The sequence below is a fragment of the Triticum urartu genome, chromosome 5 (genome assembly GCF_003073215.2).
Source record: "Triticum urartu cultivar G1812 chromosome 5, Tu2.1, whole genome shotgun sequence".
Classification (NCBI taxonomy): domain Eukaryota; kingdom Viridiplantae; phylum Streptophyta; class Magnoliopsida; order Poales; family Poaceae; genus Triticum; species Triticum urartu.
Window position 1 is genome coordinate 449748516 of NC_053026.1, and position 72089 is coordinate 449820604.

The 72089-nt window shown below is 43.7% G+C and overlaps 2 protein-coding genes and 1 pseudogene across 4 annotated transcripts; all 3 read left to right on the forward strand.

Moving 5' to 3' along the window:
- Positions 1–5260: 5260 nt before the first annotated feature.
- LOC125509695 (serine carboxypeptidase-like 18) lies at positions 5261–9236 on the forward strand. 2 transcript variants are annotated; one of them, XM_048674719.1, is made up of 14 exons: positions 5261–5470; positions 5531–5670; positions 6580–6656; positions 6745–6870; positions 6954–7056; positions 7274–7311; positions 7424–7525; positions 7596–7676; positions 7773–7907; positions 8014–8085; positions 8444–8562; positions 8648–8761; positions 8851–8896; positions 9001–9236. In XM_048674719.1, exons 1-14 carry the CDS (start codon positions 5334–5336, stop codon positions 9082–9084), a joined length of 1374 nt encoding a protein of 457 aa, XP_048530676.1. In that variant the 5' UTR covers positions 5261–5333; the 3' UTR covers positions 9085–9236. The 2 variants fall into 2 exon arrangements, with proteins under 2 accessions (XP_048530676.1, XP_048530677.1); XM_048674720.1 differs by lacking the exons at positions 7596–7676; positions 7773–7907.
- Positions 9237–14198: 4962 nt separating this feature from the next.
- Positions 14199–20109, forward strand: LOC125509696 (serine carboxypeptidase-like 7). Of its 2 annotated transcripts, XM_048674721.1 has the most exons (14): positions 14201–14437; positions 14509–14648; positions 17067–17143; positions 17223–17348; positions 17428–17530; positions 17753–17790; positions 17939–18040; positions 18109–18189; positions 18275–18409; positions 18538–18609; positions 19148–19266; positions 19347–19460; positions 19702–19747; positions 19883–20109. In XM_048674721.1, exons 1-14 carry the CDS (start codon positions 14274–14276, stop codon positions 19964–19966), a joined length of 1401 nt encoding a protein of 466 aa, XP_048530678.1. In that variant the 5' UTR covers positions 14201–14273; the 3' UTR covers positions 19967–20109. The 2 variants fall into 2 exon arrangements, with proteins under 2 accessions (XP_048530679.1, XP_048530678.1); XM_048674722.1 differs by lacking the exon at positions 18538–18609 and having other exon boundaries at positions 14199–14437.
- Positions 20110–21728: 1619 nt separating this feature from the next.
- Positions 21729–29025, forward strand: LOC125509697 (annotated as a pseudogene).
- Positions 29026–72089: the final 43064 nt, after the last annotated feature.

A 72089-nucleotide genomic window follows, 5' to 3' on the forward strand; every position in this document is an offset into this window, starting at 1 on the left:
GCCCACAACGAGCAACAGCAAAATAACAGGATGTCCACAACCGACAGACAAAAAGATAAGATAGAAAACTAAACATCTATCCTATTACATGACCCTATCCAAACCGGTTGAAAATATGCTGTGCTACCGTCTCCCATCGGATAGATCCAGTAACCAAACGCTCACTGACCTTCGTCGGAGTGAGTAGCGACCACATACGGATCAGCGTAGTGGCCCGAAAGATAACCTGCAAGAAATGAATTTTTGTTGTTCTGTTAAAAACCATATCGTTTCTGCAGTTTCAGACTGCCCATAATAAAGCACATACTCCTACACGGATATGTCTCGCTATTTCGGAATCTATCCCATCTAACCACATCCCAAATAACGTGTTGATGGTATTCGGAGGAGTAATATTAAATGCTAAGTGGACTGACCGCCACATCAATGGGCAGTCAAGAAAAGAGGTGTTTGATGGATTCGTCCCTATCACAGAAACTACATCTTGTAGATCGTGTCACATAAACACTTTGATTTTTAAAGGCACTTTGATTTTTCAAACATGTTTCGAACGAGGAATAGACCTAGAGTTGATGACATCCAAATACATGGATTTAATCGAAAACTCTCTATTCTTTGTAAGCTTCCAGCGCAACTGATCGGACTGTTGAGAAAGGTGAACATTCATCAATCTTCTCACAAGATGGATCCAATCTTCCTAACGGTTTCCCGCTAGCGTCCTCCTAAATTAAATATTCAGAGGATTGGACTATAATATTGTGACAACGTAAGCGTCTCTTCGCTGCACAATATTATAGAGAGAAGGATATTGGAGTGCAAGGGGCGTCTCTCCTAGCCATGTATCCTCCCAGAATCTCGTGGTAGTACCATTTCCAACTACAAATTTTGTCCTGTTGAAAAAGACGGATTTCACTCTCATCAGTCCTTTTCAAAAAGGCGAATCAGTCGGCCCCACCGTCACCTGGTATAGTGTTTTGGAATGAAGGTACTTGTTCTGCAGAATTTGGGCCCACGTGGCGTTCGTCTCTATAGATAGCTTATACAGCCACTTGCTGAGTAGACATCTGTTCTTCACCTCTAAGTTTTCAATGCCGAGACCCCCTTGGTCTTTCGGTCTACAAATGATATCCCATTTAGCGAGTCTGTATTTTCGTTTTAATTCATCACTCTACCGGAAGAAGCGCGGTTGATAGAAATCTAGCCTTTTCCGGACTCCAACTGGTACCTCAAAAAAGGACAAGAGAAACATAGCATACTCGTGAGTACCGAATTAATGAGAATTAGTCGGCTACCATATGACATAAGCTTGCCCTTCCAGCAGCTTAGTTTTTTTTTCAAATCGATTCTCAATGCACTTTCATTCTTTGTTAGAAAGCTTGCGATGGTGGATTGGTATACCCAAATACGTGAAGGGTAAAGACCCCAATTCGCACCCGAAAAATTGTTTGTAAGCTTCTTGTTCATCTTTAGCTCTTCCAAAGCAGAACAATTCACTTTTATGGAAGTTAATCTTTAACCCTGATAGTTGTTCGAACAAACATAACACAAGCTTCATGTTCCTTGCTTTTGCCAAATCATGCCCCATGAAGATGATAGTATCATCAACATACTGTAGGATCGACACTCCGCCGTCCACTAAATGCGAAACGAGGCCACCTATCTGGCCGTCATCCTTAGCCCTTCCTATTAGGATTGTCAACATGTCATCCACTATGTTGAAAAGAATCGGTGACATCGGGTCCCCTTGCCTCAGGCCGTTGTGTGTCTTGAAGTAATGACCTATGTCATCATTCACTTTGATTTCAACACTCCCTTTTTGCGTGAAAGAATATACCGGGTTTCTCCAGGACTGATCGAATCCTTTCATACGCAATGCCTGCTGAAGGAATGACCATTTCACCTTATCGTACGCTTTTTCAAAATCCACTTTGAAAACCATCCCATCTAGTTTTTTCGTGTGGATTTCATGGAGCGTTTCATGCAGGACCACAACCCCTTCTAAGATGTTACTGTCCGGCATGAAAGCAGTTTGAGAAGGCTGCACACAGCATGCGCAATCTGCGTAAGCCTATTTGTCCCAACCTTGGTGAAAATTTTAAAGCTGACATTAAGAAGACATATCGGCCTGAACTGTTCAATCCGCACTGCCTCTGTTTTCTTAGGAAGCAAAGTAATTGTTTCGTAATTCAAGTGAAATAGCTGCAACTGTCCACAAAATAAATCATGGAACAACGGGAGCAAGTCATCCTTAATAATGTGCCAACACTTCTTATAAAACTCCGCCGAAAAACCATTCGGCCCTGAAGATTTATTATTCTTCATTTGTGAAATTTTCAAACACTTCTTTCTCCGAAAATAGGGCGGTCAAAATATCGTTCTCATCCGCTGCAAGTTGAGGCACATCCTCAACCCTGGACTCATCCAAGGATACGAAATTATCCTCGGGAGGTCCAGCCAGCTGCTTATAGTAGTTGGTGATGTATAGTTTTAAGTTTTCCTGTCCTAAAATCGTCCCCTCATCTTGCTCGAGTTGAAAAATTCTCTTCTTTCGATGTTTGCCATTCGCAATCATGTGGAAGAATTGAGTGTTATCATCCCCTTGGACGATTTTGCGAACTTTAGCTCGCAGTGCCCACTTCAATTCCTTCTCTTGAAGAAGTTCTTTCAGTCGCATCATCGCGTCCACTTTAGTTTCCAACTCCATGGTATCTAGAATGGAGGACTCGGCTTTTAAATCTAGGGATTGAATAAGTAAAAGGAGCCTTTCCTTTTCAACCTTATATATCCCACTTAAATGTTGGGCTCATCCACGTAAGAAACACCTTAGATGCCTTATCTTGTTTTGCCATCTCTCAACATTCGACCTCCCTCCCGAACCTTTAGCCCATTCTCTGACTATCAGATCCAAGAACCCTTCTCTTTCAAACTACGCTAATTCGAAAGAAAAAGTGTGCTTGTTTCCAAGAACCCTTCTCTTTCAAGTCCTCGATGCTTGATTTAATATCATCGATGATCATAGAGCTTGCCCCTTTGTAGTTTGACCGCAGGTGATTGACAGTGGAAATACAGTTGGTAACCACATGTAACTTACGTATTTGTAGATCACGTGCTAAGGCACATGCTTCTCTCACAGGTAAGCACTCCAGAACTTCCGGGTCTAACATCCCATGCATCACCATCGCCGACGCTCCCACATATCGACCTTCATGATCACAACAAATGGTCACCAACGCTCCCTTATAATCATCCCCATGGACCGCAGCATCCACATGGATTTTGTGAAAGTCCACCGCTGGTGGAGTCCAGTTCTTCCTTCTTCCTTGATTTACCACTACAGCCGATGGGGTCTTCTGCTTCTTGCTAGAGATCAAAGAGAGGTCCTTCAGATAATTTTGAATAGAAGTCAGTGTTGACATCGGGGACTAGAAAATCTTCTCATGAATTGCTTTCCTCCCGACCCACCACATCGACCAAAGTGTCACCACTAGCATGATAAACTCTTCATTTCTCATAGAATCTTTCATCTGCATGATCCAAATTCTAGCATCAGGAGACTTGCATGAAACCAAAGTTCCACTAAGTCTTCATCAAGTAGAGTCCGGATGCATTTTGACATGTTACAATCTATCAGGGTGTGTCGCCAACTGCCCTCGACACTTCTGCAGATTGGGCAAATATTTGTGTCCGACATATTTCTGTGATTGCACATATCTTCCATCGGGATAGAATTCCTTGCCAGCCTCCACACAAAGTTCTCGATCTTGCTTGGTACATTACGTTTCCAAATATCTCTTCATTCTCTGTTTATCGCAGCCAGTATGCGGAATAGGACAGATTATTGGACATGACATTATGAAAAGAGTGGCGAATGCACTGCACTGTACAAGATGGGAGGCGAGCAAATGCTCACCTTCCCCGGCCTGCACCTGAGTAAATGGGCCCACCTAGGTAAATGAAGACCCGTCCTCGAGAACATGTGAACCCCTGGTATCTTTTTTTCTTATTAATTTTCGATCAGATATTTTATTTACTTCAGTCGGTTTTCTATTAAAATAATCTCTAATGTTTTATAAATATTACATGAATTTTAAAAATTTAGAATATTTTCTGAAATACTATTAAATTTAAAAGAAGTTCTAAAAGATTATTCTTAGTCTTTTTGTTTTGTGGAACGACCATGTGTGGCGATGTGGGTGTGCTAACAGGAAATAATGTTTTTTTCTGCGGGGAAATGGGAAATAATGTTGTGAGATACTCTCTCTGTAAAGAAATATAAAAGCATTTAGATCAAATAGTGATCTAAACACTCTTATATTTCTTTACAGAGGGAGTAGTAGTGCAAGCGCTGGTTGAGAAATAGACGCAACAGCTTGTTGCCACCTTTTTTTGTGGGGTATCTTTTTTGCCACCTGAGATCTAGTACCTTTTTCCCAAGCTTCACAACAACAGCATTTGCCAACACGTCAGCCCACAACATACAAAACAACATTCCTCTCTGATCTGGGCTGAGCTAGCCGGCTAGCTAGGCGTGGGCGTTGAGAACTTGAGATAGAAACTACGGTAGACAGACAATCGACACAAACAAACAAACAAACAACGACACGGTGGTGGGCTTGTTCTTTATGGACGCCACACTGACGCCATACTTAGACGAGACATAATTATTAGCGGTGCAACGCCGGTTTTGGTGCACAGGGGTGTCGGCGTGCTTGGACGGGCGAGGCGACAAGCTGCAAATCGACAAGATGGCGAACTACGGCCGACGAGATGCCCTTCACACGACCAACGACGGCGAGCCATTAGCGGTGCAGCGAGCCGGGGAAGTCGAGCGGTACCATCGGAGTACGGCCGGCATCTTGCCTGACTGCCTGTGGCGAGGCTTGGGGCGGACGCGCTCTTGCGTGCTTTCTGCGTGCGGTGTGACTAGCAGCAAGAGAAAGGGAAGAAAATGATGAGGTGGGAAAAAGGATCCAACGGCTATACAGACGCGGATCCAACGGCCGTGCGGCGACTAGCCGAATTTTGGGTCGACCGGCGCATAGCGTCCGCCCAAACTTTCTCGTCCCGTGACAAGCACACGTAACTTCAGTTGGTCACAGTATAATCATGGTAGGTAACCTGTCCGCCTGTGTGAGAGTAATCAGCAAACAGTAATCACCTGCCCTGCCTGTCCTACCATGGTAGCTGGAATCACTTGTCGCTTTCTGATGACCCACCTCCATAAGTTAGATACCCAAAACCTTTCAATTCGGTGTTGGATTCTACTGCACAGACGAACCCGAGCTGTATAAGGTCCACGATAGACAAGGGAAAGAGAGAAGCCGTCGGACACCATGGGTAAAGCTTCCTTGCCGTTCCCGAGTCTCGTCGTCCCCTTGGTTCTGCTTCTTCTGCCGCTCTCGCGCTCGGCGTCGGTGGTGACCCATCTCCCCGGCTTCCATGGCCGCCTTCCGTTCCACCTGGAGACCGGGTAAGCAAAGCTTCTGCCTCTCCCTGCAAGCTTCCTTCTTCTTCAAGTGCGCTTCTGCAGGTACGTCGGCGTGGACGAGGAGACGGGGGCGGAGCTCTTCTACTACTTCGTGGAGTCCGAGAGGAGCCCCGAAACGGACCCCCTGATCCTGTGGATGACGGGTGGGCCCTTCTGCTCTGGCATGATTTTCTTCGAAGTTGGTGAGACCCTTTATCGTCCTCCCTTCCTCTTGTGTTTACTAGCTAGCTTTGCTAGAAGCTGGCTGCCGTTGCTGTCAATTACTACTGGAGTACATCAGAATCAGATTAAGTTGTTCACCTTTTATTAATCTCTAATTTGAAGCTAGCTGAGCAAATCATCGGAGTATGAAAATATGTATCAGGTTTTTCGCCTTTTAACGGGCCTGTCAATTTTACAGGATACTCCCTCCATAAATAAATATAAGAGCGTTTAGATCACTAAGTATATTTTTTTACATGCTAGTAGGAGCAGTTGAGCAGTTGACCTGATCAAACTCTCCACAAACTGAATATGCAAAATGATCTACTAGCTAAATTTGGAAAATATGCGAACATCTTGGAATGCTGAATTCCATGGACTTAGTGCACAACTAATTGCACATCAGGTAGTATCTACTCATGGGGTTGAGCTAAAACTAAAAAGAGACGGGAAGAAAATGGTGTATCAATTAGCGTAAGGGCCCGATATCATTTGCAAACCTGATAATGTGGTGTCAGATTACAGGATGAAAAGCGTAATTCATTATGCAGAGACCGAATTATCTCTCTTGTCCTTCTTACTCTTGGCTAGGGCCAAGCGAACAAAGCAACCCAGCAAGACGCACAAATGCATACAACTTTCATGTTTTAGACAGTGAAAGGCATTTTCCGAGTCTCTACTCTAGATGACTGAATGCACAGACAATTTTTTGCTGAAAACGAGCTTGTAATTTCTTTTCAAAAAGTGAAGAACACTATGTCATGTTTTCCCAGTTTTGCTCTACTAAAATAACTAGTTTATCCCACCGAACACCTCCATAGTGCTTTCGCCACCAGGTAGATCTTTATTCGTACTTTATTTTAATAACGTCAGTGATATTTTCTCCGCAGGTCCTATGAAATTTGTGTTGGCACCGTATAATGGTAGTTTGCCACAGTTGACCTATAATCCCTATTCATGGTCCAAGGTGAGATATTATTTAATCTTAACGTTGATGACGTCCCTCTCAACATCTCCATTCAAGCAAGCATGCAACTTATATTCAAAAATTTCAGACAGCAAGCATCATCTTGTTGGACTCACCAGTTGGTACTGGTTTCTCGTACGCTCGTGATGTAAAAGGTTATCACGATATTGGGGATTTTTCCTTTTCTATGCATGTCGTAATATTTCTCAACAAGGTGAAACCAATGTCTCTATGTACTTCAGTTGAAGTTGAGAAAAAAGTGTGTGATTCTCTTATCGTCTAATGCATGTGATGCAGTGGTTTACCGACCACCCACACTACCAATCCAATCCTTTCTTTGTTGGAGGAAGTTCATATGCTGGAAAGATGTCTCCAATTATTGCACAACACATTTCGCAAGGTAGGTCTGGAATCCGGATACAGATTCTAAAATAAATAAGGACATGATAATCTGGTAATTCCAATTGCAGCACAGAAAACTTAAGATAAAAATTTGTAGGACATCATCGGGATATGTAGTGCATAATCAAATGTTCCAATTCTAGTTTGGAGTTATTTGTGATTGATCATGGCCTCATCTCCTAGTAGTTCTAACATGATATTCCTTTTGGCTTCAGAAATCGAACTGGGGAAGCAACCCAGGATTAATCTCAAGGCAAGTAAATTCACTAGGCTTCAAGCAACTAATGGTTTCCCTAAGTGATGGTAATGAATAATAGTGTGAACCTTTTGTTCTTTGCTATGTTCATTAATTCAACTATTTATAGGGCTATGTAGTCGGCAACCCTGTTACAGGCTCAGATTATGATGACAATTTCAGAGTACCATATGCTCATGGTGTTGGGATTATATCCGATCAACTATATGAGGTAAATCCGCATTCAAGCGCATCCATAAGTTGCAGTGGTAACACTATTTTCCTTTTTTCCTTTTTCAAAGGCTGCAATTTTGAATTGTAAAGGAAGCTATATAAGACCGACAAACAAAATGTGTGTCAGGGTGCTAAACACATTTCAAAATGTAAGATTTCTATTACTACTACTAGGTTCCAAAATTACTTATACGAGCTGCCATTGACTTGAGTATATTATATTGGTCCCTCGTATTTAATTGCAGCTCGTGTCTGAAATTGATGTGCCACAAATCCTGGGTGTCAATTGTATAAGGGGTATGTTAACACATAAATTTCTATCAGAAGAATACACTCAACTAAGTGATCCGTCTCCCGAGCAACCTACCATAGATTGTTTTGTAAGTTATTCCCTAGGGTGATCATTTCAAAGAAGATTCACTTTTATTTCGATATGAATTTCTTTTCTGCATTCTGATGATGTGAATTTTGCCTTCTCATGTGTAGTCATACCGTTACTACCTATGTAATATTTGGGCGAACGATGATTCCACGAGAGAAGCTCTTGGGGTGAAGCGGGTAACCAATCATATATGACATGTTTTCCCCTTTATACTAAGTCTCCATACATATTCCAAAAAACTATATGCATACATGATCAGGTAGCTAGCATATGAGATATTTGATTTTCTTTGTCGCCAGATCACAATGCTACTTTAGCTGGCCTTTCGACACAATGCAGTTTGCAAGATTGACTAAATGATCCAAGAATTGAGTAACATAGTCGTTTCACATGGTTGCAATTCAGATCCATAGAAGTAAATGATGTTACGTGACATATTGGAGTTTCTAGTTGTATTAAGAGTAGACGATCGAGCACCACCCTAACCTTTGTGTAACATGGTCCAATCATTACTGAAACAATGCATCCATTTAGGGAACAACCAGAGAGTTCATAAGATGCAAGAAAAGTATCCCATACGCATCGGAGGTCCCCAGCAGCATAAAGTACCATTTCAACCTCACAAGCAGGGGCTATCGTGCGCTTGTGTTTAGGTGGAGTATTTATTATCCTTGGTATTTTACATGTACTGATTGAAACTTGGTCAACACGTCTTGAAATCACGACCTCTAAGTGCAGCGGAGACCATGATCTTGTGATACCATTTTTGAGCACGCATGCGTGGATTAGATCCTTCAACTTCTCCGTAGTCGATGATTGGAGAGCATGGCATCTTGATGGCCAAGCTGCAGGGTAAAGTAAACATGTTTTTTTCTGTTTACTTTGTTGACATTTCAGTCTTGGTTACTTGACAAGGAACACATGTGTTGTCTTTGGTGTAGATTTACAATCACATACGCCAACTATATGACATTTGCGACAATAAAGGTACGATATCTTGTATTTTTCATTCTGTGATATAATGTTGCAGACATGATTGGACAGAAGAAACTGTAACACTGCAATAATTGTTGGTTAAATTGCTTATGCAGGGTGGTGGCCACGTATCCATAGAACACCGACCTAAGCAATGTCTTGCCATGGTTCAACGCTGGTTGGATAATGAGCCTCTATGACCTACCCTATTTAACTTTATCATTTTCTCCCTGCTCGAATCATGTGGTTTTTTTTTAATGTACAATAGAAGTTCAGACCTCCACCAAGTATTTTTCAAATGATGGATGAGTTCTATAAAAGATGCACATGCACTCGTGGAAAAATTCCTTTTCATGAAAGTGTTCCTTTTATCCGTGAACATTGCTCGAAGTAATACGATGTTTGGTCACTAAACTTTAAAGGACGCTGCTATGCAGTGGCGTTGCCCCAGCGGAGGGTCTAATTATGTCATGTTAGCAACACTGCGCCAACATGCTCATAACAAACATGCTTTAAACATGCACATTTGAATCAGAGCATTTGCTTGTGACCCCCGTTCCCCGTGCCGCTCCCGCGAGCGGCCCGGGTGGAACCCTAAATCGCGCCGCCGCCAGTCCCCCCCTCCCCACCCCCTCGCCGCCACCAAAGGGACGACGCCGGGCAAAGCCCGGGGGGGGGGGGGTCGGCGGCGGTGAGGTTTCTCCCCTCCTCTCCAGGCTCCTGGCGGTGCGGGACACCCAGATCTGTCACGGAGGTCCTCTCGCTAGGGTGGTTGTCGCGCGCCGGCGGCGGGCGGGGGTGGCTCTGGCGAGGCGCCGCGCGCGAGTGGTTCTCGTCGGGGCGGAGTGGCGTGGCCTTGCTCCGGGTGGTGCGGGGCGAGCTGGCGGCATCTGGGGATGGCGGTGCCCTGCTCCGGGCGGCGCGGCGCGGCCCGGCTGGGCTCGGCGCAACCTCATCCGGCCTGTGGTGCCATGGTGGCGCTCTTGGTCGGCGTCGGGTCGGCAGGCCGGTCGGCCTCCCTTGCACGGATCCGTGGCTACTCGGGCCAGATTTGGCGCGTCGGGCGGCTTCCGGACGGGTGCTGCGGGAGGCGGGTTCACAGCGGGAAGCATGACGGCGGTCCCCTGGATCTGTACGAGGGTGCAGCGGGAGGGTGGATGTGGGTGGTGCGCTGATTTCGTCGGAGGCGGCAGCGCATGCGCAGCCATGGAGGCGGCGGTGCTGCGAGGCTCGGCTAGGCAGGGCCCTGGCGAGCAGCGGGCGCCCGACCACCTACGTGTGAGGTGCCGGCGGTGATGCCTCTGTGAAGTTGGCGTCGAAGTGTGGTTGATGGTGCGGGTCAGATCCACCGGTGTGGCAGTCCCTAGGTGCGGGTGAAGGCCACCGCGACGGATCTGGTCCCTGCATTGCTTGGGGGTTGCTGCGGTTCCAAGTGCATTGAAGGTGGTGGCTTGAGGCGTGCTTCCTCGGCAGTGTCCTGTGGCTTCGACTGCAGTGGCTGCGGTGTTGGCGGTGCGAGACAACTTTCGAGGCTGGCCGGATTCTTGGAGGCGTGGATATGTGCAATGCTACGGATGAAAATTCTGTTCGGCCTTGGTCGGACCGGCGTCGATGGCACCCGTGGGTGTCATTCCCCTTCCTGGAGGCGTCGCCGAGTGTAGCGCCATTTTCCACGTTGCCTTGTACCGGCAAGCATCTCCGGGGCGAAAGCCTTGATTCGTAGGATCGGCACGATGGCGGCGTCTTCTGAAGTTGTTCCTCTGTTGGGAGCATCGTGCTGGGAGATAAGAGGCCCTATGTTGCGCTCCTTTGGCGTGCACCGCTGCCCGGATCGTTCTTCTCTGGCGCTATGTTCGGTCGTCGCTGGCTCTACCAAGGAAGCTGGAGTTGCTGTTCTTCGGTGTTCACCGGTGTCGGTCGAGACGCGGTGAGGCTTTCGGTTTAGGTAGGGTCTTGTATGTTGTAGTTGTGTAGTCGTGTGTGGTTGTCTTTGTTTGTGTCGGGTGTGGAGTTGTGCTACGCTCGTTATTCGCAGCGAGAGATAAAGGTAGTTGTATGGCTGTATTTCTCTCCTTCTATAAAGCTAAGGTACACAATTTGCGTACTCTTAAAAAAAAATAACAACATGCTTTATTTCAAGCAACATTGTTTACAGGAATGGAAAGATGATCTGGCGGATCCGTGCGCCACATATGGCGCCCACCTCATGTAGCCATTCTAGCAAGTCTACGTGCCTCATCATTACTTGCTTCAGTGAATTATTCCCCTTCCATATAATGCAATAAGCGCCAAGGTGATCGGCCATCTTTAGGTCATTTATATGTCTCCCAAACAGTCAGAAGTGATCAGTAGCTTGCTGAAGACCAAATCTTCCCCTATCTTTCAAATACATGGTGAACATTTTTTTTACTGGGAATAGACATTTCTTCACACACAATGTACATTTTTTGTATACACCAGGTACAGTTTTATATACATGTTTAACATTTTTAAAAATATATTTTTTTAAAATATATATATTTCATGAAGTCTACTTTTATTCCATGTAAGTCATATAATTTTTGTATGCATTAGAAACATTTTTGTACTGTTAAATTTTTTAAAACACATGATCAACCTTATTTTCATACACATTGTATATTTTTATATACTTTTCTTGTACACATGAGAAACATCTTTTCCATACATATTAAAAATAATAATTCAAATGCTTGATTAAAAATTTTCAAATATTTGATTACCAGTTTTCTATTGCTTGCTTGATATTTTTTAAATATATGATCAACTTTTTTCAGACACATTCTTTATATTTTTGTACAAATGAGAATATACTTTTTCTATGCACATTTAACATTTTTCAAATGCTTTATATTAATCAAATATTCTACGTAAAGCGTACCTCAACCATCTTTTGATGATCAACTCTGGTGGGTCTCGTTTATTACCGAACTGGGCTGATGCACGACCAAGTTTAACTCTGAAGCCCTGAGTCTAGATTACAGCAATATCCGACATAAAAAGATCCATCGGAAGTTCTCCCTAATGATCCACACACAGGATCTTCAACGGTCAGAGATCTCCTCGGGACCATGCGCCTGGCAGGAAAGCATAGACACTAGAATCGATGTCGCGATTAAATGATACTCCAGATCAGCTGGTGGTGGTTATTGCGCGGCCCTGTGATCTGCGAGATTTTTCTTTAATACTCTTTTCATCCCAAAATAAGTGTCTCAACATTCGTTTCAAAATAAATGTCTCAACTTCATACTAAGGCTAGTCATTGTGAAGATTAACTTAAAAGTAGTATAACATGCATATATTATTAGTTTATACATTCGTAATAAATAGTGTCATAGGTGTGGTAACATATATGCCTTCATTTATAACTTTGTTGATTCATTTTACATTGAGAAACGCTATGTGATTGTAACATATTATATTACTCTATTTGTATCTCTCCTCATTAACTATTTGACACATCACCATTTTTGTTTATGTGACATCTATGTTACTTTTACTATGACCAGCCTAAGAGCATCTCCAACAGGCGGCGCGAGCGCCGCGCGGTAAAAACGAATTTGGCGCGCGCCCATCGGCTGGTTTGGCGCGGCGCGCAGCATTTGCTCTAGCAGCCGCGCTGAAAAGCCGCGCGCGTGCACAGTTCCAGCAGGCGCGGTAAAATGCAGCGCACGCTCATTCTACAATATTTTTTAAATTAAAATTACATAGATAAAAAAATGATACAAATATATTTTACATCGGTGCAACTACTACGGCATAGATAGATAGATAGTTCGACATACATAGATAGATAGATACTACTACGGCATAGATAGATAGAAACTACTACGGCATACATAGATAGAAAACTACTCCAAGTCGCTATCATCATCATCATCACTCTCGTCGGTGTCGTCCGAGGTTGAGAGCCATATGTCGTCCCAACGTTCATCGTCCGAGGTGAAGAACGACCTCCCACCTGCGAAGACGATGTCGCACTGCTCGTTCGCCACTGCCTTCCGCTGACGCCGGTCCGCCCGCTCCGAGCGGCGCCTTGCCGTCCTCCCCGTCGAGTAGGCACGCTCGGCGTCGACGTCCTCTAGGTGGCGACGACGCCACTCCGCCATGGCTCGCTCGTCCTCTTCGGCGACGAGGAGACGGCGCTGCCGCCGAGAGTGGTCGGCATGGTCCATGTCCGTGATGAGACGTGGCAGAGGGGCGAGGCGCTGCGCCTCCTCGCGCGTGAAGACGTCCCGGAAATTCATCTGCGACCGGGGCCTCTCCAAGCGCCACGCCGCCGCGTCGTATGCGCGGGCCGCCTCGCGTGCGCTCCGGAACGTCCCGAAGCCGAGCCGGACGTCACCGGAAAGTATCTCGGCGGAGTACCAGCCGTTGGGGCGCTCGCGGACGCCGCGAAAGCCCGAAGCATCCCGGCGGCGCGGCGGCATGGTGGCGCAGAAAGCGGCGAAGCGGAGAGGTTGCGAGGAGGAGGGCGCGTGGCTGTTCTGTGTGCATGGCGAAGCGCGGGACTTTATAGGCACGCGTGAAGCGGCGCGCCAAATCTACCGCGCCGCGTGTCGCTTTCTCTCTCGCGCGCGCAAACGCTTCCCGCGCGCGGTAACTTCCCGCCACCGCTAGAGCGCGCGGAACCAACCAGCGCGCGCGAAAAACTGCTTTTACCGCGCGGGCGCGCGTTTTGCCGCGCCTGTTGGAGATGCTCTAAGGTTGAGAAGTAATGAATAAAAAAAATCTGGGAGGGTTGTGTAGTCTTCGTGCTACGTGGTCGCTTGGGTCTGCTTCTTCTGCCGCTCTCGGGCTCGGTTGGCTCTAGTATTAGTAAAAAAGTCCGTGCGTTGTAAAAAAAAATCATAATCTTCAATAACCATAATCACCTTTTGATGCTTCATCGAGATACAATTTTATGACATCATGAACATTTTTTTAACTCATGAACATATTTGAAATCTGAGAATTTTTTAAATTCACGAACATTTTTTTACAAATTTTCAAACATTTTCTAAAATCAACAATATTTTTTGAATTCCCAAACATTTTATACTATTTGCAAACATATTTTTTCAAATTGTGAACTAAGCATACTCAAAAGCTAGCCACAAAAACTTAAACAAAGGCTCTAACCAGGCCAGCATCGCCACGGCTCTTGCATGCACACATGTAGAGGCGAGTTGGCATGGAAATCACCTTGCCATGGTTATCTAATGAAATGGCAGGCATACCGAGCAGAGTACGTGGCCTGAACTGGCAGGCATAGATCTAGAGGGAGCGAGCGTCAGTACGGTTCCTAATTTGCGGTCACGTCAGTCATTACTTCGCAAGATCCGCATCCAAACCTGAGCTGTATAAGGTCGACGACGGACAAGGAAAAGAGATGCCGTTGAACACCATCTGCGTACGTAAGGGTATGGCTGCTTCCTTCTTCCTGAGTCTCGTCGTCCCCTTGGTTCTGCTTCTTCTGCCGCTCTCGCGCTCGGCGTCGGTGGTGACCCATCTCCCCGGCTTCCATGGCCGCCTTCCGTTCCACCTGGAGACCGGGTAAGCAAAGCTTCTGCCTCTCCCTGCAAGCTTCCATGCTTCTTTCTCTGAGTGCTCTTCTGCTTCTGCAGGTACGTCAACGTGGACGAGGAGACGGGAACGGAGCTCTTCTACTACTTCGTGGAGTCGGAGAGGAGCCCCGACACGGACCCCGTCGTCCTGTGGCTGACGGGCGGGCCCGGCTGCTCTAGCTTGATTTTCTACGAAGTTGGTGAGGCCCTCATCCTCCGTTCCTCGTCTCCTGTGGGCGTATTAGCTGGCTAGAAGGAAGCCGCCATGCTGTCAATTACTACATCAGATTAAGATTAAAGAGTGAAGTTAACTTCTATTAGTCTCTAATTCAAAGCTAGATGAGCAAATCGTCCGAGTTTGCAAATGTGTATCAGGTTGTGTTACAAAGTTTGGCACCTTTTATCCAAAGTTTTAAATAGCCCCGTAGCTGGGTTATAGCGGTTTGAGCAGGTGCCGCTATATGGCATACCCCGCTAAGCTTACGAAATAGTCGGCTAGCTATAGCCTTGCTATAGCTAATTTGGAGGGCCGCCGCTATTTAAAACATTGCTTTTAACAGACCTGTGAAATTTACAAAAAAGAGAAGTCCTTGCACCCACTTCTCTTAATGGATCAATAGTTAATAATAAGAAATCACTATTATGAGTGACTACAGAGGGTTTGTGTATGTGTGTCACCTATGTGCTCGGTTGTTGCTTTATCTATAAAGTGAACTTCTCTTAATGGATCAATAGTTAATAATAAGAAAACACTCTTATGAGTTGTTGGGATTATGTGTCCTGCAACTATATTCAAATTACTTGAAATTGTTAATATTCGGAATATCTCATTATAGAATTATACATGTATTTATACATGGAATTGCTTTACATGTTTAGCATGAAATTGTTACTTGTTGGAATGCACTTAAATAATATATGCTTAAGGAAGCTGGTCGATTATTAATGGAATACAATATACTATTTATATTAAAAAGACTACCTGGTACACCGATGATTGGAAGGAGTTAGATCGTATAGTCAGATTACAACCCTAATGTTGATTTATGTAATTAGAGGAATTTACACTCTATTATGACGCGTTGCTCACAAGCGCGTGCTCCGAGGACATGACGGGCATAATACGTTAACAGACAAATATGATCGTGGTTGGTAATTTGATCTGGACTCTATCCCGGAAACTAGTTGTAACGATTAGGAATCTTATCTGTATAAGAGGTGGACTCTATGAAAAGATAGTATAAGAAGGTCCCTATACCCTAGCCTCGGATATGCGAATCGTGAGCGGCACCACGGATAAGCACAGAGGAATAGGGGTAGACCGAAAACACTAAATTTCTAACATGAGTGACTAAAGGCCAAGGGGGTGACTACAACGGGTTGGTGTATGTGTGTTACCTATGTACTCGGTTGTTGCTTTATCCGTAAAGTAAGGCGAAAGCCCTTTTTATCAAAGGGTGGCTACATTGATTACAGAGAATAACTAAAATTAGCACTGGAGTACATGAATTATTGCACGTAATGACAAACCTATGCCTTGTCCACATATTATGAGATTACCTATTTCCGTAGAAGGCATACATTTCTGGATTTATTTTCATGAAATTTCCGAGAACTGATATCATACAACTACTTAACAGTCTCCATTAGATCAGTGAATGTCTTTCACAAAGTTCACATAATTAGTATAATGGAGTTCTTGGTTTCCTGGGAAGGGAAATTTTTGATCCATACAAAATCCAAAACATTGGACTAAAATGTTGACAAATATGTTGAAGAACTGAAACCCATAATAAATATATTCATGATTGATCAGTGATCTTACTTAGTACAAACTTTCAATCACTATGTTGGTTGTTTCTGATTCAAACCTCCGATCGAGTGCAATAATCCACATGCGGGTGGGACCCTTGTTAGTTGTCAAATGGCCCGGGACTAGCTTAACACCGTTAAAAGTTGTCGAATACAACATGTGGGCGCAAATCCTTAGTAAGCTATTGAGTCAGATAAGGCTAGTCATAGTGGGGAGTAACTTAGACTAGTGTCATGCATATTATAGATGATTGCATAGTGCAAAGTAACATAGAAGTAGTATCATAGTGCAAAGTAACATAGAAGTAATATCATAGATGATTGCATTTATTAGATTATAGACTCATTTTGCTTTGGGTTTCGTTATGTTACATTAACATATTATGTTACTCCAAACACCTTTCTCCTGATTAACTACATGCCACATAAGCAAAATTGTCTTGAAAAGCGTTATGTTACCAGTTAAGTTACTCCCACTATGACCAGCCTAATAGAAGTATAGCACTCGACAGATCCTATGCATTTCCATATGCGGGAGTGCATGCAACACTTTATGGTTTAGATAGTGGAAAGCACTTTCTCCTGCCACTACTCTAAATGACTAAACACACAACCAAGTTTTGTTGAAAACGATTGAATGAGTCAGCTTCTACAAAAATTAAAGAACATGATGTCATGTTTTGCTAGATTTGCTCACCAAATAACTAGTTTCTCTCACTAAGCATCTCATGGAGCTTTCACCAATGGGTTGATCTTTTCTTTTATGTTTTTGCATGAAATATACATCAGTAATATTTGCGTAACAGGTCCTATGAAATTTGTGTTGGTGCCTTATAATGGTAGCTTGCCAGAGATGGCCTATAATCCCTATTCATGGTCCAAGGTAAGATATTATTTTATCTTAACATTGATGACGTCCCTCTCTGCATCTCTATTCTAGTAAGCCTGTATTTTATATTCAGATGGCAAGCATCATCCTGTTGGATTCTCCAGTGGGTACGGGTTTCTCCTACGCACGTGACCTGGAAGGTTATCGTGATGTGGGGGATTTCTCGTTTTCTATGCATGTTGTAACATTTCTCAACAAGGTGAAACTTATCTTTTCTTGTCAGGTATTTATTGAAAAAAATATGTGTATGAATTATCGTCTTATGCATCTTGATATAGTGGTTTATCAATCACCCACACTACCAATCAAATCCTTTCTTTGTTGGAGGAAGTTCATATGCTGGAATGATGACTCCAATTATCGCACAACACATTTCACAAGGTAAGTCTGGACATTGACTCTAAAATAAACAATGATATCATAATCTGGTAATGTAAGTTGTGGTAAAGAAATTTTTAAATACAAATTTGCATTAATTCTTCAGTCAATATATGTATATAGTAAATAAATAAGAGTGTCCATTCATTTTTGGAGTTCCTTGTGATTAACCGTGGCCTCTTATCCTAGTAGTTAGTTCTAACGTGATATTCATTTTTGCTTCAGAAATCGAACATGGGAAGCAACCCAGGATTAATCTCAAGGCAAGTAATTCATTAGGCTTAAAGCAACTAATAGTTATGCCCAAAAAAGCAACTAATTCTTTTATTTTATAAACTAAAATAAGTGATGGTAATGAATGAAAGGTGTGTTTTCATCAGTTGTTGTGTTCATTAATTCAATTAATTATAGGGCTATCTAGTCGGCAACCCTTTCACAGGCTCGGATTATGATAGAAATTTCAGAGCACAATATGCTCATGGTGTTGGAATTATATCTGATCAACTATATGAGGTAATTGCACATTCACACACATCTATAAATTGCAGTGATAATATTGTTTTCCTTCTCCTTTTCCAAAGGCTGCAGTGGGGAACTGTAAAGGAAATTATATAAGACCACAGAATAAACTGTGTGACATGGCGTTAAATACTATTGAAGATGTAAGATCCCTACTAGGTCCAAATTACTTGTACAAGCTAACATTGTACATGTGAACATTATATTGATCCCTTGTATTAATTGCAGCTCATTTCTGAAATTGACGAAGGATATATCGTGGGTGTCAAATGTGTATGGGATCTCTTACGACATAGATTTATGTTAGAAGAAAATGCTCAGCTAAGCAAGCTATCTCCTGAACAACCTACCATCAATTGTTTTGTAAGTTACTCTAGTATTTACCAAGGAGTGATTATTTTATAGAAGTTTTTTTTAAAAATTTGATATGAATTTTCGTTTTTGCGTTCCGGTGATATGAATTTTGTCTATGATTGGATTCTCATATACAGGCATACCGTTACTACCTATCCAATATTTGGGCGAATGAAAATTCCACCAGAGATGCTCTTGGGGTGAAGCATGTAATAAATCATATGATCTATTTCCATTTATGCTAAGTATGCATACATATTGCAAAAAAAAAAACATACATACATGATCAAGTAGCTAGCATATATGAGATAATTGGTTTGCTTCGTCGCCATATCATGTCATCTAAATTAGTTAATTGCAACTAGCAGTGTGGTACAACTCTTATTGGATCTGACAATCTTAGTCCATGTTAGTTCTTGACATGTGTATAACAATACAACGGGGTCGGAATGCTGGTTTAGTAGGCCTTTCGGCACAACGCAGACTACAATATGGACTAAATGGTCCTAGAGTTGAATAAATATAGCCATTTCAGGTAGCAACATTGACTAAATGGTCCTAAATTGAGTAATATATTCATTTCACATTGTTCTAGTTGAGACCCATAAAAATAAATGATGTTTTAACAATTTCTAACTATTGAGAGTAGACATGTGAGAACCACCTTAACCTTTGCATAGTATAACTGTTGTAGAATTTCCAAACTTTTGATCATTGTTGACTTGTTGACTCATCGCATCGATCTAGGGAACAATTGGAGAGTTTAAGAGATGCAGAAAAAGTATGCCCTATTCATTTGATGTCTCGAGCAGCATAGAGTACCATTTCAACCTCACAAGCAGGGGCTACCGTGCACTTGTGTTCAGGTGCAATTTTCCTCTCCTTGGTATTTACATGTGCTGATTGAAACTTTGTCAATGCCCTGAAATCATCACCTTAAGTGCAGCGGCGACCATGATCTTGTGATGCCATTTTTGGGCACACATGCGTGGATTAGATCCTTCAACTTGTCAATAGTTGATGACTGGAGAGCATGGCATCTCGGTGGCCAGGCTGGCGGGTAAGTTGTGTATATAAGTATCAATAGAGAAGATGAATTTGTGGAACGAGTACATGCTCTTGTGTATATAAGAAGAGTGATATGATGTTTCTGTTTATTTTGCTGCCCCATACACTAGGATGTACAGTAGCTTTAACATAGACCAAAAAAGGTCAACATCAATAGAGAAGATGAATTTGTGGAAAGAGTACATGCTTGATATTTTAATTTTGTTCTTTTGGTTGTGTTGTCTTTGGTGTAGATTTACAATCACATACGCCAACCATTTGACATTTGCGACACTAAAGGTACATTATCTTCTACTCTGTGATATAAAGTTACTGATACGATTTTGCATTCCGTGATATAAAGTTACTGATAGGATTGGACGGTAGAAGAAACGATGTGACACTGCAATAATTATTGTTTAATTGCTTACACAGGGTGGTGGCCACTCAGCCATAGAGTATCGGCCTAGGGAAAGTCTTGACATGGCTCAACGCTGGTTGGATAATAAGCCGCTGTGATGTGTTGTATCTCCCATGTCCAATACTCCAGTTCATTTGGGTTTTTCATGTATAATAAAAGACATGGCCTCCAACAACTATTTTTCAAATGGCGGACCAGTTTTTACAACACGCATTGACGACCAAATCTTCCATTTCATGAAGTGTTTCTTTTATATGTGAACATTGCCAAAGTAATACAATATTTGGTCACTAAACATTACAGGACACTAGTACACAGTACTGCCACCTCGTGGTAGTAGTGGAGTGATTACCATGTTAGCAACATTGTGTGCTAGCGTGTCTCCCGTTCCATGCGTTACAAAGAAAGCGGCAACGAGCCAATGAAGTCTCGGCCGGGTACCCTCCTCTCCCGTCCCGTGTAGCCTCCGCGAGGTGATGGAAGGGCTTCGTCGATCTCCGTCGTCTGTCTCCCTCCTCCACCCTCGGGAATCAGTTAGCTAAACTCATGAAGGTAGTTATGACCTAAATGAAGTAGTAAGTAGTTGTAGGATGTTTACACAGGAATAGGATTTTCGTTTTCTTTTTGATGCATGTCCCATCTTAATTAAGGCGGGTCATAAAACCTCTCAATTTTGTAATCCACTTGTGATTCCTGTTTGACCTATTGTATTATTTTACAAGGTGCACATGCATCCATATCTGAGCTGTATAGGAGAAGCCGCTCTCGCGCTCGATTGGACGCCATTTCGTGAGAAGCTGTACAACAGTACTACAAGGGTGTCGCTTTCCGTATGCTCCCGAGTCTCGTCGTTCCCTTCATTCGGATTTTCTACCGCTCTCAATCTCGGTTGGCAGCTAGCAACATCAATCTTGAACAAAACTAAAGGCAGATCATCTCCATCCAAGAGATGATAAAAAAACAGTGGCGATGCCAAAAAAATAGCCATTTGGCGCATTTCAGGTCAGAAAACCACCTTCAACAGATGATGTATCTCTACTTGTTGATGAACAAAATTTAAGCAACCTCAAATTTTAGCTCCAAGTGATGTATATTGGCAGCACCATCGGCGTCCAGAGGAAAATAAAAACGCCTGTGACAAAAACCTAACCGCCAATGTGAACTTTCAACGCCACCGCACCTCTCCACCCCGGCTTCGTGCCGGCCGATTACGGCCGCCCCACCCCGCCCCTCGGTGTCGTCTGTCGCGACCGCCCCGCTTTGTCATCATCCCCGAGCTCCCACCGCTGTCCCAGAGCTCCTCACCGATATCCCCGACCTTCCACGCCGCCGTCGTCACCATCGCCGTCCCCGCCTCCCGTCCTCCCCACCGTCGGATTGTCACGTTTCATGTGGTTCTCAATTTTTTAGGACGGGTTTTTTACATCATCTATTACAGTAGAAAAATAATCTGGTGCCCAAGAGTCTTCTCTCTCCTACCCTGGAACCATTTTTAGGCATCAAACTTTTTCATCAATTTTTTCAAGGGACTTTTTCATCACTTGTTGGAGATGCTCTAAGGAGGACGAACAAAAGCCCAACAACACAAAAAACCTTGGTATAATTGCATTGATAGGTAGAGTGAAGTTTACATGACGGGGCTGTTACAGATTGTTACAACAGCATACGGCGTGACGAGCATGTGCGCAAGGATGGCATGCGTCGGCAGCCGCGGCACACAGGGAGGTGTGGGTGTGCCAGCCACTAGGGCCCTAGTCTGCGTCTCCGGAAAGACCAAGCACGGCTCTTGCATGCACAGATGTAGAAGAGAGAGTTGCCTTGATAATGAAATGGCAGGCAGACCAAGCACGTGGATTGAAATTAATAGCAGGCACAGATCTAGAACTAGAAGGACCCGCGTTCAAACGTGAGTTGTATAAGGTCGACGACGGGCAAGGAAAAGAGATGCCCGTTGGACACCATCTCGTCGTGAGAAGCTGAGGGCATGGCTTCCTTGTTGTTCCTGCGTCTCGTCGTTCCCCTCGCTCTGCTTCTTCTGCCGCTCTCGCGCTCGGCGATGGTGGTGACCCATCTCCCCGGCTTCCATGGCCGCCTTCCCTTCCACCTGGAGACCGGGTAAGCAAGCTTCTGCCTCTCCCTGCAAGCTTCCATGCTTCTTTCTCTGAGTGCTCTTCTGCTTCTGCAGGTACGTCAACGTGGACGAGGAGACGGGAACGGAGCTCTTCTACTACTTCGTGGAGTCGGAGAGGAGCCCCGACACGGACCCCGTCGTCCTGTGGCTGACGGGAGGACCCCGCTGCTCTAGCTTGATTTTCTACGAAGTTGGTGAGGCCCTCATCCTCCCTCGGATCTTCTTGTCTCTATAAGCATGCTGCCGTTGCTGTCAATTACGTACTACTAGTACATATAAGATTGAGATAAAGAGTGAAGTTTACATATCCTCCGAGCTTGGAAATGTTTATCAGCTTGTGTTGACCTGTGTGAAATTTACAAGGTATAGGATACAGATGCATATTTCTTTACTTACGTGCATGCAGGATCAATTGAGCAGTTGATCTGATCAATCTCTTCACAACCTGGATCTGCAAAATAATCTACTACTCCAACTGATCTATATTAATCAGTGACAAATAATATGGATTGGACGGAGTGCCTAATTTTGGAAAATATGCAAACATCTAAAATGGCATGCTGAATAGTACTCCCTCCCTATCGCAAAAAAAAGAAAGAATAGTACTACTAGTATCATGTACGGAGTTGGCTTTAGATGCTAACCTGATCAAACTCTTCACGACCCATTAGTTGGCTTCTCCTTGCCCGCCGAACTAATCTGCTCCAACCCCAACTAACCCGTGCAAATAAATTGAAAAGGATATCTCCGCAATTATGCTCCACGGCTGAAAGTAGCACATGTCAGCCTCTAATAAAGGTTGGAGATCAGCATTGAGTGGGATAATTGGTCAATCACAAATATCACAATCACAGAATTTGGATAATCAAAATTTTGGCTAGGTGTAACACTGATTTGATAAATTTATATCGCTGTGGTATTTTGAACTTTTATGCAATTCATCATATCTTAAGATTTATCGTATGGGTGTGGCTAGCTCTCATCTAGATGAGAATTAATCAGGTCTTGCTGACATCACCATACTTTTTTGTTGCTTCTTTATATTTCCCTAATTTTATTTTTGTATTTTATGATTTCTTTATTGTATTTTTCTTAGAAAATACATAAATGTAATTGTGTGTATCACTTGGACATGTAGTTGCAAACAGCCGATGAGTGTGCAACTGCGCATAGGTGCGAGGGTCTGTAACTGCGGTTGCCGACGGTGAGTGGACGTGCAGCTGCGCATAGGAACACAAATGTGCAACTACAGTTGTGTGTTGCGCACAACAGACAGGTGTGCAAGTGCATTTGCACGCTTCTGATGGAAATGCAGTTGTGCACAACCGAAGGGTGTGTAACTACGGTTGCGTGAGATCCATGAATATGTAGTCGTGCACAATCAGATAAGTGCAACTACACTTGCACATTGGTATACAGGCCTGCACTGTAGCTGCATGTGGCTGGTGGACATGCAATTGCGTACAATTTGGTTGCATGCAATTACAATAGCGCAGGCATGCGAACGTGCAACTGCAGTTTGGGCGCAGGTGCACGTGCATGCAAGTGTAGTTGTGTGAGACATGAAAAAAGACAAATAAATAACATAAATCAATCAATATAAAAGAGAAAAAGAAAAGGATAAAAACATGAACCTTCATGTAAAACTAAATGGTGTAGGAGTCAGATGACAGTTTGTTAAATATGCCTTGTATCTTAGTGTGTATCTAAAATTGCTGTCATTTAAGGTGTTCTGTTAGACAGAGGCATCAGTTTTCATGATTTTGATGTTAAGAGCCATATCTAGACTACAATATGGTAAAGATTTCTTTACTCATTAAATAGGGTGCCCCTCAGATTTTGCCTACATGACAAGCTTTAGATATAATACACATGGAGTACTAGGACTGCTCTTAAAATACCTCTTTGTAATATAATATGGGTGTAAATCCCTAGCAAACTATTGGGTAAGATAAGACCTTTCATAGTGGGGATATCATAGCAAGTATCATATATGCCAACCAGGCATTTTGCTGCCGCATACAATTAAAGGAATAAAGAGGATATGATATTATATCATGATAGTGTAGCATAACAACAGATGTGCTACTATATGGCAATGCCTGACAATAAAGAAGTTATCTAGTAAGCATGCATTTCCTGATGCAGGCGCACATGCAATAGTGGGAGGCATTTTTACCCTCCGCTCTAGATGACTGAACACACAACCAAAATTTGTTGAAAACGACTGAATGTGCTGGCTTATAAAAAATATATAGTTTCTCTCACTAACCGCATCATATTATTTTCACCACCAGATCGATCTTCGTTGATATTTTAATATTTGCTTCACAGGTCCAATGAAATTCGTTCTTGCACCTTATAATGGTAGTTTGCCAGAGTTGGCATATAATCCCGATTCATGGTCCAAGGTAAGATATGATTTAGTCTTAACATTCCAGACGCTCCTTTCCACATGTCCTGTCCAATAAGAATGTACTATATTCAGGTGGCAAGCATCATCTTGTTGGATTCTCCAGTGGGTACTGGTTTCTCGTATGCTCGTGATATAGAAAGTCATCGTGATGTTGGGGATTTCTCATCTACTTTGCACATCATAACATTTCTCAACAAGGTGAAAGTTATCTTTCTATTTACTAGTGTTGTAGTTGAATGGCTTTCTTACCATCTTATGCATGTTGATGTAGTGGTTTATCGATCACCCGCGCTACCAGTCAAATCCTTTCTTTGTTGGAGGAAGTTCATATGCTGGAAAGATGTCCCCAATTATCGCGCAACACATTTCACAAGGTAATAAACTTGTACATATGTTTTTCTTAAGAGGAGGCAAAAAAATTGGTGTTTCCCTAACTAAGGAGAGTGAAATAGAGTATCAAGATTACAAAAACTTCAATGGCGGGGAGCAACTCAAAAGTTCGCCAAAAGCAGTCTGCCCCACGCCGCTCCCAAACCCTAGTTCCACATGTCATCCACTCCCTTGCCACCACCATCTGACGTCGTCAGTAAGCACACACGGTTAATGAGGGCAGCGGGGTCGCCATAGCTCATTGTCGTCCCTAGTCTCATCGCTGCGAGCCCCAACTCCAACCTACTTAAAACCATCGGCCTGACGCTTCTCACAAACCCAAGCCGCCCATCCCCCCATGTTTGCTACCGCCAGTTGGCATGGTTGTCAGATGCGGCGGGCTCACCCTGTATCATCATCGTCGCTTGCATGGCGCCTAGTCTACATGTCTATGTCTGCAGCTATCTTGTTCATTATTTGGTCGTGGAATAGATTGATCTTGGTTGTTATCAGCCTGATCTAGCTGCGGTTCAGGCGGATCTGGCACAGCCACCTACGTTCGACTCCTGTCCAGCTAGTGGGCGGTTTTGGTCATGGTTTTGTGATGGTTAGCCATTGGCCGTTTGTGGGTGCTCGGGGTTTTACATCACAACAACTCGGACACTAAAGGTAGTTTGTTTCGTGCTACTCGTGGGGTGTGTCTTTGTGCTGCCCTGGTAGGTTGTAGGTCTCCCTAGTGCTCGTGTGCGCCCTTTTTGCTCCCTCTAGTCTGGGCATCCATCCGATGGCTCCTCTTCTATGGAATGAGTGGCGTAGGTCCAACGTCATTTGGCCAGTGGCCTAATTTCTCAAAGATGTTTGCGCCTATGCTCATGCAAGTTGTTTGGCTCAAGGCTAGTGATGAATTTGTCCCTATGATGCTTTACCTTTAGTCGATGCCATCTTCATCATAATGGTTGCCGAGTTTGGTCGCGTTGTTGCAAACTGGGTTTCAGGTTCTTGTAGTAGATGGTCATTGCTTCCATGCCTTGTGTTGTACCTTTTCTTTAGTCTAGGCTGGGTTTGATCATTCTAGCCACAGTCGTCGGTTCTTGGATTGGTGATCCTCATGGTGGCATTCGTCCACAACGAGCTGACGGGTGTATCACTGCTCCACGAATTGGGATGGAAGTCGTGGAGGCCTAACCATGATGCAACCCCCAACAAAATATGTCTAGAGAATTTGCTCTTGAAAAGAAGATTTATCATCATTTTAGGATTGGATTTGCGAAGCTTACAAACCCTGCACTTGGGCCAACCCCTCTTTTGCAACCAATCGGTCATCAAAATCTGTACCTGAATGACGAGCCAAGAATATAACTTGCTCTTGGGTGGCCCATGGCTTCTAAACGACAGGAGTCATTCTTGTGGATGTGATGCCGAGGAATTGCACATTGTTGGCAGAGGAGGAAGAGTGCTCGCCTGAGGTGGCGAGCTTCCACCGAATCTTATCTGGCTTGCCAGGGATAAGCTGGGAGTCAAGAAATCCCACCCAAAGATTGTGAAATTGTTGTACACATATTCTAAAATAAATAAGGATATAATAATATGGTAATGTAAGTAGAAAACTATATATAAAAGGTATTGCAATTCATCGGTCTGAATATGTAGTAAATAGACAGCTATGTCAATTCATGTCCGGAGTTACTTGTGATTAATCATGGCCTCCTATCCTAGTAGTTAGTCCTAACATGATCTTCATTTTGGCTTCAGAAATCAAACAAGGGAAGCAACCCAGGATTAATCTCAAGACAAGTAAATTCACTAAGATTCAAGTAACTAATAGTTTCATTCAATAAACTACACAAAATAATAGTAAGGAATACAAGGCGTGTTACCATTATCCTTATTCTTTACTGTGTTCACTAATTGCAGGGCTATCTAGTCGGCAACCCAATTACAGACTCCATGTTTTATGATAACAATTTCCAAATATCGTATGCTTATGGTGTTGGAATTATATCTAGTCAAATATACGAGGTAATTCCACATTCACACACATTCAACTATTGAAGTGGTAACAATTTTTTTCCTTCTCCTTTTTCAAAGGCGGCAATGAGGAACTGTAAAGGGAACTATATAAGACCAAGGAATAAAATGTGTGCCATGGTCCTAAATACTATTGAAGATGTAAGATCCTTACTAGGCTCAAAAACATACTTATACAAGCTACCATTTGATTTGTGTATATTATATCGGTCCATGTATTAATTGCAGCTCATTTCTGAAATTGAAAAAGAACACATCCTGGGTATCAAATGTGAACACGATCTGTTAAGACGTAGATTTCTGTCAGAAGAATACACCCAGCAAAGTGAGCTATCTACCGAACAACCTGCCATCAATTGTAATGTAGGTTACTCTAGTACTTACCCTAAACTAGTAACTTCATAGAAGTGTTCTTTAGTTCGGTTAGAATTATGTTTCTATATTTATGTGATGTAAACTTTGTGTACAATTGCATTCTCATACGTAGGCATATCGTTACTACCTATCTGATATTTGGGCGAACATGGACTCCACCAGATATGCTCTTGGGGTGAAGCAGGTACCAACCATATAACATATTTTCCCTTTGTACTAGCTCGGGAAACTATATATACATGATTAAGTAGTTAGCATATGGCATATTTAATTTGCTTTGCGTCCATATCATGTCATTTGAATGAATTAATTAATGCAACTACTAGTAGTGTGGCACATCTCTTATCGGATTTGACAATCTTAGTCCTTGTTAGCTTTTGCCATGTGTATGGTAGTCCAACGGTCATGTCGAATGCTGGTTTATCGGGCCTTTCTGTTGAAATATAGTGTTCATCTCTGAACATCAGGTTGGACTTTTGGATAAATTGGATGTAGCATGAATTAAATATTGTATCGAAGCCAATGGGTCTCAAGTTCAGGACCCTACCAACACGGTATTAAAAAGTATATTATGTGGCCTACATTGATCCCATGACCAAAGTATAAAAAGTCTATCATAAATGTGAGGGGGTATTGAAATATATTGTCCTCCTCTCTCCATCAATTCGAACTTGTGGATGAATTGGCTTGAGCAGGAATGCAATACTTTCGGCGCAATTCAAGTAGCAACATTGACTAAATTGTCCTAGAATTGAGTAATATATTTATTTCACATCGTTCTAGTTCGGACCCATAAAAATAAATGATGCTTTGACAATACGGAAACTTCACCTATCGAGAGTAGAGATCTGAGAACCACCTTAACCTTTTCATAGATAACTGTTGTAGGATTTCCAAACATCCAATCGTTGTTGACTCGTTGACTCTTTGCATCCATCTAGGGAACAATTGGAGAGTTTAAGAGATGCAAAAAAGTATGCCCTATTCATTTGATGCCCCGAGCAGCATAGAGTACCATTTCAACCTCACAACCAGAGGCTATCGCGCACTTGTGTTTAGGTGTGATTTTTCTCTGCTTGGTATTTATATGTGTTGATTGAAAATTGATCAATGTCTTGAAATAATGACCTCTAAATGCAGCGGGGACCATGATATTTGGATTCCATTTTTGAGCACGCATGCATGGATTAGATCCTTCAACTTCTCAATAGTTGATGATTGGAGAACATGGCATCTCGGTGGTCAGGCGGGAGGGTAAATTTGTCTATGTATATAAGTATTATCATTCATTAGAGCATTAATCTAATATTTCTATTTAGTTTGGTGCCCCCCACACTAGGATGTAGAGTAGTTTTAACATAGACCAAAAAATATTCACATCAATAGAGCAAATGAATTTGTGAAAAGATGTACATGCTTGATATTTCAATTTTATTTATTTATTTGTTATGTTGTCTTTGGTGTAGATTTGCAATCACATATGCCAACCATATGACATTTGCGACATTAAAGGTACATTATCTTGTATTTTCCATTCCATGATATAAAGTTATTGCTAGGATTGGATAGAAGAAACAATGTGATGCTGCAATAATTATTGTTTAATTTCTTACACAGGGTGGTGGGCACTCAGCCATAGAATATCGACCTAAGGAAAGTCTTGCCATGGCTCAACGCTGGCTGGATAATAAGCCTTTGTGATGTGCCATATTTGTCATGTTCGGTTCATTGGGGTTTTCCATGTACAATAAAAGTCTTGACATGAAGCAACTATTTTTCAAATGATGGACTAGTTTTATACGACACACTCATGGCCAGAAAAAAATTATTTCATGAAAGTGTTCCTTTATATGTGATCATTGCAAGAAGTGATATTATGTTGGTCACTAAAGACTAAATAACGCTGCTATGTAGTGGTACCACCTTACACCAGTGGGCTGATTACCTCATGTTAGTGACACTATGTGCTAGCGTCTCCCGTCCCGTGCGTGACAGAGAGTGGCAACAACCCATGATTTCACTGCTTCGGCTTGGGCTTAGATGGACCATTTCTACTTAATAGTGTCATGCGGTAACATCTTCACCCTAATCTACCCTAAAAAAATCTTCCACCTTAATCATTCAAACGCAAGTAGAAAGATGGTCGTCAACCCAAAAAATCTTTCGTTTGAAGCCAAATTTTGCCAAAATGCCAACAAAAAACACAGAGGCAATGACATAGTGATTACTCTTGCATATTTAGAAGTCAATTCCGCCCACATAATAAAATTGAGGTAGAATATAGGTAATCTCTTTTTGCGAAAATGAACCAAATATATTATAGAAGTTCACCAAAACTACAAAGCATCTCAAACATGATAAAGTTACATTGAGGTCCCTGGACCATATACCTGGCAATAGGAAACCCGACTCAGCCCGAAATAGCCCAATACGTCCCGGCCTGGTCTTGCCCACGAGACAGGCCTAGGCCTAAGTTTTGAGCCCAAAGGCCAGGTTGGGCTGGGCTTGGGCTTTGCATTTGTGTGTTTTAGGGAAGAGGAACGGCCCAAGGCCTGACAGGCTTATCCTTTGTTGGGTTGGGCTTGGGCCTGAAATCTAGGCCCAAAGGCCGGCCCAGGACAGGCCCAGGCCTAGGTTTTCTGTTGTGGGCTTATATAGGCCCGATCTGGCCCGACTTATCGCTAGGTATGCTGGACCACCAAACGACAAATATCATCGCTAGGTTGCCAGCATCGCTCCTATGGAGTGGGTCTGACCTTGTCGATGTCAGTTGGAAATTTTTCGTGCACATGCCTTTAATGGTCAGGTCCATGGAGCCACTGTAAGGGCATATTTCTCCCTAAGTGGTTTTGGTGATTGATGGCAATGCATTTGCGGACTAATCATGTGCATTGAGCATTTCAGATATCTCTTGGCTAGGCACTAGACGATTCGACACCCCTCGGAGCCTTTCGAAGACGGCGGTTTTTCTACGTTTCTTTTCGGTGGATTTGAGTCGTAGGAAAGCCGTACTATTAAGAGGGGTCCGCTTCGGAAACGTATGGGTGGAATAAACACGTACACAACCCCATATGCACTCACTGCCTCCTTCCCATCACCGGAGCCTTTCCTATGTTTGTTGTGGTGTTTCCAGCATCTTGTCAGCGGTAGTACTGCCCGTACCTACGGTTGTACCGTTTATGCGGTAGTACTGCTGGTACTTCCGTGGTACTACCTCTTAGGGCTTTCCCCGAGCATGCAACTTTCGGTTGCCTATTTGTCACTCACGGTAGTAGGGCAGTAGTACCGCTTCGGCGGTACTATAGCCCGTACTAGTGCTTCCACTACCGCTTGCGGGGTGTTCTCGTGTGCAAGGTTATGTTCCCGCTTTGTCTCAAGCGGAAGTAGAGTGGCACTAGGATGGTAGTACCGCTTGGCACGCTACTGCTGCCCCTGGCACCCTCTACTACCGCTGCCTCTCCAGGACTAAGACCCGAAGCGGTAGTACTGCTTGGGTCAGTGGTACTACCGCTCCAGCGGCACTACTGTAGCTACACTATGTGTAGTCTTAGGCCTATGCGGAGTTGTACCGCCTAAGCGGTAGTACCGCTCCTAGCAGCGCTAGTACCGCTTAGCTGCGGGCTGGGCAGAACATGGTTGGATTTTTGCTCCCCTATATAATGGGGGGTCTTCTTCCTTCTTAGGTTGACCTCTTCCCTTCCAAGCTCCATTATTGCTCAAAGCTCCATTTTCGCCCGATCTCTCTCCCTAGCCATCAAACTTGTTGATTCTCTAGGGATTGGTTGAGAAGGCCCCGATCTACACTTCCACCAAGAAAAATTTGATTCCCCCCACTAATCCCTTGCGGATCTTGTTACTCTTGGGTGTTTGAGCACCCTAGACGGTTGAGGTCACCGCGGAGCCATATTCCATTGAGGTGAAGCTTCATGGTGTCGTTGGGAGCCTCCAATTGAGTTGTGAAGATTGCCCCAACCTTGTTTGTAAAGGTTCGATCGCCGCCTCCAAGGGCACCAATAGTGGAATCACGACATCTCGCATTGTGTGAGGGCGTGAGGAGAATACGGTGGCCCTAGTGGCTTCTTGGGGAGCATTGTGCTTCCACACCGCTCCAACGAAGACGTACTTTCTCTCAAAGGGAAGGAATTTTGGTAACACATCATTGGTGCGCTTCGGTCCTAAACAAACATTTTTTAACCCCTTTTCGCGACGACATTTGGAACCGTCGCCAAGTGAGTGTGGGCGATAGGGGGGGGGTCCTTCCCACACAACCCAGAAACCGTTGGGGATATGGAGCAGTGATCTAGAAGCCTTCCAAAATGTAATCGTGTGCGATGCAGCACACACTAAATTCTTTCGCACGTGTGGTATCGGTGACTAAGCGTTTCTAATGATGCAGTGAAACCATACGGTCTGTCGTAACGAACCGTTTGGGAAACAGTATGTAAGGCACACGGGCCAACATATGAACTATGTGCGATTTGTGCCCCATCGCACACGAGTTTTCTGCGTAACCCGCTTGCCATGCTAGACTCCATCGCACACGTTTTCCAATAATTACCGTCTGCGATAATGTTCTATCACAAACGGTTCAGGATCCCCTTCGCACACATTCAAGTGTTGCAGACCATTTGTGATTTGTTAGGTATCACCGACGGTTGGCGCAAGAGTGACGTGTGCTTTTCGTTTGGGATCCCACACGTTTCCTGAAAAAATTACGACTGGGATTGTATTTTGCATAGGGCACGGTTTACTCCCAGTTCTCGTGTGGGATAACACGATATCACAAACGGTTCCAGAGAACCTACACACACGTAGTATCGCTGCAAATCGTTTGCGATCTGCTGTGTATCACCGACGGTGCCGCTATGATTGACGTATGCTTTCCGATGTGGATCGCACACACTCATTTAGTTGAACCGTGTGCGGAGCAATTGCCAGGTTAAAACAAAAATATCCCATTTTGAATCGGCACGCAAAAAGCAAATTTGCCACAATATTCAATTGAACAAATTAAAAAAATATCTCATTTTGAATCGGCACGCAAAAAGCAAATTCACCACAATATTCAATTGAACAAATAGTGTCCACAGAAAGAACATTCATCAGATTTTGCAACAATTGCAATTGAACATATGGTAGCTAAATTCCAATGATTTGTCCACGCATATATGAATTACATAATTAATCATAGTGTACGAAATACTAAGACCTCATCAGATGGAAAATAATGGACACATGCGTTATATGTTTAGTGGCTAACTCTTACTCAATGTTTCAGGAGAACGCGTGCTGAAATCTTCATTATCACCAGTGGTATTGATTTAGTGATCCAGGAAGAAGTCGCTGATAAATCTTCGAACCATCAGCAATTCACCAGCCAGGAGCGGTTCAGGGGTCCTCGGTTTTAAGATGAGCTGCAGTAATTTTAAGATCAGAATGTGCCATATGAGTGGAGTAGAAGATATTAATTAAGATAGACTTACTGGTACTAATTTGCGAGGATCGTCACAACTATCAGCAGAATTGCAGATGGAGATCATGTGTCTACAAACATAGTATCCACAAAGGTTGGTCCCTGCTTATTGCTGAGGACATTGAAATTTTTTGTACAAAATTAGTCATGTATTTGTCCTGTTAGGAGCAACCTAACCCGTGTTAGATGTATTATTTTTTTTCTTTGGACAAAATATAAATAGGTTTATTTAGAAACTTGAACATTTCACTAGCGTAAAGAAAGGTATTTGCAGACTATTGGATAAATTTTCCGAAAATAATGAATTTCGGGTGTGTTACCGGAGAAACGACCTCGTGTTGCACGGGTTGTTCCGTCTTGAACAGGTTCCTTGGTTTAGTTTTCCACAATGTGAGCACACTGCAAATGATGATGAATTTTGACAACATCAATTATTGAACCATATATGAATGCAAATTAATTTCAACATCATAGAATTCAATACCTATCCAAGAATTGTTGAACATGCGTTAGTTCCTGAGCGTTTGTTGACTCTCTGAGAGAATTGATGTAGTAAACTATGTTCTTGTTTGGAACAGTGAATACCAATATCCAGTGATTGGTACATATTAAGAAAGCCATGAACTTACGAATGATGTCGAAATCTGAAAGACAATAAGTGTATGCGTGGTTGTTTACTTGACTTACCGTTCATGATATGGCCAGAGAAATGATTCTGCATGGGACGTGTTTTCGAAGATACGGAGGACCGTGTTAACGGCCCAGTCCCGTCGGTCCTTACCATCTAATGTTGTGTCATTTGCTAATCCAGGATCTATGAAATACACACTCTCCCTTATTCTTCTCCGCGCATTTAATCCCCTGAGAGGAATAAAATGCAGTTAGTTGTTTATCATTTACAGCTTTGTATGGAGAAGTTGATCAGAATTTGTTAAGTACTTACAAAATCAGGCATCTAACAAGAGTGGCATCGAGCATGTTGAAGTTGAAGAAGAGATGTAAGTCCTCGAAACTCACATTGATGGAACCAGCATCGTGTCGGAAATGATCTCTATTGTAGTGGACTAGCAAAGCATGATGACATGCTGACATTTGATCCATGCAATATTCATGTAACTCGTAGCAACTGGAGCTGCACTCATCAAAGTATTCGCCAACAAGAAATGACAGGCCATGGACATAATTGTGTGCTTCAAGTACGTCTGCTTTACTTTTAGCAAGCAACAATTCTACTTGTTCATCATCCATGGCGTCAGAAATAATATTACTCCCCGATTCGAACAAGTTGCTGTTAATTTGGTTCTGGGCGATGAGTGATTTAAGTAAGAGGCAATCGTTCTATTTCCTCTTCACTCACCCGCTGCTCTTCCTCGTGGTCGTGGTTGTAGCCTTTTTGGCCACTTCCTTCTTGGTACTTGAAGCATTTCTAGCAGAACGTCTGGTTGCCTGCAAGGTAGGCTGCCGAGCAGACGGTGAAGCTTGGATGAACTTATTAGCAGACGGTTTATCTATACCAGACCGCTGAGCTGGCGGTGCTGCTGTGATGGACTGCTGGGCTGTAGGAGCAAAGGCATCAGACTGCTGACCATGCATTGAAGCTATGTCGGGTTTCTGCGCATGTGGTGCCAACTTGTCGGTGTGCTGAGGAGGCCGTGCCAACACGTTGGTTTGCTGAGCAGGAAGTGCTGACGCATTGGTATGCTGATCATGCGCCTACGGACCGACGGACTGATGAGCAATCGGTTTTGGACCTACAAACTGCTTAGCAGGCGGTTCTAAAGCATCAGACTGCTTAGCAGTCTATTCCACCAGGTTGGTCTGTTAAGCATGTGTTGCAGCTGGGTCCCAGCCCACTGCTTCAGCGGCCGACATCTGAACTGGTGGTGCGTCATCAGTAGTTGTAGGCCTTGCCACTGGCTGCTTTGGGGTGGAGGATGACATGGCATGTACGCCACAAAGTCGGGCCGGCTGATCACGGGTTGATGCATCAGCCCACGAGAGCTGCTGTGGCAAGGAGAGCGTCACCGGTTGAGGGGTGATGTCTACTACACAACCTTCTTCTTGTAGACGTTGTTGGGCCTCCAAGTGTAGACGTTTGTAGGACAGTAGCAAATTTCCCTTAAGTGGATGACCTAAGGTTTATCAATCCGTGGGAGGCGTAGGATGAAGATGGTCTCTCAAGCAACCCTGCAACCAAATAACAAAGAGTCTCTTGTGTCCCCAACACACCCAATATAATGGTAAATTGTATAGGTGCACTAGTTCGGCGAAGAGATGGTGATACAAGTGCAATATGAATAGTAGATAATGGTTTTTGTAATCTGAAAATATAAAAACATCAAGGTAGCAAGTGGTAAAAGTGAGCACAAACGGTATTGCAATGCTAGGAAACAAGGCCTAGGGTTCATGCTTTCACTAGTGCAAGTCCTCTCAACAATAATAACATAATTGGATCATATAACTATCCCTCAACATGCAACAAAGAGTCACTCCAAAGTCACTAAGCTACAACTAATTTTTTTTATTTTTATTAAGGTTTTTCAAACACACAAGAAGAATGTTGGAAAAGAAAATAAACCAGCATGAATGATACAGTGAAAAAGAGTGAGCACCCACAACTAGCATGAGTGTGTGAACATGAATGTAATGTCGGTGAGAAATAGTACTCCCCCAAGCTTAGGATTTTGGCCGAAGTTGATCTATGCCCATGGATCAAAGCTGCCTTCTCTGGTGTATTGAGGAGGGTCATCGGGTTGCCATTGGTTGGTGATCTCCTCCGGATCCCACTGATAAACAGACTGACAGTGAGGATCAAATAGTGGTTCCGACTCTAGAGCTGATGTCAGGCTCTGGTATGCCTGAATGGCCTCCGACAAAACAAGGTGCGTGCCTGAAAATATGTTGAACAAAGAGGGAGCAGGCAAGGTAATAGTCTCAATGTAATTATTATCAAATATCAGTCTATAGTTAAGCATCTTCATCTTATTCTTAACAATAAAGTCATGTGCTACCATGCTCTTATAATCTAGAAAAACATGAGGCAACAATTTTTCCTCTTTCTCATAATGCATAATAGGTATGTTAAAGTGAGCAGCAAGGCGCGAGGCGAAGATGCCTCCCAAGACGGGACCTTTGTACGGTTTAGATTTAATCGTTTAGCAACAATATTGCCTCAACTAAAAGTGGTATCATGAAACGCGACATTCTCATTCCCAAGATGAAAGGCTATTCCTTGAACTCCGAATAAGACAACTAATGCCATTATTAGTACTGGCAACGCAAGACCAAACGATGGTATAGCAATGAACAAAGCATGGAGCAAGATAAAAATATCAGGGGCACTAATATTTCCATAGTTCCCACGACCAATTAAGCATATACTACCAAATATTGCAAAGTATAGTAGAACAGGAAAACGTATGCTAGTGATCCTTGCATCGGAAACTTTCCTCGTTTCCCCTACAACAATCATATCAATAAATCCCTCCACATCATTATGATGCGGTTCCTCTATGCTGCCCTCAAAGGGTATCCTACAAACCCGGCAAAAATCATAAAGTGACATCTCCTTATGCTCATCATATAAATAAAATTCCACCGAAGGTGGCGATCTCCTATTATGGAAATGAAAATTTTGCACAAAAATATTGGTGAGTAGGAGATACTGTTCACGCTGGCCGTGGAGGAAGTCGGTGGGGCCTGCATTCTCAGCAAAATAATAAAAATCTTCATAAATCTCGGCTTCTCTCAAGAACTCATCACAAGGCCATTCACACGGCCGAACCTCCGCATTGCGAGGGAGATTATATTTGGGCTTCTTATTTTCTCCACTTTGCTTATCCTTCGAGCTTCGGCTCGAAGAGCCCCTCAAAAATCTCTTCATCTTATTCTGAAAATTTCGGAAATTTTTAGTAACTTAAAAATAAAAGTGAAACAAACTCAACAAAATTGATAGCAACTACTCCTACAAGTGCCTAGAGGCTATACCATGCATTAAAACTACTTTTGACCACATAAATTTGACATGCAAGCTCAAGAATAGGGTCACCTAAGAAGCAAAAATTTGCAATAAATAAAGCATTAGAACAAAAAATAATTGGACCATTGGAGGATTCACATACCGAAGAACAATCCCCCAAAGCAGTTTTGTGAATGGAGCTTTGAGCAAGGAGATCGAAAATGGCAGCAAGATGAGCTAGAACTCGAGTTTGAGCTGGTGGGTGATTTTTTCTGGAGGAAGATGAAGTGTGTGGGTGCAAGAATAAGTGGAGGGGGCCCACGTGGGGTCCACGAGGCAGGGGGCGCCCAGGGGCGTAGGGCGCGCCCTCCACCCTCGTGGGCACATCGTGAGGCCCCCTGGTGTGTTCTTAGAGCCAATAATTGTTAAATATTCCAGAAAAAATGATATTATATTTTCAGGGCATTTGGAGAACTTTTATTTTCGGGGTATTTTTATTGCAAGGATAATTCAGAAAACAGACAGAAAATACTATTTTTACTTTATTTAATCTATATAACAGAAAGTAAAAAGAGGGTACAGAAAGTTGTGCTTTCTAACTTCATCCATCTCATGCTCATCAAAAGGAATCCACTAACAAGGTTGATAAAGTCTTGTTAACAAACTCATTTCAAATCGCATGAAACCGGAGAAATTTCAAATAACACTAGGTTACCTCAACTAGGATATGCACATCCCCAACAATAAGAATATCATATTTCTTCTTGACAGTAGGAAGAGGAAATTCAAAACCTCCAATAATAATTGTTGAAAATTTTCCAATAGAATTGATAATGTGGACTTGAGGTTGTTTCCTCGGAAAGTGTACCGTATGCTCATTACCATTAACATGAAAAGTGACATTGCCTTTGTTGCAATCAATAACAGCCCATGCAGTATTCAAAAAGGGTCTTCCAAGAATAACAGACATACTATCGTCCTCGGGAATATCAAGAATAACAAAGTCCGTTAAAATAGTAATGTTTGCAACCCCAACAAGCACATACTCACAAATACCGACGGGTATATCAGTTGATTTATCAGCCATTTGCAAAGATATTTCAGTAGGTGTCAACTGTTGGAAATATGCCCAAGAGGCAATAATAAAAGCATTATTATTATATTTCCTTGTTCATGATAATTGTCTTTATTCATGCTATAATTGTATTATCCGGAAATCGTAATACATGTGTGAATAACAGACACCAACATGTCCCTAGCAAGCCTCTAGTTGACTAGCTCGTTGATCAACAGATAGTCATGGTTTCCTGACTATGGACATTGGATGTCATTGATAACGAGATCACATCATTAGGAGAATGATGTGATGGACAAGACCCAATCCCAAACATAGCACAAGATCGTATAGTTCGTTTGCTAGAGTTTTCCAATGTCAAAGTATCTTTTCCTTAGACCATGAGATCGTGTAACTCCCGGATATCGTAGGAGTGCTTTGGGTATGCCAAACGTCACAACGTAACTGGGTGACTATAAAGGTAGACTACGGGTATCTCCGAAAGTATCTGTTGGGTTGACATGGATCAAGACTGGGATCTGTCACTCCGTATGACGGAGAGGTATCACTGGGCCCACTCGGTAATGCATCATCATAATGAGCTCAAAGTGACCAAGTGTCTGGTCACGGGATCATGCATTACGGTACGAGTAAAGTGACTTGCCGGTAACGAGATTGAACGAGGTATTGGGATACCGACGATCGAATCTCGGGCAAGTAACATATCGATAGACAAAGGGAATTGCATACGGGGTTGATTGAATCCTCGACATCGTGGTTCATCCGATGAGATCATCGTGGAGCATGTGGGAGCCAACATGGGTATCCAGATCCCGCTGTTGGTTATTGACCGGAGAGTCGTCTCGGTCATGTCTGCTTGTCTCCCGAACCCGTAGGGTCTACACACTTAAGGTTCGGTGACGCTAGGGTTATGAAGATATGTATATGCAGAAACCCGAATGTTGTTCGGGGTCCCGGATGAGATCCCGGACGTCATGAGGAGTTCCGGAATGGTCTGGAGGTAAAGAATTATATATAGGAAGTGCTGTTTCGGGCATCGGGACAAGTTTCGGGGTTATCGGTATTGTACCGGGACCACCGGAAGGGTCCCGGGGGTCCACCGGGTGGGGCCACCTATCCCGGAGGGCCCCATGGGCTGAAATAGGATGAAACCCAGCCCATAGTGGGCTGGGGCGCCAGCCCTTATAGGCCCATGCGCCTAGGGTTCCACCATGGAAGAGTCCATGTGGTGGAAGGCACCCCTAGGTGCCTTGGGGGGGAGGGAATCCTCCCCTTGGCCGCCGCCCCCCTAGTAGATCTCATCTACTAGGGCCGGCGCCCCCCCATGGCACCCCTATATATAGTGGGGGGGAGAGGAGGGATTTCACCCCAGCCCCTGGCGCCTCCCTCTCCCCCCGTTACGTCTCTCCCTCGTAGTCTTGGCGAAGCCCTGCTTCTGTGACGCCCTGCATCCACCACCACGCCGTCGTGCTGCTGGATCTTCATCAACCTCTCCTTTCCCCTTGCTGGATCAAGAAGGAGGAGAAGTCTCCCGTCCCGTACGTGTGTTGAACGCGGAGGTGCCGTCCGTTCGACGCTGGTCATCGGTGATTTGGATCACGTCGAGTACGACTACATCATCACCGTTCTTTTGAACGCTTCCGTGCGCGATCTAAAAAGGTATGTAGATGCATCCAATGACTCGTTGCTAGATGAACTCCTAGATGATCTTGGTGAAACGAGTAGGAAAATTTTTGTTTTCTGCAACGTTCCCCAACAGTGGCATCATGAGCTAGGTCTATGCGTAGTTCTTCTTGCGCGAGTAGAACACAATTTGTTGTGGGCGTAGATTTGTCAACTTTCTTGCCGTTACTAGTCTTTTCTTGCTTCAGCGGCATTGTGGGATGAAGCGGCCCGGACCAACCTTACACGTACGCTTACGTGAGACCGGTTCCACCGACTAACATGCACTAGTTGCATAAGGTGGCTGGCGGGTGTCTGTCTCTCCCACTTTAGTTGGAGCGGATTCGATGAACAGGGTCCTTATGAAGGGTAAATAGAAGTTGACAAATCACGTTGTGGCTTTAACGTAGGTAAGAAGACGTTCTTGCTAGAACCCTAATTCAGCCACGTAAAACTTGCAACAACAATTAGAGGACGTCTAACTTGTTTTTGCAGCAAGTGGTTTGTGATATGATATGGCCAAAGTTGTGATGAATGATGAATGATCTATATGTGATGTATGAGATGTTCATGCTATTGTAATAGGATTCACGACTTGCATGTCGATGAGTATGACAACCGGCAGGAGCCATAGGGGTTGTCTTTATTCTTTTATATGACCTGCGTGTCATCAAGAAACACCATGTAAATTACTTTACTTTGTTGCTAAACGCGTTAGCCATAGTAGTAGAAGTAATACTTGGCGAGCAACTTCATGGAGACACGATGATGGAGATCATGATGATGGAGATCATGGTGTCAAGCCGGTGACAAGATGATCATGGAGCCCCAAGATGGAGATCAAAGGAGCTATGTGATATTGGCCATATCATGTCACGATTATTATTTGATTGCATGTGATGTTTATCATGTTTTTGCATCTTGTTTACTTAGAACGACGGTAGTAAATAAGATGATCCCTCATAACAATTTCAAGAAGTGTTCTCCCCTAACTGTGCACCGTTCCTAAAGTTCGTCGTTTCTAAGCACGCCGTGATGATCGGGTGTGATGGATCCTTACGTTCACATACAACGGGTGTTGACGAGCCTAGCATGTACAGACATGGCCTCGGAACACATGCAAAACACTTAGGGTTAACTTGATGAGCCTAGCATGTACAGACATGGCCTCGGAACACAGAAGACCGAAAGGTCGAGCATGAGTCGTATAGAAGATACGATCAACATGAAGATGTTCACCGACGTTGACTAGTCCGTCTCACGTGATGATCGGACACGGGCTAGTTAACTCGGATCATGTGATACTTAGATGACTAGAGGGATGTCTAATCTAAGTGGGAGTTCATTAATAATTTGATTAGATGAACTTAATTATCATGAACTTAGTCTAAAATCTTTGCAATATGTCTTGTAGATCAAATGGCCAACGTAGTCCTCAACTTCAACGCGTTCCTAGAGAAAACCAAGCTGAAAGACGATGGCAGCAACTATACGGACTGGGTCCGGAACCTGAGGATCATCCTCATAGCTGCCAAGAAAGATTATGTCCTACAAGCACCGCTAGGTGATCCACCCGTCCCACAGAACCAAGACGTTATGAACGCTTGGCAGACACGTGTTGACGACTACTCCCTCGTTCAGTGCGACATGCTTTACAGCTTAGAGCCGGGGCTCCAAAAGCGTTTTGAGAGACATGGAGCATACGAGATGTTCGAAGAGCTGAAAATGGTTTTTCAAGCTCATGCCCGGATCGAGAGATATGAAGTCTCCGATAAGTTCTTCAGCTGTAAGATGGAGGAAAATAGTTCTGTTAGTGAGCACATACTCACTATGTCTGGGTTGCATAACCGCTTGTCTCAGCTGGGAGTTAATCTCCCGGATGATGCGGTCATTGACGGAATCCTCCAGTCGCTTCCACCAAGCTACAAGAGCTTTGTGATGAACTTCAACATGCAGGGGATGCAAAAGACCATTCCTGAGTTGTTCTCAATGCTGAAATCAGCGGAGGTAGAAGTCAAGAAGGAACATCAAGTGTTGATGGTCAATAAAACCACTAAGTTCAAGAAAGGCAAGGGTAAAAAGAACTCCAAGAAGGACGGCAAGGAAGTTGCCGCGCCCGGCAAGCAAGCTGCCGGGAAGAAGCCGAAGAATGGACCCAAGCCTGAGACGGAGTGCTTTTATTGCAAAGGGAAGGGTCACTGAAAACGGAACTGCCCCAAATACTTAGCGGACAGGAAGGCCGGCAAAACAAAAGGTATATTTGATATACATGTAATTGATGTGTACCTTACCAGTACTCGTAGTGACTCCTGGGTATTTGATACCGGTGCCGTTGCTCATATTTGTAACTCACAGCAGGAGCTGCGGAATAAACGGAGACTGGCAAAGGACGAGGTGACGATGCGCGTCGGGAATGGTTCCAAGGTCGATGTGATCGCCGTCGGCACGCTGCCTCTGCATTTACCTACGGGATTAGTTTTAAACCTCAATAACTGTTATTTAGTGCCAGCTTTGAGCATGAACATTGTATCGGGATCTCGTTTAATTCGAGATGGCTACTCATTTAAATCTGAGAATAATGGTTGTTCCATTTATATGAGAGATATGTTTTATGGTCATGCTCCTATGGTGAATGGTTTATTCTTAATGAGTCTCGAACGTAATGCTACACATGTTCATAATGTGAGTACCAAAAGATGTAAGGTTGATAATGATAGTTCCACATACTTGTGGCACTGCCGCCTTGGTCACATAGGTGTCAAACGCATGAAGAAGCTCCATGCAGATGGACTTTTAGAGTCTCTCGATTATGAATCATTTGACACGTGCGAACCATGCCTTATGGGTAAAATGACCAAGACTCCGTTCTCAGGAACAATGGAGCGAGCAACCGACTTATTGGAAAACATACATACTGATGTGTGCGGTCCAATGAGTGTTGAGGCTCGCGGTGGATATCGTTATGTTCTCACCCTCACTGATGATTTAAGTAGGTATGGGTATATCTACTTAATGAAACACAAGTCTGAAACCTTTGAAAAGTTCAAGGAATTTCAGAGTGAGGTTGAAAATCAACGTGACAGGAAAATCAAGTTTCTACGATCAGATCGTGGAGGAGAATACTTGAGTCATGAATTTGGCACACACTTAAGGAAATGTGGAATAGTTTCACAACTCACGCCGCCTGGAACACCTCAGCGTAACGGTGTGTCCGAACGTCGTAATCGCACTCTATTAGATATGGTGCGATCTATGATGTCTCTTACCGATTTACCGCTATCTTTTTGGGGCTATGCTTTAGAGACTGCCGCATTCACTTTAAATAGGGCTCCGTCGAAATCCGTTGAGACGACACCGTATGAATTATGGTTTGGGAAGAAACCTAAGCTGTCGTTTCTAAAAGTTTGGGGATGCGATGCTTATGTGAAGAAACTTCAACCTGAGAAGCTCGAACCCAATTCGGAAAAATGCGTCTTCATAGGATACCCAAAAGAAACTATTGGGTATACCTTCTACCTCAGATCCGAAGGCAAGATCTTTGTTGCCAAGAATGGGTCCTTTCTAGAGAAAGAGTTTCTCTCGAAAGAAGTAAGTGGGAGGAAAGTAGAGCTTGATGAAGTATTACCTCTTGAACCGGCAAATGGCGCAACTCAAGAAAATGTTCCTGAGGTGCCTGCACCGACTAGAGAGGAAGTTAATGATGATGATCAAAATACTTCTGATCAAGCTCCTACTGAGATTCGAAGGTCCACAAGGACACGTTCCGCACCAGAGTGGTACGGCAACCCTGTCTTGGAAATCATGTTGTTGGACAACGGTGAACCTTCAAACTATGAAGAAGCGATGGCAGGCCCAGATTCCGACAAATGGCTAGAAGCCATGAAATCCGAGATAGGATCCATGTATGAAAACGAAGTATGGACTTTGACCGACTTGCCCGTTGAACGGTGAGCCATAGAGAATAAATGGATCTTTAAGAAGAAGACAGACGCGGATGGTAATGTGACCATCTATAAAGCTCGGCTTGTCGCTAAGGGTTATCGACAAGTTCAAGGGGTTGACTACGATGAGACTTTCTCACCGGTAGCGAAGCTAAAGTCCGTCCGAATCATGTTAGCAATTGCCGCATTCTACGATTATGAGATATGGCAAATGGACGTCAAAACGGCATTCCTTAATGGTTTCCTTAAGGAAGAATTGTATATGATGCAGCCGGAAGGTTTTGTCGATCCTAAGAATGCTGACAAGGTGTGCAAGCTCCAACGCTCGATTTATGGGCTGGTGCAAGCATCTCGGAGTTGGAACATTCGCTTTGATGAAATGATCAAAGCGTTTGGGTTTACACAGACTTATGGAGAAGCCTGCGTTTACAAGAAATTGAGTGGGAGCTCTGTAGCATTTCTCATATTATATGTAGATGACATACTATTGATAGGAAATGATATAGAACTCTTGGACAGCATCAAAGCCTACTTGAATAAGAGTTTTTCAATGAAGGACCTTGGAGAAGCTGCTTATATATTAGGCATCAAAATCTATAGAGATAGATCAAAACGCCTCATAGGTCTTTCACAAGGCACATACCTTGATAAGATATTGAAGAAGTTCAATATGGATCATTCTAAGAAGGGGTTCTTACCTGTGTTACAAGGTGTGAAATTGAGCTCAGCTCAATGTCCGACCACGGCAGAAGATATAGAAGAGATGAGCGTCATCCCCTATGCCTCAGCCATAGGTTCTATTATGTATGCCATGCTGTGTACCAGACCTGATGTAAACCTTGCCGTAAGTTTGGTAGGAAGGTACCAAAGTAATCCCGGCAAGGAACACTGGACAGCGGTCAAGAATATCCTGAAGTACCTGAAAAGGACTAAGGAAATGTTTCTCGTTTATGGAGGTGACGAAGAGCTCGTCGTAAAGGGTTACGTCGACGCTAGCTTCGACACAGATCTGGATGACTCTAAGTCACAAACCGGATACATGTATATGTTGAATGGTGGAGCAGTAAGCTGGTGCAGCTGCAAGCAGAGCGTCGTGGCGGGATCTACATGTGAAGCAGAGTACATGGCAACCTCGGAGGCAGCACATGAAGCAATATGGGTGAAGGAGTTCATCACCGACCTAGGAGTCATACCCAATGCGTCGGGGCCAATCAAACTCTTTTGTGACAACACTGGAGCTATTGCACTTGCCAAGGAGCCCAGGTTTCACAAGAAGACAAGGCACATCAAGCGTCGCTTCAACTCCATTCGTGAAAATGTTCAAAATGGAGACATAGAGATTTGTAAAGTACATACGGACCTGAATGTAGCAGATCCGTTGACTAAACCTCTCCCTAGAGCAAAACATGATCAACACCAGAATTCCATGGGTGTTCGATTCATCACAATGTAACTAGATTATTGACTCTAGTGCAAGTGGGAGACTGTTGGAAATATGCCCTAGAGGCAATAATAAAAGCATTATTATTATATTTCCTTGTTCATGATAATTGTCTTTATTCATGCTATAATTGTATTATCCGGAAATCGTAATACATGTGTGAATAACAGACACCAACATGTCCCTAGCAAGCCTCTAGTTGACTAGAAGCCTCTAGTTGACTAGCTCGTTGATCAACAGATAGTCATGGTTTCCTGACTATGGACATTGGATGTCATTGATAACGAGATCACATCATTAGGAGAATGATGTGATGGACAAGACCCAATCCTAAACATAGCACAAGATCGTATAGTTCGTTTGCTAGAGTTTTCCAATGTCAAGTATCTTTTCCTTAGACCATGAGATCGTGTAACTCCCGGATACCGTAGGAGTGCTTTGGGTATACCAAACGTCACAACGTAACTGGGTGACTATAAAGTTAGCTACGGGTATCTCCGAAAGTGTCTGTTGGGTTGACATGGATCAAGACTGGGATTTGTCACTCCGTATGACGGAGAGGTATCACTGGGCCCACTCGGTAATGCATCATCATAATGAGCTCAAAGTGACCAAGTGTCTGGTCACGGGATCATGCATTACGGTACGAGTAAAGTGACTTGCCGGTAACGAGATTGAACGAGGTATTGGGATACCGACGATCGAATCTCGGGCAAGTAACATATCGATTGACAAAGGGAATTGTATACGGGGTTGATTGAATCCTCGACATCGTGGTTCATCCGATGAGATCATCGTGGCATGTGGGAGCCAACATGGGTATCCAGATCCCGCTGTTGGTTATTGACCGGAGAGTCGTCTCGTCATGTCTGCATGTGTCTCCCGAACCCGTAGGGTCTACACACTTAAGGTTCGGTGACGCTAGGGTTATGAAGATATGTATATGCAGAACCCGAATGTTGTTCGGAGTCCCGGATGAGATCCCGGACGTCACGAGGAGTTCCGGAATGGTCCGGAGGTAAAGAATTATATATAGGAAGTGCTGTTTCGGGCATCGGGACAAGTTTCGGGGTTATCGGTATTGTACCGGGACCACCGGAAGGGTCCCGGGGGTCCACCGGGTGGGGCCACCTATCCCGGAGGGCCCCATGGGCTGAAATAGGAGGGAACCCAGCCCATAGTGGGCTGGGGCGCCAGCCCCTATAGGCCCATGCGCCTAGGGTTTCCACCATGGAAGAGTCCATGTGGTGGAAGGCACCCCTAGGTGCCTTGGGGGGGAGGGAAACCTCCCCTTGGCCGCCGCCCCCCTAGTAGATGCTATCTACTAGGGCCGGCGCCCCCCTGGCACCCCTATATATAGTGGGGGGAGGAGGGACTTCATACCAGCCCCTGGCGCCTCCCTCTCTCCCCGTTACGTCTCTCCCTCGTAGTATGGCGAAGCCCTGCTACTGTGACGCCCTGCATCCACCACCACGCCGTCGTGCTGCTGGATCTTCATCAACCTCTCTCTTCCCTTGCTGGATCAAGAAGGAGGAGACGTCTCCCGTCCCGTACGTGTGTTGAACGCGGAGGTGCCGTCCGTTCGGCGCTTGGTCATCGGTGATTTGGATCACGTCGTGTACGACTACATCATCACCGTTCTTTGAACGCTCTGCCGCGATCTACAAAGGTATGTAGATGCATCCAATGACTCGTTGCTAGATGAACTCCTAGATGATTCTTGGTGAAACGAGTAGGAAAATTTTTGTTTTCTGCAACGTTCCCCAACATCAACCCCAACATCAACTTATTCAAATCAAGTCTACGATATAAAGAGAGAGGCATAACACTAACACAGGCTCCGAGATCACATAAAGCAGTTTTAACATAGTTTCTCTTAATGGAGCATGGTATAGTTGGTACTCCTGGATCTCCTAGTTTCTTTGGTATTCCACCCTTAAAAGTGTAATTAGCAAGCATGGTGGAAATTTTAGCTTCCGGTATCATTCTTTTATTTGTGACAATATCTTTCACATACTTAGCATAAGGATTTATTTTAAGCATATCAGTCAAACGCATACGCAAAAAGATAGGTCTAATCATTTTAGCAAAGCGCTCAAAATCCTCATCATCCTTTTTATTGGATGGTTTAGGAGGAAAAGGCATGGGTTTCTGAACCCATGGTTCACTTTCTTTACCGTGCTTCCTAGCAACAAAGTCTCTCTTATCATAACCTTGATTCTTTGATTGTGGGTTATCAAGATCAACAGCAGGTTCAATCTCTACATCATTATCATTGCTAGGTTGAGCATCAACATGAACATCATCATTAACATTATCACTAGGTTTATGTTCATTACCAGATTGTGTTTCAGCATCAAAAATAGAAATATCATTGGGATTCTCAGGTGTGTCGACAACAGGTTCACTAGAAGCATGCAAAGTCCTATCTTTTTCTTTTTCTTCTTCTTAGAAGAACTAGGTACATCAACATTAAATCTCTGAGAATCTTGCTCAATTCTTTAACGGTGGCCCTCATGATACAAAGGTTCCTGAGTCATTTTACCCCCTCTAGTCATAACTCTAACAACATTATCATTTTTCTTGTTATTTAATTCATTAAGCAAATCATTCTGAGCCTTAAGTACTTGTTCTACTTGGGTGGTAACCATAGAAGCATGTTTACTAATGAGTTTAAGTTCACCTTTAACTCTAGACATATAATCACTCAAGTGTTCAATCATATGAGCATTACGTTTCAATTGTCTACCAACATAAGCATTGAAGTCTTGTTGTTTAACCATAAAATTATCGAACTCATCCAAGCATTGGCTAGCAAACTTAGTAGATGGGATTTCACATTTATCAAATCTATAGAGAGAATTTACCTTTACTACCTGTGTCGGGTTATCAAGACCATGCATTTCTTCAATAGGTGGTAAATTCTTAACATCTTTAGCTTTAATACCTTTATCTTTCATATATTTCTTTGCCTCTTGCATATCTTCAGGACTGAGAAATAGAATACCCCTTTTCTTCGGAGTTGGCTTAGGAGTTGGTTCAGTAAGTGTCCAATCATTTTCATTACTCAACATATTATTCAATAGCAATTCAGCTTGATCAACAGTTCTTTCCCTGAAAACACAACCAGCACAACTATCCAGGTGGTCTCTGGAAGCATCGGTTAGTCCATTATAAAAGATATCAAGTATTTCATTTTTCTTGAGAAGATGATCAGGCAAAGCATTAAGTAATTGGAGAAGCCTCCCCCAAGCTTGTGGGACATTCTCTTCTTTAATTTGCACAAAATTATATATTTCCCTTAAGGCAGCTTGTTTCTTATGAGCGGGGAAATATTTAGCAGAGAAGTAATAAATCATATCCTGGGGACTACGCACACAACCAGGATCAAGAAAATTAAACCATGTTTTAGCATCACCCTTTAATGAGAACGGAGACAACTTAAGGATAAAGTAATAGCGAGTTTTCTCATCATTAGTGAATGGCTATATCATTTAATTTAGTAAGATGTGCCACAACAGTTTCAGATTCATAGCCATAAAAAGGATCAGATTCAACCAAAGTAATTAACTCAGGGTCGACAGAGAAATCATAATCCTTATCGGAAATAAAGATAGGTGAAGTAGCAAAAGCAGGGTCATATTTCATTCTAGCATTTAAAGATTTTTCTTTAAGCTTAGCTAATAATTTCTTAAGATCATATCTATCATTGCAAGCTAAGAAGTGTCTAGCAGTTTCTTCATCCATAACATAACCCTCAGGCACAACAGGCAATTCATATCTAGGGGCAGAATCTTCATCACCACTTTCATCAATATTATCAGTTTCAATAATTTCATTCTCTCTAACCCTAGCAAGTTGTTCATCAAGAAATTCACCTAGTGGCACAGTATTATCAAGCATAGAATTAGTTTCATCATAAGTATCATGCAAAGCAGAAGTGGCATCATCAATAACATGCGACATATTAGAATGAATAGCAGGTGTAGGTGTCGCAAGTTTACTCAAATCAGAAGGTGAATCAAGTGCAGAGCTAGATGGCAGTTCCTTACCTCCCCTCGTAGTTGAGGCAAAATCTTAGTTTTATTATCTTTCAAGTTCTTTATAGTGATCAGAAGATATATATCCCAAGTGACTCAAAGAATAGAGCTATGCTCCCCGGCAACGGCGCCAGAAAAAATTCTTGATAACCCACAAGTATAGGGGATCACAACAGTTTTCAAGGGTAGAATTCAACCCAAATTTATTGATTCGACACAAGGGGAGCCAAAGAATATTCTCAAGTATTAACAGTTGAGTTGTCAATTCAACCGCACCTGAAAGACTTAATATATGCAGCAAAGTATTTGGTAGCAAAGTAATATGATAGTAGTGGTAACGGTAACAAAATTAATAGTTTTGGTTTTGTAGTGATTGTAACAGTAGCAACAGAAAAGTAACTAAGCAAAGATCAATATGTGAAAAGCTCGTAGGCAATGGATTAGTGATGGATAATTATGTCGGATGCGATTCCTCATGCAATAGTTATAACATAGGGTGACACAGAACTAGCTCCAGTTCATCAATGTAATGTAGGCATGTATTCCGAATATTTTCATACGTGCTTATGGAAAAGAACTTGCATGACATCCTTTGTCCTACCCTCCCGTGGCAACGGGATCCTATTGGAAACTAAGTGATATTAGGGCCTCCTTTTAATAGAGTACTGGACCAAAGCATTAACACATAGTGAATACATGAACTCCTCAAACTACGGTCGTCACCGGTAAGTATCCCGATTATTGTCACTTCGGGGTTAACGGATCATAACACATAATAGGTGACTATAGACTTGCAAGATAGGATCAAGAACTCACATATATTCATGAAAACATAATAGGTTCAGATCTGAAATCATGGCACTCGGGCCCTAGTGATAATCCACAAGTATAGGGGATCGCAACAGTTTTCGAGGGTAGAGTATTCAACCCAAATTTATTGATTCGACACAAGGGGAGCCAAAGAATATTCTCAAGCATTAGCAGCTGAGTTGTCAATTCAACCACTCCTGGAAACTTAATACCTCCTGCAAAGTGTTTAGTAGCAAAGTAATATGATAGTAATGGTAACGGTAGCAAAAGGTAACAGTAATAAACGTAATGTTTTTGGTATTTTGTAGTGATGATAGCAATAGCAACGGGAAATTAAATAAGCGGAGAACAATATATGGAAAGCTCGTAGGCAATGGATCAGTGATGGAGAATTATGCCGGATGCGGTTCATCATGTAATAGTCATAACCTAGGGTGACACAGAACTAGCTCCAGTTCATTGATATAATGTAGGCATGTATTCCGAACATAGCCATACGTGCTTATGGAAAAGAACTTGCATGACATCTTTTGTCCTACCCCTCCCGTGGAAGCGGGGTCCTTACGGAAACTAAGGGATATTAAGGCCTCCTTTTAATAGAGAACTGGAACAAAGCATTAACACATAGTGAATACATGAACTCCTCAAACTACGGTCATCACCGGTAAGTATCCCGATTATTGTCACTTCGGGGTTAACGGATCATAACACATAATAGGTGACTATAGACTTGCAAGATAGGATCAAGAACACTCATATATTGATGAAAACATAATAGGTTCAGATCTGAAATCATGGCACTCGGGCCCTGGTGACAAGCATTAAGCATAGCAAAGTCATAGCAACATCAATCTTAGAACATAGTGGATACTAGGGATCAAATCCTAACAAAACTAACTCGATTACATGACAGATCTCATCCAACCCATCACCGTCCAGCAACCCTACGATGGAATTACTCACGCACGGTGGTGAGCATCATGAAATTGGTGATGGAGGATGGTTGATGATGACGATGGCGACAGATTCCCCTCTCCGGAGCCCCGAACGGACTCCAGATCAGCCCTCCCGGGAGGTTTTAGGGCTTGGCGGCGGCTCCATATCGTAAAACGTGATTAATTCTTCTCTCTGTTTTTTCTCTCCCCAAAACACAATATATAGAGTTGGAGTTGGAGTCAGAGAGGCAACAGGGGGCCCACGAGGTAGGGGGGCGCGCCCCCACCCTCGTGGACAGGTGGTGGGCCCCCTGGCCTTCATCTTTTGCAGGTATTTTTCATATTTTCTGAAAAGTTGCTCCGTGAAGTTTCAGGTCATTCCGAGAATGTTTGTTTCTGTACATAAATAACACCATGGTAATTCTGCTAAAAACAGCGTCAGTCCGAGTTAGTTCCATTCAAATCATGCAAGTTAGAGTCCAAAACAAGGGCAAAAGTGTTTGGAAAAGTAGATACGATGGAGACGTATCAACTCCCCCAAGCTTAAACCTTTGCTTGTCCTCAAGCAATTCAGTTGACAAACTAAAAGTGATAAAGAAAAACTTTTACAAACTCTGTTTGCTCTTGTTGTTGTAAATATGTAAAGGCAGCATTCAAGTTTTCAGTAAAGATTATAACTAACCACATTCACAATAACGCATAGGTCTCCAGTTTACTCATATGAATGGCATAATCAACTAGCGAGCAATAATAATAAATCTCGATGACAACACTTTCTCAAAACAATCATAATATGATATAACAAGGTGGTATCTCGCTAGCCCTTTCTGAGACCGCAAAACATAAATGCAGAGCACCTTTAAAGACCAAGGACTGACTAGACAGTGTAATTCATGGTAAAAGAGATCCAGTCAAGTCATACTCAATGTAAACTAACAATAATGAATGCAAATGACAGCGGTGCTCTCCAACCGGTGCTTTTTAATAAGAGGATGATGACTCAACATAAAAGTAAATAGATAGGCCCTTCGCAGAGGGAAGCAGGGATTTGTAGAGGTGCCAGAGCTCGGTTTTGAAACAGAGGTGAATAATATTTTGAGCGGTATACTTTCATTGTCAACATAACAACCAAGAGATGGCGATATCTTCCATGTTACACACATTATAGGCGGTTTCCAAACAGAATGGTAAAGTTTATACTCCCCCTTCCACCACAAGCATCAATCCATGGATTGCTCGAAACAACGAGTGCCTCCAACTAACAAGAGTCCCAGGGGGAGTTTTGTTTGCAATTATTTTGATTTAGTTTGCATAAAGCATGGGACTGGGCATCCCGGTGACCAGCCATTTATCTCGTGAGTTAGGAGCGGAATCCACTCTTGAGAATAACCCGCCTACCATGGAAGATACAGACAACCCTAGTTGATACATGAGCTATTCGAGCATACAAAACAGGATATTTATTTGAAGGTTTAGAGTTTGGCACATACAAATTTACTTGGAACGGCAGGTAGATACCGTATATAGGTAGGTATAGTGGACTCTTATGGAATAACTTTGGGGTTTAAGGGATTGGATGCACAAGCAGTATTCCCGCTTAGTACAAGTGAAGGCTAGCAAAAGACTAGGAAGCAACCAGCTAGAGAGTGACAACAGTCATGAACATGCATTAAAATTAATCAACACCGAATGCAAACATGAGTAGGATATAATCCACCATGAATATAAATATCATGAAGGCTATGTTGATTTTGTTTCAACTACATGCGTAAACATGTGCCAAGTCGAGTCACTTAAATCATTCAGAGGAGGATACCACTCTATCATACCACATCATAACCATTTTAATAGCATGTTGGCACGCAAGGTAAACCATTATAACTCATAGCTAATCAAGCATGACATAAGCACTATGATCTCTAGTTGTCATTGCAAACATGTTTATCCATAATAGGCTGAATCAGGAATGATGAACTAATCATATTTACAAAAACAAAAGAGGTCAAGTTAAAACCAGCTTTTCTCATCTCAGTCAGTCCATCATATATCATCATAATTGCCTTTCACTTGCACGACCGAACGAGGTGAATAATAATAAAAGTGGGCGTACATTGGACTAAGCTGGAATCTGCAAGCATTCAATAAACAGGAGAATGTTGGGGAACGTAGTAATTTCAAAAAAATTCTACGCACACGCAAGATCATGATGATGCATAGCAACGAGAGGGGGAGAGTGTGATCTACGTACCCTTGTAGATCGACAACGGAAGCGTTAACTTGGTTGATGTAGTCGTACGCCTTCACGGCCCGACCGATCAAGCACCGAAACTACGACACCTCCGAGTTCTAGCACACGTTCAGCTCGATGACGATCCCCGGACTCCGATCCAGCAAAGTGCCGGGGAAGAGTTCCGTCAGCACGACGGCGTGGTGACGATCTTGATGTACTACCGTCGCAGGGCTTCGCCTAAGCACCGCTACAATATTATCGAGGACTATGGTGGAAGGGGGCACCGCACATGGCTAAGAATATGATCACGTGGATCAACTTGTGTGTCTAGGGGTGCCCCCTGCCCCCGTATATAAAGGAGCAAGGGGAGGAGGCCGGCCGGCCCTATAGGCGCGCCAAGGAGGAGTCCTCCTCCTAGTAGGAGTAGGACTCCTACTAGGAGGGGGAAGGAAGTGGGGAGGGAGAGGGAAAGGGGGGCGCCGCCCCCCCCTCTCCTAGTCCAATTCGGAGCAGGGGGGAGGAGGCGCGCGGCCCACCTTTGGATGCCCCTCTCTCTCTCCACTAAGGCCCATATGGCCCATTACTTCTCCCGCGGGGGTTCCGGTAACCCTCCGGCTCTCCGGTTTTCTCCGAAATCACCCGGAACACTTCCGGTGTCCGAATATAGCCGTCCAATATATCAATCTTTATTTCTCGACCATTTCGAGACTCCTCATCATGTCCGTGATCACATCCGGGACTCCGAACTAACTTCGGTACATCAAAACTCATAAACTCATAATATAACTGTCATCGAAACCTTAAGCGTGCGGACCCTACGGGTTCGAGAACAATGTAGACATGACCGAGACACGTCTCTGGTCAATAACCAATAGCGGAACCTGGATGCTCATATTGGCTCCTACATATTCTATGAAGATCTTTATCGGTCAGACCGCATAACAACATACGTCGTTCCCTTTGTCATCGGTATGTTACTTGCCCGAGATTCGATCGTCAGTATCTCAATACCTAGTTCAATCTCATTACCGGCAAGTCTCTTTACTCGTTCTGTAATACATCATCCCGCAACTAACTCATTAGTTGCAATGCTTGCAAGGCTTAAGTGATGTGCATTACCGAGAGGGCCCAGAGATACCTCTCCGACAATCAGAGTGACAAATCTTAATCTCGAAATACGCCAACCCAACATGTACCTTTGGAGACACCTGTAGAGCTCCTTTATAATCACCCAGTTACGTTGTGACGTTTGGTAGAACACAAAGTGTTCCTCTGGCAAACGGGAGTTGCATAATCTCATAGTCATAGGAACATGTATAAGTCATGAAGAAAGCAATAGCAACATACTAAACGATCAGGTGCTAAGCTAATGGAATGGGTCATGTCAATTAGATCATTCAACTAATGATGTGATCCCGTTAATCAAATAACAACTCTTTGTCCATGGTTAGGAAACATAACCATCTTTGATTAACGAGCTAGTCAAGTAGAGGCATACTAGTGACACTCTGTTTGTCTATGTATTCACACATGTATTATGTTTCCGGTTAATACAATTCTAGCATGAATAGTAAACTTTTATCATGATATAAGGAAATAAATAATAACTTTATTATTGCCTCTAGGGCATATTTCCTTCAGTCTCCCACTTGCACTAGAGTCAATAATCTAGATTACACAGTAATGATTCTAACACCCATGGAGCCTTGGTGCTGATCATGTTTTGCTTGTGGAAGAGGCTTAGTCAACGGGTCTGCAACATTCAGATCCGTATGTATCTTGCAAATCTCTATGTCTCCCACCTGGACTAGATCCCGGATGGAATTGAAGCGTCTCTTGATGTGCTTGGTTCTCTTGTGAAATCTGGATTCCTTCGCCAAGGCAATTGCACCAGTATTGTCACAAAAGATTTTCATTGGACCCGATGCACTAGGTATGACACCTAGATCGGATATGAACTCCTTCATCCAGACTCCTTCATTTGCTGCTTCCGAAGCAGCTATGTATTCCGCTTCACACGTAGATCCCGCCACGACGCTTTGTTTAGAACTGCACCAACTGACAGCTCCACCGTTTAATGTAAACACGTATCCGATTTGCGATTTAGAATCGCCCGGATCAGTGTCAAAGCTTGCATCAACGTAACCGTTTATGATGAGCTCTTTGTCACCTCCATATACGAGAAACATATCCTTAGTCCTTTTCAGGTACTTCAGGATGTTCTTGACCGCTGTCCAGTGATCCACTCCTGGATTACTTTGGTACCTCCCTGCTAGACTTATAGCAAGGCACACATCAGGTCTGGTACACAGCATTGCATACATGATAGAGCCTATGGCTGAAGCATAGGGAACATCTTTCATTTTATCTCTATCTTCTGCAGTGGTCGGGCATTGAGTCTGATTCAACTTCACACCTTGTAACACAGGCAAGAACCCTTTCTTTGCTTGATCCATTTTGAACTTCGTCAAAATCTTGTCAAGGTATGTGCTTTGTGAAAGTCCAATTAAACGTCTTGATCTATCTCTATAGATCTTTATGCCTAATATGTAAGCAGCTTCACCGAGGTCTTTCATTGAAAAACTCTTATTCAAGTATCCCTTTATGCTATCCAGAAATTCTATATCGTTTCCGATCAGTAATATGTCATCCACATATAATATCAGAAATGCTACAGAGCTCCCACTCACTTTCTTGTAAATACAGGCTTCTCCAAAAGTCTGTATAAAACCAAATGCTTTGATCACACTATCAAAGCGTTTATTCCAACTCCGAGAGGCTTCCACCAGTCCATAAATGGATCACTGGAGCTTGCACACTTTGTTAGCTCCCTTTGGATCGACAAAACCTTCCGGTTGCATCATATACAACTCTTCTTCCAGAAATCCATTCAGGAATGCAGTTTTGACATCCATCTGCCAAATTTCACAATCATAAAATGCGGCAATTGCTAACATGATTCGGACAGACTTAAGCATCGCTACGGGTGAGAAGGTCTCATTGTAGTCAACCCCTTGAACTTGCCGAAACCCTTTTGCGACAAGTCGAGCTTTGTAGATAGTAATATTACCGTCGGCGTCAGTCTTCTTCTTGAAGATCCATTTATTCTCAATTGCTTGGCGATCATTTGGCAAGTCAACCAAAGTCCACACTTTGTTCTCATACATGGATCCCATCTCAGATTTCATGGCTTCAAGCCATTTTGCGGAATCTGGGCTCACCATCGCTTCTTCATAGTTCGTAGGTTCATCATGATCTAGTAGCATGACTTCCAGAACTGGATTACCGTACCACTCTGGCGCGGATCTCACTCTGGTTGATCTACGAGGTTCAGTAGTATCTTGTTCTGAAGTTTCATGATCATTATCATTAGCTTCCTCACTAATTGGTGTAGGTGTCACAGAAATAGTTTCCTGTGATGCACTACTTTCCAATAAGGGAGCAGGTACAGTTACCTCGTCAAGTTCTACTTTCCTCCCACTCACTTCTTTTGAGAGAAACTCCTTCTCTAGAAAGTTTCTGAACTTAGCAACAAAAGTCTTGCCTTCAGATCTGTGATAGAAGGTGTATCCAATAGTCTCCTTTGGATATCCTATGAAGACACATTTCTCCGATTTGGGTTCGAGCTTATCCGGTTGAAGCTTTTTCACATAAGCATCACAGCCCCAAACTTTCAGAAACGACAACTTTGGTTTCTTGCCAAACCATAGTTCATAAGGCGTCGTCTCAACGGATTTTGATGGTGCCCTATTTAACGTGAATGCGACCGTCTCCAAAGCATAACCCAAAAACGATAGCGGTAAATCAGTAAGAGACATCATAGATCGCATCATATCTAGTAAAGTACGATTACGACGTTCGGACACACCATTACGCTGTGGTGTTCCGGGTGGCGTGAGTTGCAAAACTATTCCGCATTGTTTCAAATGTACACCAAACTCGTAACTCAAATATTCTCCTCCACGATCAGATCGTAGAAACTTTATTTTCTTGTTATGATGATTTTCAACTTCACTCTGAAATTCTTTGAACTTTTCAAACGTTTCAGACTTATGTTTCATTAAGTAGATATTCCCATATCTGCTTAAGTCATCTGTGAAGGTGAGAAAATAACGATATCCGCCACGAGCCTCAATATTCATCGAACCACATACATCTGTATGTATGATTTCCAACAAATCTGTTGCTCTCTCCATAGTACCGGAGAACGGCGTTTTAGTCATCTTGCCCATGAGGCACGGTTCGCAAGTACCAAGTGATTCATAATCAAGTGGTTCCAAAAGTCCATCAGTATGGAGTTTCCTCATGCGCTTTACACCGATATGACCTAAACGGCAGTGCCACAAATAAGTTGCACTATCATTATCAACTCTGCATCTTTTGGCTTCAACATTATGAATATGTGTGTTACTACTATCGAGATTCAATAAGAATAGACCACTCTTCAAGGGTGCATGACCATAAAAGATATTACTCATATAAATAGAACAACCATTATTCTCTGATTTAAATGAATAACCGTCTCGCATCAAACAAGATCCAGATATAATGTTCATGCTTAACGCTGGCACCAAATAACAATTATTTAGGTCTAATATTAATCCCGAAGGTAGATGTAGAGGTAGCGTGCCGACCGCGATCACATCGACTTTGGAACCGTTTCCCACGCGCATCGTGACCTCGTCCTTAGCCAATCTTCGCTTAATTCGTAGTCCCTGTTTCGAGTTGCAAATATTAGCAACAGAACCAGTATCAAATACCCAGGTGCTACTGTGAGCATTAGTAAGGTACACATCAATAACATGTATATCACATATACCTTTGTTCACCTTGCCATCCTTCTTATCCGCCAAATACTTGGGGCAGTTCCGCTTCCAGTGACCAGTCTGCTTGCAGTAGAAGCACTCAGTTTCAGGCTTAGGTCCAGACTTAGGTTTCTTCTCTTGAGCAGCAACTTGCTTGCTGTTCTTCTTGAAGTTCCCCTTCTTCTTCGCTTTGCCCTTTTTCTTGAAACTAGTGGTCTTGTTGACCATCAACACTTGATGCTCCTTTTTGATTTCTACCTCCGCAGCTTTCAGCATTGAGAAGAGCTCGGGAATAGTCTTATTCATCCCTTGCATATTATAGTTCATCACGAAGCTCTTGTAGCTTGGTGGCAGTGATTGGAGAATTATGTCAATGACGCAATCATCTTGAAGATAAACTCCCATTTGAATCAAGTGATTATTATACCCAGACATTTTGAGTATATGCTCACTGACAGAACTGTTCTCCTCCATCTTGCAGCTATAGAATTTATTGGAGACTTCATATCTCTCAATCTGGGCATTTGCTTGAAATATTAACTTCAACTCCTGGAACATCTCATATGCTCCATGACGTTCAAAATGTCGTTGAAGTCCCGGTTCTAAGCCGTAAAGCATGGCACACTGAACTATCGAGTAGTCATCAGCTTTGCTCTGCCAGACGTTCACAACATCTGGTGTTGCTCCAGCAGCAGGCCTGGCACCCAGCGATGCTTCCAGGACGTAATTCTTCTGTGCAGCAATGAGGATAATCCTCAAGTTACGGACCCAGTCCGTGTAATGCTACCATCATCTTTCAACTTTGCTTTCTCAAGGAACGCATTAAAATTCAACGGAACAACAGCACGGGCCATTTATCTACAATCATACATAAACAAGCAAGATACTATCAGGTACTAAGTTCATGATAAATTTAGGTTCAATTAATCATATTACTTAAAGAACTCCCACTTAGATAGACATCCCTCTAATCCTCTAAGTGATTACGTGATCCAAATCAACTAAACCATGTCCGATCATCACGTGAGATGGAGTAGTTTCATTAGTGAACATCACTATGTTGATCATATCTACTATATGATTCACGCTCGACCTTTCGGTCTCCGTGTTCCGAGGCCATATCTGTATATGCTTGGCTCGTCAAGTATAACCTGAGTATTCTGCGTGTGCAACTGTTTTGCACCCATTGTATTTGAACGTAGAGCCTATCACACCCGATCATCACGTGGTGTCTCAGCACGAAGAACTTTCGCAATGGTGCATACTCAGGGAGAACATTTCCTGATAATTTAGTGAGAGATCATCTTATAATGTTATCGTCAATCAAAGCAAGATAAGATGCATAAAAGATAAACATCACATGCAATCAATATAAGTGATATGATATGGCCATCATCATCTTGTGCTTGTGATCTCCATCTCCGAAGCATCGTCGTGATCACCATCGTCACCGGCGCGACACCTTGATCTCCATCGTAGCATCGTTGTTGTCTCGCCAATCTTATGCTTGCACGACTATCGCTACCGCTTAGTGATAAAGTAAAGCATTACAGCGCGATTGCATTGCATACAATAAAGCGACAACCATATGGCTCCTTCCAGTTGCCGATAACTCGGTTACAAAACATGATCATCTCATACAATAAAATTTAGCATCATGTCTTGACCATATCACATCACAACATGCCCTGCAAAAACAAGTTAGACGTCCTCTACTTTGTTGTTGCAAGTTTTACGTGGCTGCTACGGGCTTAAGCAAGAACCAATCTTACCTACGCATCAAAACCACAACGATAGTTTGTCAAGTTGGTGCTGTTTTAACCTTCGCAAGGACCGGGCGTAGCCACACTCGGTTCAACTAAAGTTGGAGAAACTGTCACCCGCAAGCCACCTATGTGCAAAGCACGTCGGGAGAACCGGTCTCGCGTAAGCGTACGCGTAATGTCGGTCCGGGCCGCTTCGTCCAACAATACCGCCGAACCAAAGTATGACATGCTGGTAAGCAGTATGACTTATATCGCCCACAACTCACTTGTGTTCTACTCGTTCATATAACATCAACATATAAAACCTAGGCTCGAATGCCACTGTTGGGGAATGTAGTAATTTCAGAAACTTTCCTACGCACACGCAAGATCATGATGATGCATAGCAATGAGAGGGGGAGAGTGTGATCTACGTACCCTTGTAGATCGACAGCGGAAGCGTTAACTTGGTTGATGTAGTCGTACGTCTTCACGGCCCGACCGATCAAGCACCGAAACTACGGCACCTCCGAGTTCTAGCACACGTTCAGCTCGATGACGATCCCCGGACTCCGATCCAGCAAAGTGCCGGGAAGAGTTCCATCAGCACGACGGCGTGGTGACGATCTTGATGTACTACCATCGTAGGGCTTCGCCTAAGCACCGCTACAATATTATCGAGGACTATGGTGGAAGGGGGCACAGCACACGGCTAAGAATATGATCACGTGGATCAACTTGTGTGTCTAGGGGTTCCCTTTCCCCCGTATATAAAGGAGCAAGGGGAGGAGGCCGGCCAGCCCTATAGGCGCGCCAAGGAGGAGTCCTCCTCCTAGTAGGAGTAGGACTCCTACTAGGAGGGGGAAGGAAGTGGGGAGGGAGAGGGAAAGGGTGGCGCCGCCCCCCGTCTCCTAGTCCAATTCGGACCAGGGGGGAGGAGGCGCGCGGCCCACCTTTGGCTGCCCCTCTCTCTCTCCACTAAGGCCCATATGGCCCATTACTTCTCTCGGGGGGGGGGGGTCAGGTAACCCTCCGGCTCCCCGGTTTTCTCCGAAATCACCCGGAACACTTCCAGTGTCCGAATATAGCCGTCCAATATATCAATCTTTATGTCTCGACCATTTCGAGACTCCTCGTCATGTCCGTGATCACATCCGGGACTCCGAACTAACTTCGGTACATCAAAACTCATAAACTCATAATATAACTGTCATCGAAACCTTAAGCGTGCGGACCCTACGGGTTCGAGAACAATGTAGACATGACCGAGACACATCCCCGGTCAATAACCAATAGCGGAACCTGGATGCTCATATTGGCTCCTACATATTCTACGAAGATCTTTATCGGTCAGACCGCATAACAACATACGTCGTTCCCTTTGTCATCGGTATGTTACTTGCCCGAGATTCGATCGTCGGTATCTCAATACCTAGTTCAATCTCGTTACCGGCAAGTCTCTTTACTCGTTCTGTAATACATCATCCCGCAACTAACTCATTAGTTGCAATGCTTGCAAGGCTTAAGTGATGTGCATTACCGAGAGGGCCCAGAGATACCTCTCCGACAATCGGAGTGACAAATCCTAATCTCGAAATACGCCAACCCAACATGTACCTTTGGAGACACCTGTAGAGCTCCTTTATAATCACCCAGTTACGTTGTGACGTTTGGTAGCACACAAAGTGTTCCTCTGGCAAACGGGAGTTGCATAATCTCATAGTCATAGGAACATGTATAAGTCATGAAGAAAGCAATAGCAACATACTAAACGATCGGGTGCTAAGCTAATGGAATGGGTCATGTCAATCAGATCATTCAACTAATGATGTGATCCCGTTAATCAAATAAAAACTCTTTGTCCATGGTTAGGAAACATAACCATCTTTGATTAACGAGCTAGTCAAGTAGAGGCAGACTAGTGACACTCTGTTTGTCTATGTATTCACACATGTATTATGTTTCCGGTTAATACAATTCTAGCATGAATAATAAACTTTTATCATGATATAAGGAAATAAATAATAACTTTATTATTGCCTCTAGGGCATATTTCCTTCAGAGAAGACAAGGCAATATGGGCTCTTTTGTTAGATCAACAATAATACATATAAGAGCCACTTCAATGATTTAATTATGGTCTTCTCCTATCGACCCCCAAAGAAAAGAAAAGAAATAAAACTATTTACACGGGAGAGCTCCCAACAAGTAAAAGAAACAGAAAATCTTTTTGGGTTTTGTTTTTAATTACTACTACAAGCATGGAAAGTAAACTAATTAAAAGCTACAACTAATTTTTTTTGGTTTTTCTTAAGGTTTATTAAACACACAAGAAGAAAGCATAAAAAGGAAAATAAACTAGCATGGATGATACAATGAAAAAGTATGAGCACCGACATCTAGCAATGAGTGTGTGAACATAAATAATGTCATGGGAAATACATACTCCCCCATGCTTAGGCTTTTGGCCTAAGTTGGTCTATGGCCACGGCTGACCTGGCGGATATCCATACAAATAGTTGGGGTCGTACTGAGATGCAGCGGCTATCGCCTGCTGAGTTGCAGCGTGGCGACGAGCGGCTTCCGCTCTCCTCTCGTACTCATCTGCCTCCTTTCTAGTAATACTATATCTTCCTTTTGCCTGATAATCAAAGAAGGCAGGAGCGGGGAGAGTAATATGGACAACACGGCGTCTGTCAAAGATTAGTAGATACTGGAGAGGCGATTCATTCCTCTGGACAAACTGATGGTGAACTATAGCATTAAAGTCTAGGTAAGCAGGAGGTAATTCAGTATCATCTTCGCGTATGGCTACACCAAGAAAATTAGCTATGTGGGTTGCATAAATTCCACCAAAGAAATCTCCATTAAATCATTTAAGATGCAACCTACGTGCAACAATGGCTCCCAAATTATAAGATTTATCTCCTAACATAGCACTCCTAAGAATACTGAGATCGGGGACACACATGTGACATGCCTCATCTTTACCATTGATGCATCTACCTATGAAGAGAGCAAAATAATGTATAGCAGGAAAGTGAATGCTCCCTATGGTGGCTTGTGTCATATCTCTAGATTCTCCCACAGTTATACTAGCAAAAAAATCTCTAAATTCAGATTTGCGAGGATCCCTTATACTACCCCATTGTGGAAGTTTGCAAGTAGTGGTAAAATCCTCTAAGTCCATAGTATAAGAATTTTCATAAAGATCAAACAGGACAGTTGGAGAATTACGTGAAGTTGAAAATTCAAACCTCCTCACAAAGGTACTGGTGAGGTTGTGATACTGGCCGCACTTCTCTTCCTCGAAGCTCACAAGATCAGCGTTGCGCATTGCAAGCCTGGGTCCTTGCTTCCTTGAAGAACCACCTTGGAACATTTTCCTAAGCATATTTCTTCCTCTGAAAATTTTTAGTAACTTCAAAATAAAAGTAAACCTAGCTCAATAATATTGATAGCAACTACTCCTACAAGTGCCTAGAGCCCATATCATGCATCAACTCCTTGGAACCATATAAATTTGACCTGCAAGCTCAAGAACAGGGTCACCTAAGCAGCAAATATTTGCAATGAATAAATCACTAGAACAAAAACTAATTGGACCAATGGAGGAGTCACATACCAAGGAACAATCTCCCCAAGAAGTTTTGTGAGAGGTGCTTTGAGCAAGGAGATCAAAAATGGCAGCAAGATGAGCTAGAACTCGTGCTTGAGCTGGATATTCGTGTTTGTGGTAGGAAGAAGAAGTGTGTGGGTGCAGGAATAAGTGGAGGAGGGCCGTCGTGGGCCCACGAGGCAGGGGGCGCGCCCAGGGGGGTAGGGCGCGCCCTCCACCCTCGTGGGCACGTGGTTGACCCCCCCTGCTGTGTTCTCAGTGCCAAATATTCTCAAATATTCCAGAAAAAATCATATTTAAATTTCAGGGCATTTGGAGAACTTTTATTTTCGGGGTATTTTTATATTGCACGGATAATCAGATAACAGACAGAAAAATATTTATATTTATTTTATTTAATATAAATAATAGAAAGTAAAAGTGGGGTACAGAAGGTTGTGCTTTCTAGTTTCATCCATCTCATGATCATCAAAAGGAATCCACTAACAAGGTTGATCAAGTCTTGTTAACGAACTCATTCCGAATAACATGGAACCGGAGAAATTTCGAATAACACTATGTTACCTCAACGGGAATATGCACATCCCCAATAATAATAATATCATATTTCTTCTTGACAGTAGGAAGAGGAAATTCAAAACCTCCAAATATAATCGATGGAATTTTTCCGATAGAGTTGATACTATGAACTTGAGGTTGTTTCCTCGGAAAATGTACCGTGTGCTCATTACCATTAACATGAAAAGTGACATTGCCTTTAGTGCAATCAATAACAGCCCCTGCAGTATTCAAAAAGGGTCTTCCAAGGACAATAGACATACTATCATCCTCGGGAATATCCAGAATAACAAAGTCCGCTAAAATAGTAACGTTTGCAACTACAACAGGCACATCCTCACAAATACCGACAGGTATAGCAGTTGATTTATCAGCCATTTGCAAAGATATTTCAGTAGGTGCCAACTTATTCAAATCAAGTCTACGATATAAAGAGAGAGAGAGAGGCATAACACTAACACCGGCTCCAAGATCACATAAAGCAGTTTTAACATAGTTTCTTTTAATGGAGCATGGTATAGTGGGTACTCCTGGATCTCCAAGTTTCTTTGGTATTCCACCCTTAAAAGTATAATTAGCAAGCATGGTGGAAATTTCAGCTTCTGGTATCTTTCTTTTATTTGCAATTATATCTTTCATGTACTTAGCATAAGGATTGGTTTTGAGCATATTAGTTAATCGCATACGCAAAAAGATAGGTCTAATCATTTCATCAAAGCGCTCAAAATCCTCATCATCCTTTTTCTTGGATGGTTTGAGAGGAAAAAGGCATGGTTTTTTGAACCCAAGGCTCTCTTTCTTTACCATGTTTCCTAGCAACAAAGTCTTTCTTATGATAACGTTGATTCTTTAATTGTGGGTTATCAAGATCAACAGCAGGTTCAATTTCTACATCATTATCATTACTAGGTTGAGCATCATCATGAACATTATTATTAACATTATCACTAGTTTCAGGTTCATTACCAGATTGTGTTTCAGCATCAGAAATAGAAATATCATTTGGATTCTCAGGTGTTTCCGTAACAGGTTCACTAGAAGCATGCAAAGTCCTAACATTTTTCTTTTTCTTCCTTTTAGAAGAACTAGGTGCATCTCTTTTATTTCTCTAAGAATCTTGCTCAATTCTTTTAGGATGGCCTTCAGGATACAAAGGTTCTTGAGTCATTCTACCACCTCTAGTCATAACTCTAACAACACTATCATTATCCTTACTATTTAATTCATTGAGAAAATCATTTTGAGCTTTAAGTACTTGTTCTACTTGAGTGGTAACCATAGAAGCATGTTTACTAATAAGTTTAAGTTCACATTTAACATTAGCCATATAATCACCCAAATGTTCAAGCATATTTTAATTGTATTTCAATTGTCTACCAAAATAAGCATTAAAATCTTCTTGCTTAGCCATAAATTTATCAAACTCATCTAAGCATGGGCTAGCAAACTTAGTAAATGGGATTTAAGCTTTATCATATCTATAGAGAGAATTTACCTTTACTACCTGTGTCGGGTTATCAAGACCATGAGTTTCTTCAATAGGCAAAGGATTAAGATCATATGTTTCTTCAACAGGCGGTAAATTAAGACCGTGTATTTCTACAATAGGAGGTAAATTCTTAACATCTTCAACTTTAATACCTTTTTCTTTCATAGATTTCTTTGCCTCTTGCATATCTTCAGGACCGAGAAACAGAATACCCCTCTTCTTCGGAGTTGGTTTAGGAATAGGCTCAGGAATTGGCTCCGGTGGTGTCCAATTATGTTCATTTGTCAACATATTATTCAATAGAATTTCAGCTTCATCCGGTGTCCTTTCCCTGAAAACAGAACCAGCACAACTATCCAGGTAATCTCTGGAGGCATCGGTTAGTCCATTTAGCTTTAAGTAACTGGAGAAGCCTCCCCTAAGCTTGTGGGATACTCTCTTCTTCAATTTGCGCAAAATTATATATATCCCTTAAAGAAGCTTGTTTCTTATGAGCAGGGAAATATTTAGCAAATAAATAATAAATCATATCCTGGGGACTACACACACAACCAGGATCAAGAGAATTAAACCATATCTTAGCATCACCCTTTAATGAGAACGGAAATATTTTAAGGATATAAAAGTAACGAGTTCTCTCATCTTTAGTGAACAGGGTGGCTATATCATTCAGTTTAGTAAGATGTGCCACAACAGTTTCAGATTCATAACCATGAAAAGGATCAGATTCAACCAAAGTAATTATATCAGGATCAACAGAGAATTCATAATCCTTATCAATAACACAGATAGGTGAAGTAGCAAAAGCAGGGTCAGGTTTCATTCTAGCATTTAGAGATTGCTTGTTCCATTTAGCTAATAACCTTTTGAGTTCATATCTATCTTTGCAAGCGAAAATAGCTAAAGAAGCTTCTTGATCAAATACATAACCCTTAGGAATAACAAGTGATTCTTCATCATCACTTTCATCAGTATCATCAGATTCAATATTTTCAATCTCTCTAGCCCTAGCAAGTTGTTCATCAAGAAATTTACCAAGTGGCACAGTAGTATCAAGCATAGTAGTAGTTTCATCATAAGTATCATGCATAGCAGAAGTGGCATCATCAATAACATGCGACATATCAGAACGAATAGCAGAAGCAGGTGTAGGTGTCGCAAGCTTACTCAAAACAGAAGGTGAATCAAGTGCAGAGCTAGATGGCAGTTCCTTACCTCCCCTCGTAGTTGAGGGATAAATCTTGGTTCTTGGATCTTTCAAGTTCTTCATAATGATAAGCAGATATAAATCCCAAGTGACTCAAAGAATAGAGCTATGCTCCCCGGCAACGGCGCCAGAAAATGGTCTTGATAACCCACAAGTATAGGGGATCGCAACAGTTTTCGAGGGTAGAGTATTCAACTCAAATTTATTGATTCGAGCTAGCCCTCCTGAGAGAGCGCCAGATGGAGAAGGGGAGGATGATAATTGCATGCCCCCCTCCGAAGACGACGTAAGCCTCGGCGACGACGAATTCGCTGTGCCAGAGGATCCCGTTGCACAAGAGCGCTTCAAACGCCGGCTTATAGCCATGACAAATAGCCTTAAGAAAAAGCAGCAGCAGCTTCAAGCTGATTGGGATCTGCTAGCTGACAGATGGACTGAAGTCCTCGCGGCCGAGGAATATAAACTCGAGCGCCCCTCCAAGAGTTACCCAAAGTGCAGGTTGCTACCCTGACTGGAGGAAGAAGCGTATGATACGGATGATCGGCCACCTCGTGGCCGCGATAGAGAGGCATTCCAGTCAAAAACTTGGCCTCCACCCCGACGCCATTCAAATAAAATGGCATGGGGAGATACGCCAGTCCTATGAGACATATTGGAGGACAAAGCAAAGCATGCAAGATCGATCTACAGATCACGAGGGCGCGTCACTCTGCGAGACGATAAACGTCACGCCGGATACAGTAAAAGCAAATCCGGCCGGGCCGAACACAGCGGGCAAGACCCATTCGAGCTGCGTCATGATATAGCCCAATACAAAGGCGCCGCACACCCCTTATGCTTCACAGACGAAGTAAAGGATCATCAAATCCCAGAAGGTTTCAAACCTGTAAATATTGAATCATACGACGGCACAACAGTTCCCGCAGTATGGATCGAGGATTTCCTCCTCCACATCCACATGGCCCGCGGCGATGACTTACACGCCATCAAATACCTCCCACTAAAGCTCAAGGGACCACCGCGGCATTGGCTTAACAGCTTGCCAGCCGAGTCCATCAGCTGTTGGGAAGATCTGGAAGCCGCATTCCTCGACAACTTTCAGGGCACTTATGTGCGGCCACCAGATGCCGATGACTTGAGCCACATAATTCAGCAGCCAGAAGAATCGGCCAGGCAATTTTGGACTCGGTTCCTAACAAAGAAAAATCAAATTGTCGACTGTCCGGATGCAGAGGCCCTAGCAGCTTTCAAACACAACATCCGCGACGAATGGCTAGCCCGGCACCTTGGTCAGGAAAAGCCGAAATCTATGGCAGCCCTCACGACACTCATGACCCGCTTTTGTGCGGGAGAAGACAGCTGGCTGGCTCGCAGTAATAACATATCAAAGAACCATGGTACTTCGGATACCAAGGACGGCAATAGCAGGTCACGTCGCAAAAAACATAAGTGCCGCATTAACAGCGATAATACCGAGGATACGACAGTCAATGCCGGATTCATAGGCTCTAAACCCGGTCAGCGGAAAAAGCCATTCAAACAAACTACGCCGGGTCCGTCCAGCTTGGACCATATACTCGATCGCTCGTGTCAAATACACGGCACCCCAGAAAAGCCAGCCAATCACACCAACATGGATTGTTGGGTGTTCAAGCAGGCCAGCAAGTTAATTGCCGAAAACAAGGACAAGGGGCCACATAGCGATGACGAGGAGGAGCCCCGGCAGCCACACACCGGAGGACAGAAGAGGTTTCCCCCACAAGTGCGGACGGTGAACATGATATACGCAACCCACATCCCCAAGAGGGAGCGGAAGCGTGCGCTCAGGGATGTATATGCGTTGGAGCCAGTCGCCCCAAAGTTTAACCCATGGTCCTCCTATCCGATCACTTTCGATGGTAGGGACCATCCCACTAGTATCCGTCATGGCGGATTTGCCGCACTGGTTCTGGACCCAATCATTGACGGATTTCACCTCACTCGAGTCCTTATGGATGGCGGAAGCTGCCTGAACCTGCTTTATCAGGACACAGTGCGCAAAATGGGTATAGACCCCTCAAGGATCAAACCCACAAAAACGACCTTTAAGGGCGTCATTCCAGGCGTAGAGGCCCATTGCACATGCTCAATTACACTGGAAGTAGTCTTCGGATCCCCGGATAACTTCCGAAGCGAAGAGTTAATCTTCGATATAGTCCCGTTCCGCAGTGGTTATCATGCACTGCTCGGGCAAACCGCATTTGCGAGATTCAATGCGGTACCACATTATGCATACCTCAAGCTCAAGATGCCAGGACCTCGCGGGGTTATTATAGTCAATGGAAACACAGAGCGCTCTCTCCGAACAGAGGAGCACACTGTGGCCCTCGCAGCAGAAGCGCAAAACAGCCTCTCAAGGCAATCTACCAGTTCGGCATTTCAAGGCCCGGACACCTTCAAGCGCGCTCGGAGCAATCGGCAAATAGACCGCCTGGCGCGATCTGAGCTCGCGTAGCAATGCAGCCCCCACCCCAGTCCCAGCCAAACGGCGAAGCTCGTGCCATACGTACATAATTACGCATTAAAAATACCATAGGCATAGGTGGGGAGGGGGTGCACACTGCGGCACGCCCCAAGAAGCGGCTTAAAACCACACTAGGGGCTTCCTGTTTGGTTATTTTTCTCTTTTTCAGGCCCTAAATCTCTAGAAACCCTGTCCGGCAGCACTATTGCCGAACACACGATGCAACAACCAAGGAGGCAGACAGCTACGTCACATCACGGAATTCCCAGGTGGATTACAATAACGAGCAAAATATTTGATTTAATACTATTCCTCAACTTGCCCTTGGAAGGGACATAGTCCCACTCTTTGCTTATCGCACTATATGTATCATTCTGCTTTAACGCACCTTTTTGAATAAACAATGCATAATGTCACAACTATTATTGCATTATTGTTATATATATATATATGTGTGTGTGTGTGTGTTCATTAACGACGCCTTGCAACCGTACACTTTGGTACGGCCAATACACCAGGGTCTTACGTACCCCACAATATGGTGTGAAAAGTCCGAACACTTTCACAAGTGCGGCACCCCGAACTTATAGCATTATATGCATCAGCTCCGAATCATGTCTTTGGTCAAATGTTGGGTTTGCCCGGCTCCTATGTTTTGGTACCTTACGTTCCGCTCTATCGGCTAAGGTAGCGCTAGGAGAACTACTGCGATTGTGCCTCGGTTCTGCCGGACTTAGCACCTCAGTAGAGAAAGCTAAAACTAACTGTCATGATAAGGCGAGAGACTGGTCGCTGTTTGGCGAGGTTTTCGAGTCCCTAAAGACTTATGCCGCTTAGGGCGAGGGGCCGGCCCTGTCCGGCTTAAAGGCGTGTATCGCGCCCCGAATTCGGCCTTCCGAATACCAGGGGCTTCGCCGAAATTTAAAATTATAGAATTCTATGGCTAAGTGAGAGCGATAAATCATTATTAGTCCGGTTGCCTTGTTCGTTGTGCTGAGCACCTCCCTCGAAGGACCCAAACATGGGAACAAGAGTGCTCAGGTTTATCCCGAACACCCCGGCACTCGCGGCATGGGGGAGAAGCCGAGGACTAGCCATCTCTCAGATTGGATAAACGGCCAAACAGAAGGTAATATTTTAAATTCACACAAAGCGTTGCATAGCGCATACAAAACAAGTTTTCATCATACAAGATCACACGAGCAAGTTTACTCAAATATTACATCCTTTGAACATTCGTCCGCCACAAGACGGGCACCCTTCAGGACACCCTCATAATAAATTTCGGGGGTGCGATGCTCTTTGCCCTGCGGCGGCCCTTCCTTGATCAGCTTCACGGCGTCTAGCTTGGCCCACTTCACCTTCACATGGGTGAAAGCCCGACGTGCACCTTCGATGCAGATGGACCGCTTGACAACCTCCAGCCATGGGCAGGCATCCACAAGCTGCCTTACCAAGCCGAAGTAGCTGTTCGGAAGGACGTCGCCAGGCCACAGCCGGACTATAAGGCCCTTCATGGCCTATTCGGCCGCCTTGTGCAGCTCAACCAGCTGCTTTAGCTGGTCGCTCAGAGGCATCGGGTGTTCGGTCCCAGTATACTGAGACCAGAATCGCTTCTCCGTTGAGCTTCCCTCCTCGGCCTGGTAAAACTGTGCGGCATCCGACACGCTGCAGGGCAAATCTGCGAATGCTCCTGGAGAGCTCCGAATTCGGGTAAGTAATCGGTAATTTACTTTCACATGCTTGCTTTGCATATAGAATGCCTTACCCGCCGCTATTTTCTTCATCGCGTCAATCTCCTGGAGGGCCTTTTGGGCCTCGGCCTTGGCACTCTTTGCGCTCTCGAGGGCCGCAACAAGCTCTGACTCTCGCGTCTTCAGGTCAAGCTCCAACGCCTCGTGCTTCGTCACGAGAGCCTGAAGCTCTTGCTGCACCTCGCCCACACGAGCTCTTGTTTTTCCCACTCGGTGCGCTCCTTGGCCACTTTCTCTTCGGCCTTGGTTAGCGCTTGCTTCAGGGTCGCCACCTCGGTCGTGGCCCTTGGCAGATATACGATGATCCTGTCATTTTGCAATTGCGTCTTTTTTTATATATACATATCTATAGACAGGGTATTACTTACCCTTGTTCTCCTCGAGCTGCCTCTTGGCAAGGCCGAGCTCTTTCTTGGACCCTTCGAGGTCCTGCTTTAGTACGGCAACCTCCGCAGTCAGTGCGGTGGACGCCAGCAGCGAGGCCTGCATACGCATATTGACATACTTATATTAGACTCCTGCGATATCATTTGATCCTCCGTTCGGCTTTTCTTTGTGAACACCGAACAAAGCATCAGGGGCTACTGTCTATGCGGTAATATTTTTCCTATATTTTAAAACACTTACCTCAAAGCCTATTAGAAGGCTGGCACCGGCTTCAGCCAATCCGCTCTTGGCGGACTAAACCTTCTGGAACACCGCACTCATAATAGTACAGTGCTCCTCGTCGATGGAAGCGATGCGAAGCGCTTCCAGCAGATTGTCAGGCGCCTCTGGATGGACAGAGGTCACCGGCACATGCGTCTTGCCCCTCTTGGCAGGAGGCCGCCTGCCCGAGCCCGGAACCACTGGAGGTTTCGGCGCGGTGTTCGGCTAAGGGCCGAACTCGGAGCTCTCAGGGGACTTGTCCCCTTGGCTCCCGGAGTCTGGGAGGCCGCCTTGAGGCGCCTCCGGGACTGTCTCCCCTCGACCCGGTGCCTCATGAGACAGCACCTCGGCGTCATCCGCAGGATGAGGGGAGGTGGCGGTTGGGACTGGATCGCTATCCATGTCCGACGAGCCCAGGGAGCCGTCCGATGATACATCGATACTAGCTCGTGGAGGCCTGCATAATCATGTTCGGCGTTAGGGAAAGCAGTGCGACAAAGGAATGCTACGAGTTACTCTGGTATCCGAATACCTACGATCTCCCCAGGGGCTTGGCGGCAGTGGAGCTGTTTGGAAGGAGAGTCCTTCCCTTCTTGGACCCTTCGGCCCCCCAGTTGGGACGGCCTTCCTTTTCTTGTCTCCCCCGCCTGGAGGGGGAGCATCTTCTTCTTCCTCCTCGTCTTCGGGGGAGGAGTGGGACGCAGAGTTATCGGACGATGAGTCCGATAACACCTGGCGTCGGGAACTCTTTCGGGTTCCCTTGGCCTTCTTGGTCTTCTCCGGCACCTTGTAAGGAGCCGGAGTCAGCATCTCTGTCAGGAGAGCGCCCGCAGTGTCTTCGGGCAAAGGGGCCGGACAGTTAATCTGCCCCGACGTCTCCACCCAGTCCTGTCAAAGGCATGGAGATTAGACCCCGCACATGATTAAGCTAGGGGAAATAAATGTCCTACGGGACGTATTGAACTCACCGAACGCGCTAGGCGCTTTGCACTTAGTCCATGGTCCTTGG

Coding starts and splice junctions, on each gene's coding strand:
- LOC125509695 (XM_048674719.1), top strand. CDS start 5,334: ATGGGTAAAGCTTCCTTGCCGTTCCCGAGTCTCGTCGTCCCCTTGGTT. Junction 6,657..6,744: donor ATCCCTATTCATGGTCCAAG/GTGAGATATTAT, acceptor CAAAAATTTCAG/ACAGCAAGCATCATCTTGTT. Junction 7,677..7,772: donor TGCTAAACACATTTCAAAAT/GTAAGATTTCTA, acceptor ATTTAATTGCAG/CTCGTGTCTGAAATTGATGT.
- LOC125509696 (XM_048674721.1), top strand. CDS start 14,274: ATGCCGTTGAACACCATCTGCGTACGTAAGGGTATGGCTGCTTCCTTC. Junction 19,267..19,346: donor TACCGTGCACTTGTGTTCAG/GTGCAATTTTCC, acceptor CCTTAAGTGCAG/CGGCGACCATGATCTTGTGA. Junction 19,461..19,701: donor CTCGGTGGCCAGGCTGGCGG/GTAAGTTGTGTA, acceptor TCTTTGGTGTAG/ATTTACAATCACATACGCCA.